This window comes from Lycorma delicatula, chromosome 10 (genome assembly GCF_047948215.1).
Source record: "Lycorma delicatula isolate Av1 chromosome 10, ASM4794821v1, whole genome shotgun sequence".
Taxonomy (NCBI): domain Eukaryota; kingdom Metazoa; phylum Arthropoda; class Insecta; order Hemiptera; family Fulgoridae; genus Lycorma; species Lycorma delicatula.
The window spans coordinates 109,252,293-109,318,550 of record NC_134464.1 but is presented as its reverse complement, the minus strand read 5'-3'; the positions used below and the strand labels follow the sequence as shown (position 1 = coordinate 109,318,550).

At 30.7% G+C, this 66,258-nt stretch overlaps 4 long non-coding RNA genes across 4 annotated transcripts in view; 1 reads left to right on the top strand and 3 right to left on the bottom strand.

Moving 5' to 3' along the window:
• Positions 1 to 8,132: 8,132 nt before the first annotated feature.
• Positions 8,133 to 28,001, bottom strand: LOC142331496 (uncharacterized). Its single transcript, XR_012758009.1, has 3 exons — positions 27,854 to 28,001; positions 26,244 to 26,469; positions 8,133 to 8,205 (listed from the first exon to the last, which is right to left on the bottom strand). It is a non-coding gene; the product is annotated as an uncharacterized LOC142331496 (long non-coding RNA).
• Positions 28,002 to 42,624: 14,623 nt separating this feature from the next.
• On the bottom strand, positions 42,625 to 48,401 carry LOC142331495 (uncharacterized). Its single transcript, XR_012758008.1, has 3 exons — positions 48,149 to 48,401; positions 46,696 to 46,765; positions 42,625 to 42,746 (listed from the first exon to the last, which is right to left on the bottom strand). It is a non-coding gene; the product is annotated as an uncharacterized LOC142331495 (long non-coding RNA).
• A 7,106-nt stretch (positions 48,402 to 55,507) lies between these two features.
• On the bottom strand, positions 55,508 to 60,446 carry LOC142331424 (uncharacterized). The gene is made up of 2 exons (XR_012757993.1): positions 60,296 to 60,446; positions 55,508 to 55,810 (listed from the first exon to the last, which is right to left on the bottom strand). It is a non-coding gene; the product is annotated as an uncharacterized LOC142331424 (long non-coding RNA).
• A 4,624-nt stretch (positions 60,447 to 65,070) lies between these two features.
• The window catches only part of LOC142331655 (uncharacterized), a 10,609-nt gene continuing 9,421 nt past the window's right edge, over positions 65,071 to 66,258 (top strand). The window contains exon 1 of the long non-coding RNA XR_012758064.1: positions 65,071 to 65,180. This is a non-coding gene — a long non-coding RNA (uncharacterized LOC142331655). The remainder of the gene's footprint in view (positions 65,181 to 66,258) is intronic.

Below are 66,258 nucleotides of genomic sequence, written 5' to 3'. Positions count from 1 at the left end.
TACGGGGTGATCAGGCCATAGCTTTTTAGTTTTCTACGTCGGCGTTAAAGAAAATTTCTGTATTTTTCTGATCGTCTCTCTTCGGGTTTTATTGAAAATATATAATTTAAAAAAATCAATCCTAAAGCTTTCTTTTGTTTTTCAGATGATTACAACTTATCTTGTTTATCCGTTACATCTAAACGAATTAGGAAAACACAGTGAAACTTTACCATTTTCTAGGTCGTATGTAACCAAATATGAAAATAATTATGTAGTCCTGAAAAATAATAATAGCGAGTCGGATTTTACGCACAAGGTACTTCACACAAACCGCAGATCAGGAAAATTATTATAATTACAGCCTTATTAAAAGGTTTAAATTCCACGAAGGAGCCGTCGAATTTTTCGTACCCCTTAAAAAAAACCCGAAAATTATTTTTAAATATTAAATATCTGAAGAGTATTTGCAAGCCCAAATCTAAAAACATCTCGTTTACTACAGTCAGGATCGGGAAAATTTACAATAATTGTTTTTCTTCATTCCCTTTCAAGGTCGAATTTCAAAAATCTAGAAATCGTTTTATCGACATGAAGATTACACTCGCCAAAAATTGATTTTTTCGTTTGTTACTGAAAAATTAAAAAAATAACAGGGTTTAAAAAATCCATTTTAACCGTTGAAACTCGGAATTTCAAAAACAAATAGAAATTGGTTATTAATAATCTCGTTCAGTTCAAATCCAGCTTGCACAATTCACAAACTCAGAGTTCATAATTTAGATTTTTTGAGATGAAATATACCTAAAAGCTTCTAAGTTATGCCAAAAAATATGCGTAATGTGATCTAGTAATTTTTTTGTTTATTCCTAAAAAACAAAACCCCTTTTCCTCTTTATAGATTATCGGTATTTTAATCAGCATTTTAAATTTTATATTTCATTCTGAATTTATTTAACGAATAAATAGTGTATAGTGTTACATGTAAAAATTATTTATTGTAATTAGAATAAATATGTGATGTTAATGAATGCTATCTTTTTCAGGAAACGCGTAAATAAAATTGTCGGTCGATAAAAACGCCGGTAATTTGTTTGTGTTGATTGTTCGTACTTTGTGAATTGTAAAAACAATGTTTTCAAACGCATGTGAGGAGAGCTCCAGAGATAACATTTTGGCTATAAAGGTTGCTGAGAAAGAATCGGGCAAAACTAAAACAAAAAAGTGTAACATCCCAGGTATGATTTTCTCAAACGTACCGGTCGATGAAAGCCCCGGGTACGATTTTGTGGCTATCGAGGATGACGAAAAGAAATTATGTAACGTAATAGTTGAAAATAATTACCGTTACCATCAAAAAGTAGGCGAAATTCAATCAAAAACCAGACGCTTAACGATAAAGAGTTTAATTTCATCATCTTTTAATTTGTTAAACTGTAAAGAAACTTTTCACAATTTCAATTTGTTTAAATTATTCAAAATTTTAAAAAATCCCCACGTTACATTTTCGTCTAGAATACGAACATGTATTATTAACAATGAAAACGATGAAGAGCCGCCAGATGTCAATTTGCAGCCGGCTCATGCACCCTCTTCTCATAGCATTGTTCATGAAAATCCACCAAATGTCGATTTGCAGCCAGCAACACCAGGCTGCTCACACGATATTGTTGACATTGTGATCGAAGACCCACCAAAATCGAAAAATGAAGTTAAGGTAAGAAAAATAGTATTTATATTCAAGTAACTTAATATTTATCGCATTACTTTCCCGTCTAAAGCTAATACTTTCATTTCCTTTCTAAAGTTATAGCGTAGCTTTAGAAAGGAAAGTATTGTAATCGGTCCGATTTGGGCAAACGCGGTTTCATTGGATCTTCACGTTTTGACACCTAGGAACCCAAAAAACCCGGATGGAAATTAACCGGATGTTCGTATGTGTTCAGTGTCGCACTCTAAATCACATTAATCTCCAGAACTACTGAATCGATTTTGACCAAAATCGGTCAGATTACTTCTACATATGAAGAATTGATGCCGTTAAATTTTCAACTTTAAGGGTCGAGGGGGTAAGGCTGTAGAGCAAGGTCACGATTTTGCGTAATTAAGGTCTTATCTTTCTTAGGCGCACTTAACTATTCAAAAAAACATTATATTTAAATAAAACGATAAATATTTTAAATTAAGCGGTCCATCAAAAAAAACTTCGGTACCAGAAAAGTCCTATAAAGTCTTGTCAGTTTTTTTTTCTATAAATGCGTATGAATACATCTTACGCCTTTGTTTTTACTTCTACTCGACTGCACCTTTGTTTTATTTCCGGTTTGGTCGGTATGATTGTTGTGCGAATGATAAAGTACATTTAAAAAAAAGGAGCTAATTAATTGAAAAGTAAGAAAATCTTCCCGACAAAGACATCATAAGGATGCGAGCTTACGAGTAAACGAAGCCTTTACACTCTGCCCGGTTTACTTTTTATTTTATGCGCTTATTTTTAGACGCTTAGACCGCATATAAGATTCTTGTTTTCATTTCTATAAACACCGTAGTGTTACTTGGCTATATCATTTCCTTTTTAAAGGAAAAAAGTTTAAAAATAGCTCTAACACTTCAGTAGTTTGCGAGTTTACTCATTTCAATAGTAAATCGATTGGCGTAGTCTATAATTTCAAGATATCTTTTGTTGTTTTTAAGTTAAATTAACGGCACGATATCCTAGCGGTTGAATCGTTGAAGACGAAGTAGAATGCTTTGCCGCGCTCGATATTTCTCCGATACACCGAAATTATTTTTCAATATGAACCGATCAAAAAATTTCATCGTTACCTCTTAATGGAAGCTCACGTTGTACAATTTTTTTCCAGAATTCGCATTCGTTTTCATACATTTAGTGAAATCGGTTTCCAAACTCTGTTTATTTGATCTAGCAAATCAAATAAAACAATATTTTGAATGTGAAGCGATATTTTCTTGCGATAAGAGCCTTTCTTTTCTTCTTTCTTTCTCATTCCTGTTTAGCCTCCGGTAACTACCGTTTACATAATTCTTCAGAGGATGAATGAGGATGATATATGTATGAGTGTAAATGAAGTGTAGTCTTGTACATTCTCAGTTCGATCGTTCCTAAGATGTGTGGTTAATTGAAACCTGACCAGCAAAGAACACCGGTATCCACGATCTAGTATTCAAATCCGTATAAAAATAACCGGCTTTACTAGGACTTGAACGCTGTAACTTTCGACTTCCAAATCAGCTGATTTGGGAAGACGCGTTAACCGCTAGACTAACCCGGTGGGTTTGCGATAAGAGCCTGGATGCGGCATTTTTCCCTTCGCTGAAGACTTCTTTCTTTATCTGCATAGCCTCTCGTAAGATATTACTTCAGAAAATTAATGAGGATGATGCGTGAATGAAAATGAAGTGTGGTCTTGTACGGTCTCAGGTTGGCCGTTCCTGAAACGTGTGGTCAATTGAAACCCGATCGCTAAAGAACACCGGTATCCGCAATGTGGAATTCAAATCCGTATAAAAGTAACTGCCTTTACTAGTATTTCAACCTTACTACTCTCGACTTCGAAATCAGCTGATAAACTGAACTTGAAATCTTTCTAATAACTCGTACGGTACGTATAACTTAGGGGATTTCAGTGAAAACTTGCCGAGAGCGATATAATGTTTTGCGTTTAAACATCAATTTTGAAATGAATCTTTGAGTTGCTCCGCTCATTTGTAATGTACATTTTATCCTTTCCTTTTCTTTAAAATCGATATTCATTTATCAATAAATGTCGGTAAAATACTGTATTAGTTCATTAATCGGGTCACGCTTGTTGCAAGATGAATTATTACATATAGTACCGGTTACGGTTCTAACTAATCCCTTTTGACAACGCGGAATCTTTTGAACGTTACGTGAACTTGACGAGGAATCTTAAGTTGTAATAAAGATGCTGGTCCTTTTTCAGACTACTTAAACTTTTTTTTCTCCAATTTATTTTTTCTGTTCCTTTGGGATATTGCCTTTTTATCTCGTATCTGTGATCGAAGCAAAAATTAAATTAGACTATTTTAAATTAAAAAATTAATTGATGAACAAATCGCGCACTTGCCTAACATGGCTTATAGGTAATTCGCCTCTTGTCAAAAATAAAAACTATATTTAAATCTTTCATCAAAATTTATTAATGGTTTTCACGGACTTTGTGTTGAACTGGCTTTTACCTTTTACGGGTAGGCATTTCACTTCCTTTGGTTAGTGAAGCCCTTACAGTCTTAACTTAAGACTCGATGAGATGCGTTTGAGTTCATTAAATAGTAGCACACCGACAGGAATGTCACTCGTGGCGCTCGGCATCGGTGGCATCCTGGCCAAGGCGGACTGGAATTTGTCAAAAGTGACCTCCGGTAAAGTCCATTAGGGCAAGAACGGAAGGGCTGTTGCGGCGGGTATCTTCCTTTACGGTAAAGACTAGTCATCGCAAATCAGCTGATTTCGAAGTCGAGGTCTAAGGTTCAAATACACTAGTAAAGGCAGTTATTTTTATACGGATTTGAATACTAGGTCGTGAGTACTGGTGTTCTTTGGTGGATGGGTTTCGATTAACCACACATCTCAGTAACGGTCAACCTGAGACTGTACAAGACGACATCCTTCATATACATCCTCTGAAGTAATACCTGACGATGGTTCCGGAGGCTAAACAGAATAAAGAGAGAGAAAAAGAGGACAGAAAAGATTGGAATTTTTTGGCTTGTGCTTTTCAGCCGATAATCTCTCTGGTTATTTGCTAAGATAAAAATTTAAATTAAAAACATAGTGTTTTAAAACTTACATATTTTTAAAAAATTTTCTAATTCCAGCAATAAACACCACTTGTGTGGAAACGTTAAATGACTGAGAACCTTTTATACTCAGAACAACGAACAATAAAATATTCAAGCGGTTTTAATGTAAAACCATCAGAATATGTTTATTTAATTTTAAATCATTAATAAATTTAGATCCGGAGTAACTGTACAAGGTGAAAAGATAAAGATGCTACGATTTGCTGATGATATAGTAATTCTAGCCGAGAGTAAAAAGGATTTAGAAGAAACAATGAACGGCATAGATGAAGTCCTACGCAAGAACTATCGCGTGAAAATACACAAGAAGAAAACAAAAGTAATGAAATGTAGTAGAAATAACAAAGATGGACCGCTGAATGTGAAAGTAGGAGGAGAAAAGATTATGGAGGTAAAAGAATTTTGTTATTTGGGAAGTAGAATTACTAAAGATGGACGAAGCAGGAGCGATATAAAATGCCGAATAGCACAAGCTAAACGATCCTTCAGAAAGAAATATAATTTGTTTACATCAAAAATTAATTTAAATGTCAGGAAAAGATTTTTGAAAGTATATGTTTGGAGTGTCGCTTTATATTGAAGTGAAGCTTGGACGATCGGAGTATCTGAGAAGAAAAGATTAGAAGCTTTTGAAATGCGGTGCTATAGGAGAATGTTAAAAATCAGACGGGTGGATAAAGCGACAAATGAAGAGGTGTTGCGGCAAATAGATGAAGAAAGAAGCATTTGGAAATATATAGTTAAAAGAAGAGACATACTTATAGGCCACATACTAAGGCATCCTGGAATAGTCGCTTTAATATTGGAAGAACAGGTAGAAGGGAATAATTGTGTAGGCAGGCCACGTTTGGAATACGTAAAACAAATTGTTAGGGATGTAGGATGTAGAGGGTATACTGAAATGAAACGACTAGATAGGGAATCTTGGAGAGCTGCATCAAACCAGTCAAATGACTGAAGACAAAAAAATAAATAAATAAAAATTAAAAACAAGTAAATATTTTTAGCAATACTCTTTTATTCGATTATATTTTTCAATATAAAATACCAAATCTTAACTTAATAGTACGCAGATGTTAGAAATGCATTTTAAATACGTATTGAAGACGTTATCCAGAGATTATAGCAGAAAGTCATAAGACGGCACAAAGAGCAGATGAATATTGTTAGAAATGGTGTTAGATACAAATGACAAAGTTAAATGGAAAGGTCGAGTTAAAGGTTTGTCTAGAAAAAACAAACGAGAAACGCAAAGTTTGAGAAGGTTAGGCGGGCATTACATATCGTAAATTAAATTTAAAAATATAAACGATTTAAATATGAGAATACGGTTGGCTGAATAGGGAGGCCGAGGTCGAAAGACACGCACGCTCCCTTTGTAATATTCAGGAGTACGAGTACAATTTCTAAGTTCATGTCGGATTTTCCAAATACTAGTTCCGGTTCAAAATTAATTAGAAGAGAAGAGTATTATTTGTAAATTGGATGGAGAGGATGGACTTAATCGGTTATGTCCAGGATGAAGTCAAATTTGGCGGTCAATAAACGAGAATTTTAAATTTTTAATCAAAAAGACTCAATATTTTTTTGGTATCCTGTCTGGTTTACGAATGTTGAGCAAAACTAATATCGAACATTATTTAAAATAAACTTATTTATTTTTGCTTTGCATTCTTGAAGCCGACTTTGCAAACGCCGTCGTGGTCATGCAGAACGTACGGTAGTATTTATAAGTGAATCTTTATACGTTTTGTAACTGTTATAATTCTATTTTACGCCGATAAACACAAATTATTTTATTTTTTATCGTGTTACACAATTTCCTTTACAGGACGAAGAAAACATTTTTTGGCGGTCCGAAATCGTGAAAAGATTCTTTGTAAAGGGTTTGCCGTGTTACATACTGGTATGCTTAGTAAATTTTATTTTTATATTTGTTAATTTATGCGTATTACATTACGTTTATAAGAGAACAGTTTAGATCTTTCTACCAGATCAGGCGAAAATCAAATCTTACTTCGAGTGTTTTACGGTAGGCCTCTCTGGGAGAGATTTCACACGTTAATAAATTTTCAACACACCAAGGTTGCTACCTCTGCGTGGTGCGGAAACGCAACCGATTTTTTCAGTTTATTATATTAGTGTACGTAACAATATTAGTAATTAAAAAATAAATTAATAATAATGAAGAAATGAACAAGTTCAACGGTTTCCATCAACGATGGAAAAATAAAAAGAAGAAAATATTAACTTTTTAGAACTAACGATTAAAAGAAATAATAATAATAATCTAGATTTTGAAACATACAAAAAATAAACCTTTACAGATAACATAATAGCTTACGATTCGAATCACTCGATGGAGCATAAATGATCGGCTTTTTGATGCACGATAGATAGATAGACTACGTAAATCACCATTAAAGAAATCGGCATATAAAGAGTTAGACATTTTTCAAACAGCAGAAAATAATGGGTATAAAAATAAACGAACGGAAAAATGAATAAAAATAGAAATAAATTACATGAAATTAAAACACACGATAAACAAATCTCTAAATGGAGTAAATTAACAGTTACCGGGAAAGAAATTTATCCGATTAAACAAGTCTTTAGTAAATATAATTTAAAAATGGTTATAAATACAAATAATAGCCTAAAAAATTTGTTTTAACAGCAACATAGAATCAGTAACAGTATATACAAAATAAAATTTAAATGCGATGCAACATATATCGGACAAACAGGAAGATTATAATTAAGATATAATGAATGAACGCATGAGATATAAACATCTAAAACAATATTCTAATTATGCGACGCATCTGATAAAAGGATACCCTCATTAAATGGAAGAATCGATGAAATTAATTCACATATGTTAAAAGGAAGAAAAATGAACGTTTTAGAAAAAATCGTTAAATTAAAAAGTAACAATAAATGAACCGATTAACAATCAAGCGGATGTCCTTTTCAAGAAACTCAATTTATTGAAAACAGGAAATAGATAAGTAACAAACAAAAGAAGGCCAAATAAGGCGTGACGTGAAATATAAGGATAGGCGTTGACGAAACGCTGTATAAAGATTAACAGAAATGTAAAAGTAAGATTACAATAAGTTTTGACAACAGAGCGGTTTCGAAACACATCAAGAGATAAAAGAACGAAGCTAAGAAAGGCAAACAGTAGTTAACATAAAAATCATAATGTACCTGTACATTTTAAATAATGTACCTGAACTGTGTTTTATATTTAGATTAATTTCCGGGAAATGAAAAAAAAAAAAATTAAATTGGCAATAAATAACCTTCGAACATTCTTTGAAGGTTCACGGAAGTAGAAGATTTAGTGGAGTTTCAAAATGCCCTTGATTTTCAAATCTGCAAGAAAATTTAAAAAAAAAAAAAAAAATTTACAAGATATATAATTAAGGTATTGTACAGAATTACATTTTTTTTTTTTTTTAATTTTTACGTAATACTATGCACATTTTGTCTTTTCTAATGTAATTTAGTACTGTAGTACATTATTATAGATTAAAATCAATTTTTATTAAATAATGACATTTTTCTGTACAATTTTTGAGTTTCATTATTTTACCGGTCTATAGAAAACTCCCTAAATCGAAAAAAAATGTCGGTCTCTTGAGATTCGAATTAGAGAGCTTTCACTGTAATTATACGTAACTCTACGCAATGAAGACTCGACAAACGATTAAATTTAGCCGTTCTATTCTCTTGCAAACTTTTAACAGACTTCATAAAGAAGCGGTTGTTAATGTCGTGTTCTTGTCATATTCAAGCCGTACTCACAATCTTACGTACTGATCTTTCCTTCCCTTCAGGTCACGGCAGCTTTGCACATTTCTTTCGGCTAACGTAAGCAGAAATCTTTTTTATTTACACATTATATATCATTTACGTACACGATTTAAAATGAACCGTTCTGTACAGAGTGAAGGTACATTTACACCCTAAATTATAAATGAGGGTGTTCTCCCCAGATAGTATCGCTTGTGTGATCACTCACCCGGTACAATCGTATTACACAAAATCATTTCAGAGATAACACTGTACATCACGGACAACAGGGTCTCTGGAATACATATCACTGATCGCTTGTAAGGCGCTCTTATAATCCAACAGACAACTACGTATCGAAATGTTGGGCTGGTTATATTAAGGCCTTATACAGTAAATAATGAGAAAAGGCCGTCCCAAAGCGGGTAATTACACGAAGCAACAGTAAGAATTGGAGGTAATTGTATATTTAGAAGCAAGAAAAGGTGCTGAGCTCAGATGCCTAGCATAGCAGTAGATCTTTGCTGTTCGTGATATCGATAAAGATGCGGGTTAGAGGACACCGCATCAAAGGTCAGATGCTTTGGTTGCGCTTTATAGCTACGTAAGAGCAGAAAATTTGGTTTCGTCTAGTCTAAATGGATGGCTCACCGCAATTCACTAGTAGACTTACAGCAAGTCGGATAAATGAATCATGGACTGCATCGAGCGTTATTCTGAGCAGACGAATAAGCTACGCACCGTAGTCTAAGCGGGAACAGACCAGAGCTCAGTAGAAACACAACAAGCGTATTCGATCATCCCCCAGCAAGTATTAGATAAAACTCTCAGCATGTCTAGTTTTTAAAAAATTTTATATTCAGCTCCTTTAAATGTGTAGCCATGTCAGTCGTTCGTCAACAAGAGTCCCAAAATGTGAATCCAGTTGTTTTACACTACGATTTTAAACGGGTTATTGTGTGTTTGAGCGCCTCTTACCAGTAGCTGAAGTTTTTGATGTTACGTAAATTGAAATCTTACCCTACTAAATGCCATTTGTGTGTGTGTCCCCCCTAGCTTAGCACGGGAACGTATCGATCAGTAGCGAAAAATCCCGATTCGTTACTACATGATATATCGATATATATATGTAAGTTTTGGAAAAATTTAATACTTTTTAATCGGATCCGAATTTTCAGAAGAAAATCACAAATATCTCAAACGGTCGATCCCCACTCCCCACCACGATAATTCCGTCCGCTCTCAGTAGTACCCGTCAGTTGACAATATTTTCAAGCGCCCCGCAGCGCCGTTCAGAAGTTTGGTTGGGGTTCCGTTGTAATTTTTCAGCAACCGCTAGTCCAATTTTCACGATTCAAATGGTATGCAAATAAATTAATGAGACTTGATATAGTACGACTGGCGATTACCTGTCAGAATGATTGCAGAACAATTGAATTTGAACCGTACCGCAATTCAAGTTTTGACAAACAAATTGGATGTGAAAAAAGTTTGTGCAAAATTGGTCCCAAAAAAAACTCACTGTCGAACAGAAAAACAACAGGGTGGAAGTGTGCCGCGATCTTGTTCTGATTTTCTAAAAAAATGTTAATACCGGTGATGAATCTTGGATATTTGAGTACGACCCAGAAACAAAATGCCAGAGCAAGGAGTGGAACACTTCAAACTCACCGCATCCCAAAAGAGCATTTAATTTGTTTCTTTGTTAGTAACTGCATCGTCCATAAGGAGTTTTTAATTGCATGATAGACTGCAATTCAATATGTTTACCAAGAAATTCTTGGAAGACTGCGGAAAAGAGTTGCCCACGTGAGACCAGCCATCAGACAACCGGATGCTACATCATGACAATGCACCTTGTCAAATTTAATGATTTAATTTCCAGATAACCATGATTCGGTAGATCAAGAGTGTACCGCATGCGTTAAAAAGTTAGCGTTCGACCTGCTGACACATACGAGGTCTGTAAATAAAGTAATGAGACCGGTTCAGAAAAACCTTTTATTTAAAGCGTTGTGTGGCTTCCCAAGGGAACTATTTTGAAGGTGATAGTTTCCCGCTCTTCATAGCGGTGTTGGAACTTAGAAACCGGAGGATACTTCAGGTGGTCGATTACATTTTTTTAATGTTTTCTATTGTTCCAAAATGGTACCATTGAGGTGTATTTTTAAAGGTGGGAACAGGAAGTCACATGGACTCAAGTAAGGTGAATAAAGTGGTTGAAGAACTACAGGAATGTTTTTCGTTGCCAAAAACTCATTAATTGAGGCTCAATTAATTTCATTTGAGTAATTAATCTATCGCATAATTTTAGGTTTGGGTCGCTGAAACTAATTTCTGATGAATTTTTATTTAAGTATTTCACCGATAAAATATCGAGACAAAAGTTAAAAAACAATACGCAAGATCGAATAGATAATTCCTGCCTGATTTTCTGGGAGTTTCATTAAAAAACAGACACCTGCAGAAATCAGCTGCCAGATCTTAGACTATTAGGTGCTTTACATGCGTCTAGTCGTAAAAAGAGATGGCAAATCACATAGAAAACAAATTAAAGTATGATTTTCTGTTGTGAAACAGCGTATTAAAGTAAATGTTTAATTTACCATCAAACTTTTATTATTGTAGGAATTTGAATCCATTTAATAAATCGATATTTGAAATGTAATCAAAGCGGTTACTAATTCTTTATCAAAAGATTCACTCAAATCAATTTAACCATCCACAAGTCGTTCGCCAACAAAAATATAAAAGAAAATTTATTCTTTGTTAAAAATAGGAGAATAAACAACATTACCTTGATAAATCATAAATTATATTAAACTGCTTTTTTTAGGATTTTATAAAAACCCGCAGATTATAGTGAAGTTCTGCAAATAAACTAAAATAAAGAATTTATTATAATGTATGCGATTTTAATTATAAGTAAAAATTAAACTAATTTATAAAAAAAACTCCTTCGCCTAATTTAAAACAAAATGTTTCCTTTGACAAAATCGTAAAATACGTACAGTAAAAATCAACTGTTCAGATTAACTCTGACTAAATAGCATCTGAATTAGTAGAAAATTTAGGAAGGAAAGTATACATGTTTTCAAATTCTTGAATCAAACAGGCCTATAATTCAAGAGAGGGAAAATTTTAATGTTTTCATTCATACGACGACTGTGTGGTACAAATTGTAGACACTCTATAAGACACGATTGTGAGGTTTTTAGTAATTTTATTTGAATTAAAATTTATAACAAACATTTTATTTACGTAAAATAACAAAATTATAATTTTTTTTATAAAGAATATTTGAAATCGATGAGGTATGAACAAAAAAGGATATATACAATATTGCTAAATTTTTATTTTCATTAAAAAAATATACCGATATCAACCTTTTATAGACCTACAATAATATAGATTTTAAATGTAAGCTTTTACAATAATGCCTCGCCGTTTTTGGTTTTGTTAAATGCAATATTTCCTATATAAAATTATGAAAACTATCCAAATAAAATAGATAGCTATAACTCATCGCAAAGAAATTTACGAGTTATAAGAAAGAACAAACATTTAGTAATTTAAAAAGATTTATCTCCAAAATGTTGAACTTTGAATTTGATAAAATAATGATAATAAAATCATCAGTAACCGACATGAAAAGCGATTTGGAAGTTTTTGTTCGCTTCATTTTTTTATCGTTTTAATTGTCAAATGCTTTTTGATTATTAGCTGAAGGCAACGTGAAAGATTTTCTGATCGATTATTTACGATTAACCAGATAGAATCTCCAGAAGACAGTAAAGCCTTTATGCGATATAGGTAGAGTTAAAGGAGTACTAAACTTAGCGATTGCAAAGTTGTGATACGGGCACATGTCAAAATAAGTAAGATGGAATAAAATAAGTACACGAACTACTGACATACTTTTAAGTTTATTTTGGAATGAGATAAAGATATTTTAACCGGTATTTGACACGCTCTTTACAATATGGTAACAAGATTAAATAAATTATATATTCCATAGAATGTCACACGTGACATTTGCATCAGTGGCATCCTGACCGAGGCAAGATGAAATATGTCTTCAAGCCTAAAAGATGACCTTTAGAAAAGCTCTTAAGGGTTAGGTACAAGGGGGTGGTGTGGCAATCGGATCTGTCATGAGGTATCTTCCTTTTCAGGGATGTATGAATCCCATTTTAATCGCATACATAAAATCTTTTCACAATTGAAGCTCCAGGATCTTATTTCAAGTTATATTATATATATATATAATCAATAAATATTTACACCTTGAAATTTGTTTTAACATAACTTACCAGTACTGCTTCAAATATAAGATGCATCTTTTTTAACAGATTAAAGGGTCAAAACATAAGGTGCGACTTAAATTGGAGGTCTAAAGCTATTTGACATAAATGCAGAGTTAATAGCTGGAAAGCTGAATCTGTACGCACGTTCATCATCAAATGGAGACCAGACAAAAAACATGAAAGAACATTTGTCATCGTACATAAATTTCTAGAAAGATGACTCTTATCAGAAAGCTTTACATCTCAATAGCTTATCGCTGTTGACATCATAATTTAATGAGTGATCGCTCTGGAATTTGTGCATATGCTCTATGCATGATGACAAAAGTTCTTTCACATTTCCTGTCTAACATCCATTTGATGTTGAACAGGCGTACGGTGTACTACTATAGTTGTAAATCGGTCTGATTTTTCATAATCGTTCCTTTCTACCTATTTGTTGACTTTTTCTAACCGTTTCATCATCGTGGTAAAGTATTCACATACATTGCTGACTTTAAACACAAGGTTATTTTATGCGCTGAACAGATCAGAAATCTGTGCCGCCGGTAAATGGTTTTCGGTAAGTGAAGCGAACGCGCGTTAGTGATGCAGTATGACACAAAGATTATTTGCATGTAAATGAATGAAGAGATCTTTTTTGAGACCAAAACACGGAAAATATTTGGAAATCAATGCTGCTCTTTTTGCCTATTTCAAGGAACTCCACAGAAAAGGTCTTCTAGTGATGTTAAAGTCCAGGGAAATTGCCAGGAATAACAGTCTTCAATTTAAAGCTAGCCACGAATGATGTGAGAAATTCGTGACAAGGCAATATCTATCACTGCATTGCAAACCCTCCATTTGTCAGAAGTTACAATCAGATTACAAGCGTAAATTAGTGAGATATAAACATTACGTAATCGATCTACAATTAAAAAAACAATACCGTCTCGGTCAAATCGGTAATGCTGAAGTCGCTGTTTGTTTTGATATGCCATAAAATTACATTAAGCGAGAAGAGAGAAAAACAAGTAACGGTAAAAACAACTGGATATAAGAAAGTAAGAGTAACTGCTTAGTTGTAATTCCTGGAGGTATGAAAAGTCAATTACAAACACTGGATGTCGGGGTTAATACATATTTTAAAGATTGTATTCCTACACGATACAATCAGTGGTCGACTAAAAACGTTCATCCCCCTCACACCGAGGAACATAATTAGATGACTGAAGAATGGATTTCGAAAGCTTGAAATGATCTGCCATCAGAAGTTGTAAAAAAGTCATTCTTGAAGTGCCGCTTATCAAATCCGGTCCGCAATATTTTTGACAGATAACTAGAAAAATACGATAAAGCAGCATACTAAAGTATATTAGTACACAAAGTACTATAGCTGTTTATTCTGTCCTAAAATACTCATATAAGTCTAATGCTTTGTCGATCAAAGTTTTAAGCGCAAAAGTATACTTAGGAACATATGTTAATAACCAAAAAGCTAATATTTTTTATAAACAGTTACTATCGATATTATCAAAACCTGCAACAGATATAGAATGAATTTAGCAAATAAAGTAATATCTCAGTAGTTTAGGCCGAGTCATTCTGTCACTCCCATGTATAAGTGCAATTATTGCTTTACGCATACAATATTGCAATGTAAACTATAACTTGTCTGTTGCTGTGGCATGCGGATGATAAACAGAACACAAATAATAAAACGACGTAAAAAATCTACCGATAGATGTTAATTACAAATACTTGAAAAAATTGTATTCAATATGTAATAAAAGAGGAAAAAAAGGACGGGAAGCAGATAGTATGTGTGAAAATATTTTTGAAGACATTGTCATAAATTTGAGAAACGATGACAACGGTTCAACAGGCAGTAGTTTATTGGATATTAAAAAAATACACCAAGGCAATAAATATTTTTTCTCATTTACTCGATGAAATTTTAATATAGTGGTAACGTAATTTCTTAAAAGTTTTATTTTTAAGGTAAATATACAATTTTATCATTATTTTCAAAATTTTTGTATTACCAGTTATTAAGTAAAGAGAAGTTTTTTCTCAAATGGATGGCACTAAATTAAAATAAAAATTAGAATCATCATACTATTATTTTTTGGTTTGCTAGCGGTTTTGTGAGACAAGGTTTAGTTATAAGATCAAAAATAACAGTTATAATGTTCATCATAGAAATTGTTCCCTTAAAGGCACACATATTACTACTATATTTAAGACACAAGAGAAAAAACCATTAGTTTTTTCTAAAATTAAACCATCTATACTAAACAAATTAACTAACATAAAACAGTTACGCGTGCATTAAAATGATAAATAACTTAAAAATATAATCCTACTTTTATCGTTAGTAGGTTAATTATTTCTAAAATTATTACGAGTTACTTCTAAGAAGTATGAACATTTTGTAGTAATACTTTCATCAAAAACATCCTTAACACAAAATTCTGAACACTAAACAAGAAGTTATTAAATACCCACAAGTATCATATAAAAATATTAATGATCTGATTAATAGAAATTAACTTTGGTAGTCATACGTTTATAAATGTTAAGGATCATTATAAAAGAACGGTAAAATTTCAGTAATTCAAATCAAATCATTAGAAGAAACATTTTGAGAAGTTAAATTAATAACACTAAAAGTAAAAACCTCCATCCAAAAATTTTGTGCAACAGCCATTTTAACCACAGATGTTTCTTTATTTACTATGTTTTCTGTTCAAGAAAAAGGACAATGTGTTTTGTCAGTAATCAGAATTTCCCCTCAATTTCCCTTCTGTGTGGCAACTGTATTATACATTTTTTTTCCCTGTTTAGCCTCCAGGAATCACCGTCATGTATTACTAAAGAGGATGGAATGAGAATGATATGTATGAGTGTAAGTGAAGTGTAGTCTTGTACAGTTTCAGGTCGACCATTACCAAGATGTGTGGTTAATTGAAACCCAACCGCCAAAGAACACCGGTATCCGCTATTTATCCTCTTCATATTTTTATATCGTACTGAGAAATTCTAAAAATAATATTTTGACATTAGAAAGATTACACCTGACATGAGAGACCGGTACCGCATCATTTGAATATAAAATTCACTAATAGTTCTATCAATGACCGACAGGTACCATTTCAAGAGCCAAAAGCTTACATGATGCGAGTATCTTGTAACATACCGATAGAAACATAAATACTGGATAACAGGTATTTGTAACGCATGCAAATCGCTTGCGTTAAAAAAAACTGCAACCAATGCGTTAATGGATATGTAGTAGATACAGAATTCACGAATATGGGGATCTGAAAACAGACTTTACCTTTGAGAAGTATATGACATTCTTAAAGTGAATGTTTGGTGTGGTTTAATGAAAATCATTGATCTTGGCCTTTTTTCTTTGCTGAAAAGTCTATTAATGGAAATATTTATCCTAATATATTAACAGGCTGTTGCTTACCTCAACTGGACGAATGTGAAAATACATGTCAAATTTATTTTTAACAAGACGGCTTAAGTAAAGACTAAGCACGCTTTAATGCATTTGTTGACTAGTCTTGAAATGAAAACTTTGTGCGTAGATAAATAGCCTAACCCCAACAATTCCAGACCTAAACTCTTGACTTTTCTTGCGGGAATATATTAAAACCGCTATTTACTAAATGACCTGAATCGGTGAAAGGAAATAATAATGAAGCGATTACAACCGTAACAGAAGATGTGTTACATCACATATAGGCAGAAACAATATTGATTGGACATTTGCCGAGCTGAAAATGGTTGCACATTGAAATTCACTTTGTAATAAAACTATTTGAAATGAAAAATTTGACAAATAAAAAAATATGTTGTATTTGTCAAATTTTTTAACGATATAATACTGTAATTTTTGTTTTTATTTAATTCATGCCTTAAACATTCACCGTTCTTTTATGATGAACCTATCTATATATTAGAACAAAGAAGATTAACTGTATGGAAAATAGCAATAAACTCGATTGTAATATACTCATACAAAAATTTCAGTCGATAAACAATACAATATAATATCTAGCTTTTGAAATATTTTAATTTCATTATTTAGGTTTATATAATAAAACGGGTAAGAGAAAAGATGAAAACTATTTGATCGCTCAATCCAGAACAATCAAGATAACCACAGGTTTAAAAAATGTTTTTTTTATAAATTTACATAAATCTCTGAAAGATTATTCGTATTTCTTGATACATTAAAAGTTTGATCTAAATTTCATAAAAATTCATCAAATTTTATGGTGAAATAAAATTTCAAAGAAATTTATTAACTTAAAAAATATAATACAACAAACCAAAATGTAAACGTTTTTCAATTTGTTTTTTTTTTTTATTTACAAATATAACATTTTTTCTACTAATACTGGTATATCTTTCTATATATGATTCGCTAAGGAAAAATTACGGTTAAGCACCATTTATCAGACACTATCAACGCAAACCCTCATAAATGTGATATTTTTATCGGGCAAATAACGGTTTCGCATTACCATTGCCCGGGTCAAAAACAATTACAAAAAACCCTTCTTGGATTTTAAATTTTAATAAAGTAAGGTTAAAACTAAGATGGATTTGCTACGATAAAATATACAACACGAATAACAAAATAAAATTAAAATTTACGGTTGCTATTTATGTTGCTAAACATTAAATTTTATGAAGTATACTGATTGCAAAGTGTATTGACTTTATTTCAAACATGATATTGCTGGACAGGGAATAACCCCCCCATCAAACGTGTGCATCAAACGATTTAAAATGAAAAATAAGGTGAAAAAGTTAGATAAAATTCAAATTCGTTTCACCGGTCCATTGATGCGTTCAATTGCCATCAACGTGCCACCATCCGGTCACTGTGTTACAACCAGAACACAACTGGCATACAAATATGTAATCTGCGATCAGGATATCAGAAGTGTTTTGTTGACCACAGACGAAAATGTTCATTCCATCATCATCACATTATTAAAACAGTATTTACATTGTCACTGGTAACTATTGTTTTTTCAAATGTACCGCCTATGTCAGAAGCGTTTTGTCGACTACAAAACAAAATTTTAGTTCCTCACTACTATATTATTTACTCTATTTTATTTTTTATGTAATAACACAATGTCTTTCTTGCAGAGATGCAATATCTGATGCCAAATCATATGTAAAATCATATATACAAATACACAAAATAAAAAAAAGTAATAATACAAAGAAAATAAAAATATAAAAAAAGTCTACAAAAATTTAAAACTAAAATTGCAAAACCAAATATGATACCATCCAATACAGTCACTTAAGTATTCATCTATGTGAAATAGCCTTATTTTAAGTTCATTCATCTTAACCTTTCCGATCTCTTGATACTAGACTTTTCGTTTCAAGAGGAAGTTTATTAAAATAAAACATAGCAGTATATTTATGATTCCTTAGGTTGTATTTTGATATTTTTATTTGCTGACCCCCAAGCAATTACACTATACCACACAATACTGTAATAAATCCCATACATAATAGTAAATAGATTTTGAGCAGTAAGAATTTTGCTTAATCTAGATAAACAAATATAGTATGAAAACCATATATTTTATTTGAAATTTCAAAATACCATCTGAAATGTCGATCGATAAATAATACCTAAATAGTTTGTGTACCATATTTTTTTTTTTTTAACAAATTCACTTCTGATAACAACATTAAAGTCAGTAGTCATAATGATTATCAAAAATTAAACAGACAGTCTTATTTACATTTAGAGCTAACTTATTAGAATCTTTTTCTTTTTCCTGTTTAGCCTCTGGCAATTACTGTTCAGGTAATACTTCAGAGGATAATATGTATGAGTGTAAATATGATATGTAGTCTTGTACAGTCTCATTTCTACCGTTCCTGAGATGTGTGGTTAATTGAAACTCAACCGCCAAAGAACACCGGTATCCACGATCTAGTATTCAAATCCATGTAAAAATAACTGACTTTACCAGGACTTGAACACTGGAACTCTCGACTTTCAAATCAGTTGATTTGGGAAGACACGTTCACCACTAGACCAACCCGGTCGGTAACTTATTAGAATCTAACCGTACGTTTTAATTCAGTAAGTTGATTTTCCAATTTATTATAAAATACAAATCAAGAATTTCCATAACTTATTGTAACTGTGTCATCGGCATAAGATAAAATTTTATAATCAGGATTTTGTAGTTCAAACGTATCATTAACATAAACAATAAAGGCCCAAGAATGGTTTTTGGACACCTTTTTTATTCCTTCATTAAAAGAACAAGATGGCCGCCCCAACAACCAATTGCACATATAATGCTTGACTACAGTCATTGTCTTTCCTCTCCTAAAATTTCTTTAGGAGAAAAGAAAAGAGAACTTCTTTAGGAAAACGTTTGGTTCAGCAAACCAAACATGTGGAAATCACATGGTGAATTGTGTGGCAGGTGTTCAATGAATTTTAGTGAGTTTATCGCAAGTCTGACCTGCTATATGCGGCTGTGCAGTCAGAAGCAGGGCATTGAGATACGGTTGCTGGCATTAACTGTTGCGATAAGCAGTCCTTATGTCATCATACAACTGGGAGGAAGTAGTATGCTGCATTTATCGTCCCTCATTCAAGCAAGAAATCAATCAACAGCACACCTTTTCAGTCCCAAAACTTTTCCAGCTGACAAGTGTTTCTTGGCCTTGACTGGTACCTCCTCTTCAATTTTCCACCACTCCATGCTTGTTCTCTTGCTTCTGGTGTAGTGGAGGACCACGTTTTGTCAAAGGTCACAATACGGTCCAAGAATGCCTCTCCTTTTTCCTCAAAGCGACTCAGAGGCCACTGACAAATGTCTTTCAGACATTTCTCTGTGCCTCAGTGAAAAGACATGGAACCAATCTTGCCGACACTTTGCTGTATCCAAGAATGTCTGACAACATTGTATGCACACTTCCAACACTTATGACCACCTCTGATGCAATTTCAGAGATGTTTTGCAGCAGTCACCTTCCACATGGTCATCAACAGCCTGAATGTTGTCACCGATGATGCTGGTCCATGGACGACGTTTGTGACTTCTGTTCTCCACTGCGTTACAACCGCTTTGAAATTTTTTGGCCCGATCAAACACTTGAGTTTTTGACAAGGTAGCATCTCCCAACTGTGCCTGGAGTCGATTCAAAATTTCAGAGGATTTGACACTTTCATTGGCAAGCGATCTGATTATAATTTGTTACACAACAATTGATGGTACCTCCTGCTCAGAAATTTTGCTAGTGACATGCAAATGTGACTTACGGGTATGGCTGGCTGGTTGCTCCTCTCCAAGCATATCCAACTAAGTAGAAGTCGGTATTCTTTACCTACTACGACATACTTTGGAGTGCTCCTGAGAGTGTCAAAAAAGTGGTATAAAGGTAGTAATGGTTTAAGTAGATGAAAAAGTGCTAGAGATAAGTTTTCTGAGTGCAACGAGACGTAAAACATTAAAATCTGTTCAGAATTCATAAAGTTATTAATGTTTTAAGATTTCAGTATAAGAACACCTGGTGTTTATAAGCAAGGTGACTTTTGATATCTTATATAAAATTAAATAGGTCATTTAAAATAGTCTGTTAGTTTAAAAACAATAATATCAAAGGTGTAGAGTAAGTTTTTAATATTAGTATAGACTTTTACTTTAGTTTAAGTAGATTAAATAGCTTTAATAAGTGTTAGGTTGACATACCTAAAAACGTCCGCCAACTCTAGACTAGGCACACAGCTAGTTTTCAACATCTAGTGTTGAAATTAAGTTGGCAATAGATTTTGTTGAACTAGATTCCAATCTCACTGGAGTCTAGCGCGAGTTTTGAACGTCAGAAAAAACTTAGAATTATTTTTTTCTCTCTCTAAACATACAGGGAAACGGCCGTTTCCCTGTGTCTCTGTCCCAGGGCCCCGAGCCACAAACCCCCAGGGTTCCAGGCCAGACCCCCCTTTTTTTTTTTTGCTCGGCGACCTTCCTTCCCCCAAAAATTCTACATTTTTCAGGGACACAAAAAACAAGGTCAAAAGACATAGAAAATTATGGCAGACCAAGAAAACGTTATCAGCTACCTTAAAAACAACAAGACAAAAAAAATGACTAGGGGTACAAAATCTAGCAGGAGCTCCTCTTACTCAGAACCAGAACTATCGGCTCTAGATCAGACTACAACTAAAAGACGACAACACAAAAGACAACAAGGGAAGAAGAAGTCAACAGCAGTATCTGCCCCCAAACCCCCAAGGCAGGAAGAAAAATAAACCAAACATTGCCACCTGAGGAACTCAAAGTACCAGACAGGTGGGATGAGGACATCATGGACTGCAGTACCTTTCAAAACCTAATCGTTCAAAAATACTTCAAGAAATAAATCTACAGAAATGTAAAATAATATTTAGAGAATAGCAATAAGATTGATCATGTTTTAAACTTGTTTTATGGGAATTTTATTTTAATTACCTCTTATGAAAAAGAGTTGGATAAACTACACAAACACTAAAGTAGCAGACAAGTTAAACAATAATAGCAGCTAAAGGATAAAATAAACATGAAATGTTCGTTAAAAAAAGAAAGTTAACATCATAAGTCCTATTTAATAACACATATATTAATGAAGTTGAACAGCTCCACCAGGTGCATTTCCCATTTGATGGGTTTTACCTAACAGTGAACAACAACAATAAGTAATTTTGTATAATATATCTATTTAATTATCTTAAAAATGTTTTCTATTTCTAATGATTAATATACACATTAATAAGGCTACAATAAACATAAAGTATATTTTCATAACAGTTAATATATATATTAAAGATTTTAATAAATAAAATAATTGTATAGATGATAATGATTAACCCATTCACTGCAATGAAAAATAAAAACCGATTCTGGTTAATGCCAAAAGTTTGTATTAATCCATATTCTAGCAAAAAGATATACATATTAGAAATTAAACAGACTAATAATAATCTTACCATTTTTCATGATATGTCTAAGAAAGAAGGGACATTATAAAAATAAATTAAATGAAGAAAATATAAAATTTATCTTAATGTGTATATATATATATATATAATGAAATAGATGCAATCCAGTGCTCATATAAACTTGTCAGAGTTTAGAAAAATCAGTTGACACACAGAGCAAGAATGGATCATTGGACTCGCAACTGGCTTCTTTTACTGTAGACTTCAACTAGTACAACTATTGCGTGTCTATATGTTTAAATTTTCTGTAATATGACTATAACAGGATTGAAACAAATTCCCAGTTTTAGTTCAAATAATTTTTCGTTTTTGTAAAACAGGAATTGATAGAATGAATCATCAAGATAAATAGAGTTAAATCTTTAACTTTATTTAATCTTGAGTCACAAACTGGGTATTTAAACGTGTTAGAAATATTTTTCATAAACACAACATGAAAAAAATTGTATTAATTGTACACAATACATATAATAGTGTAAAGAAACTAATCTTAAACATTAAAAACAAAATAAGGTTATGACAAAAAATTAATAAAATAAAACAAGGACATGAAATCAATAACAGACTACAGTTAGGACTCGAAAATAAAAAACAAAAATCAAACAAACAAGGTAATGAAATTAAATTGTTAAAATGTAAAATATTATTTATTTACAGGTCAAATAAAATATAACATGGTAATTGAATATTAGCATAAAATGAATATTATTAAAGAAACAAAATCATAAAAATAAGTAACAAAATAAAGAGAAAAATCGGCCGAATTTTTAATCTACTAATCACTGCTATTAATCTAGAGCTTAAATAAATATTACTGTAACTGTAATAAAATTTTTTTTTCTCCCAGATAACTGAAATATCTTACATTTTATTAATATAAAGGGAAAAAATCACATTTTTTAATATAGAGGGAAAATAATATATATCATTTCAGTCTACCATTGAGCCACTTTTGTAAATCTCCTCATTGAACTAACCACAACAAACAAACTCAACATAAAAATTATATGCACAAAATAAAGGACACAAATTAAATACACATGAGCAACACAGAATAAAAAAATAAAAGAGAATACATTTAAAGAATATGAAGATAACAAAAATAAAATTAATTTTTACTTTACAATGAATACAAAAAATTCAGCAATTTTCATAAAAACTGTTTGGGCCAACAGCAAGAAATCATAACATATACAAAATTGCACAACAACACAGCGATCTGCATTTTGACCACAGTAAATAAATCAGGTACTGCACATTTTCATGCATGATCCATTAACCCTTCAACATTAAGATCAAACTTTTAACCAGCCATATACTTAAAGTACAGATGAAAATTCAATCGTAAACATTTCATAGATTTCAACTTGATATTATCAAACATAATATTTATTAGAATTCTATTTTAATTATAATAAATTTTATAGTAAATCTTTAATTCTGTATCAAATTTTTTAAAATTTAATTTCTAGGAAAAATAATCCAAAATTTATTTAAACATTTTGTTAACTTAAACCTGAAAAGTCAATCACCATTCTCCTAATCATTCCATTTTTTGCACTTTTTACAATTGAATCTTCATAAATTCAGTGAATTTTTTCATATTTTTCAGAAAATAATATTTAATTAAAAAAATAATAAAAATATGTAAAAGCATGTCGTGGCAGAAAAATTAAATGCAAAATCATACATATTTTTCACTATTTCATTTTTTTTTTATCATCGATGTAAAAGAGCAATAAAAATAAAAACAAATTTAGGCAGCGAAGTAAGAAATGCAGAAAAGTTGCTGATTGAAGAGAATAGATGGGAAAAGATGATTTACAGTGATAGAAGAACCAAGCTTACAACAATCTACAGGTAATCCTTTTTGGATACCATTCTAACCGGTTTATCTATCTCCTGAGATAGATGAAAGAAAACCAGAAGGTATAAGAAAACAAGATGGAAAGTGTACACAATCTAGTAAAAGTTAGAAGAGGGTAAATAAAAGACAATAGAATATGGGAATAGCTGATGTGTAGGAAGAACTTTTCATTCTAAGTTTCTCTTTACATCTTAACAAGAAATGTATAAGGAATAGAATTAATAAGGGAAAGATATAAAAAATTAGACAATTTCTATATACAAAAAAAATTCTTTTTTTTGTTTTAACAAACATATAAAGATCCAGTTGAATATTTTTTTGCAATATTTGAAATAATCACTGGGAATGATAGACTTTTTTGGTTGAAACCAGTTCATCAATGTTTTAGAAAAGAATCTTTTATAAGCAAACTCTTTGCTATACCTACTGCAGTGAAGCTTCTTCAAAGAAAGAAAAACGAGTAAAATAACTAATACTTGTGCAAAGTGCAGTATATGCACATACATAAAAACCAAACACTTGTTTTGAATGTAAAAATGAACCAGAAGAGTGCGAGTAGTTTAGTAAAAAATTTTGAAATCTACTGATGATAAAAGAACATTTATTTTTTAAGAAAATTTAGTATTTAAGATGTGATCTAGAAAATTCTTCTGTTTTACAAAAAAAAAAAAAAATCATACTTTATAACAGATCTGTAAAATATTAACCTTCTTAATTAAAATAAACATGTGGTAAAAAGTATATGAATAAGTGTAAATATTTTTTGACTTCCCCTTTGACCTGCACATTACAGAAACACCTTGAACTATCTAGGGTTAATTCTACTGGAGAATTCACCGTTACTTCATATAAGTTGTAAATTTAAAATTGTAAATCATCCGTTACTGTAAAATTAAAAAAAATATTTTAAGTAAGCTCTGCAGTAGAAGGGTATATGGTAAGTACAGTTATGGAAGAGTAAAATAGTAAACTTGAACAATTAATTTTATGAACCATTCATCAACCATGCCAGGACACTAACATGTTTATTTTTATAGTTGCATTTAAAATTTTTATAACCGCAATAAAATTAATTTACTGAAAAGTTTTCTACTGTTAAGATCATACACCAAGACACAGTAATTAACATATGTTATATATGCAAGTGTATCATAAAGTTCTCTCAGGACTTTCACAACCTATTTACTCATGAAAATAATTTATAACAACCTATGTCTTAAAATATTTTGCTGGCAAATTACAGCTAGTGAAAGATTTTGCATGAATTTCAATTACCCCTTAACTAACACTAACAAAATTATTACACAACAAACATAAAAAACCAGGTTTTTTATCCCCAATTTATTGGTTTTCACCCTATATTTCTCAAAAACTACTGCATATATGTTTCTGGGACCTATTTTATTAGATTTTTCAGATCAAAAACCAGAATGAACCGCTAATTCTGCTCTATTAATTTACGGCCTAAAAATTCCGTTTCTTACATATGTTTCTATATGAATTACTTACATTATTTTCATGACATCTTGTGAAAATAATGGGCTTGCGAATACTCTTCAGATAAATATTTAAATACCATTTTTGGGTTTTTTTATTTTCAATTTTTTAAGGGGTGTGATAGTGTACAGCATGGTGGCTCAACCAACACATCCACTGTTTCTGTACATGCATAGCGACTAGTTGTACCTGCCTTCAGTTACTTGAATAAAAAACATAAAATAAAAATAATTAAAACATTAAAAAGTAATTAAAAGATTAAATTGAAAAACAAAGTATAGTCATTTCCTAGTGTGTTTGTCAGGTAATGCTAAGAACCGAGCAAGCAAAATACCTGTACCTGTATTACCTGTATGAATTACGGGTAACCAGCAATAAGTAATATTTTTAAGATGGAGGCCAACTGTTTTGAAACCCACAATCTTAGATTACTCGAAATTACAATACAATGATAATTTTATAATTTGAATAGGCTTTAATTTTTATTTATCATTATTATTCTCATAAGCATGAGTTTAATGAACAAAGCAGGGTCCAATGGTTAGAGCCCTCTAGCTAGATAGGAAGGGCAAGTGAAGCAAGCCATGATGGCTAAATATCCCCTGAATGTGACAGGAAACACAGTAATCATACAGCCTAGGCAAAGCCATGACAGATGCTAGCACTCATATGTGAGATAAATAGGTTTGCTATTAAAAAAAGCACACTGATATCACGGGCAAAGCCACGGCGGAGAAATGCTAGTGTGTATATATAAAAGCTGAACAAAATTGTTTAAACACAAATGTTTTCACCAAAAGAAAAATTACTGAGTATAATACTAAAATTCTTTTAGCCATAAATCAAATACAAATCCACAAAACATTTTTTATTTTTTTTTTAACAGAGTTAAACAAAAAATTAATTATTGTTTACTCACAATTGATTAATCTCGTCTCAAATTTTCTTTTGTAATTTCACATGAACTCAAATCAACCTCCAATTTATGTAACTTTGATTCAATACAAGCCTTATTATCTTCCAGAGTTCTTATTCTACTATTGGCTGAATCTGTTAATTCCAACTGTCTATTTAACTGTGAGTTTAGTGCAGCTATTTTATCTTTCAATGACTCTATATGCTAAGAAACATCAGTCACCGATTATCTTAAACAAAAATTTTCAAAAATAAATTATTTATTAACATCTGAATTTTATTCTTTAACAATTTATACTAAATCTAAATTGAATTCTCTTTGTAAACATGCAATGATCTAATTCATAAAATGAACAGAATGCACATAATTGGATCAAGTGAAGTGAAATGAGAACAAAAATCTAAGATTAACAAGTGATTATTTTAATTTATACCGATTAATAAACAAAAGGAAGAAGGGAAGACTGGGTAACTGGGTATTCAACATACGTAATAATTGAACTGGTAGAAAACCTTGGGTTTCAGACGATATATTGCAGCTGATGGATGAACGTAGAAAATATAAGAATGCTAGTGATGAATAAAGTAAAAGGAATTATCAGCAATTAAGAAATGCTATAAACAGGAAGTGCAAACTGGCGAAAGAAGAGTGGATTAAAGAAAAGTGTTCAGAAGTGGAAAGAGAAAAGAACATTGGTAAAATAGACGGAGCATACTGGAAAGTTAAGGAAAATTTTGGAGTACATAAATTAAAATCTAATAATGTGTTAAACAAAGATGGTACACCAATATATAATACGAAAGGTAAAGTCGATAGATGGGTGGAATATATTGAAGAGTTATACGGAGGAAATGAATTAGAAAATGGTGTTATAGAGGAAGAAGAGGAAGTTGAGGAGGATGAAATGGGAGAAACAATACTGAGATCTGAATTTAAGAGAGCATTAAAAGATTTAAATGGCAGAATGGCTCCTGGAATAGACAGATGTGTAGTTAATTGAAGTCCCACCACCAAAAAACCGAGGTATCCACGATCTAGTATTCAAACCCGTGTAAAAATAACTGCCTTTACTAGGACTTGAACGCTTGAACTCTCGACTTCCAAATCAGCTGATTTCAGAAGACGCGTTCACTACTAGACCAACCCGGTGGGTTACACACACCAACACTCACAATACTGCACTGTAACAAAACGGGTACCGACTGAAACGTAACCACCTGACAAACGGCAGCAACAATCAGTAGTAACATATACATCCACTAGTCGCGCTAGTTGTATGAGTCTTTCATAAATAGTGTTGGGTAGCGGTTTCAATATGGGTTCGGTTTTATGTTCCTCAACCTGTAGAATAGAATATTCTAATGATACAGAATACAGAATACTGTATTCTAGATTCTAGAATACAGAATATTTTAATGAAATTTAAGTATATTTAATAGTACAGAGGAATAATATAAATCTTAAAAACATTAATTTCAGTAATATACGAAGGTATATTACCCCTAAGATGAAAATAATTATAAGTTGTACCTCATATAATATAATATACGAGGGTAAGTCTATTATCCGCAATGTAGTTATAAATTTTATTGCAATGCAAATAGGAAACTTACATTTACACCATTTTTTACCATAATCCCCTTGCATTTCAACGCACTTGGTCCATCTTTGCACAGATTTCCTGATGCCCTCATAAAATAAGTTTTTCGATTGAGCTGCGAGCTAGAAATGCACCGCTTCTTTCACTGTTTCGTCCGAGAGACAGTACTACCAACATAAAGAAAAATATAACTAAATTGTGGATAATAATTGACTTAACCTCGTATATATTTAGTCAGTATACATACACATAGACATTTTTATAATTATTTTTAAAAGAATTCAAAACAATTTTTTACAAAAAAATTTATTGAAAAAAAATATACACAAGAATTTTTATGATTAAATTATATTACTATTTTTATCACTTGAAGAAATATGCATACGTTGAATTTTGATGTTGTAGATTTTAATTATACTTGTAAATTTAGTAATTTTGATAACCATAAATGTATGGTTTAAGCCATCTTAAAAAAAAAGAAGAAAGAACAGTTTTTTCCACCATTTCATTTGTTTCCTTTGAAAGGATAATTGGCAATGATTTGGTCATTTCTATCACTGGATTTATTTTTTTTACAGTCAATGATGACATCGGGTTTGGATTTTGTATCTTACCTTCTTTTGAACGAACTTGAACATCTGTTCCGAGTCATTTTATGAGCTGATAACAACACTAAAACATCGCTTGTATCTTTCCACTTTAGACATAGAAGCTAGAACATAGAAGAAAATTTGTCAAATGCTTTTTTGAAAATGTTCAAAATATTATGGAAAAATGAAAGTTTGGACATCAGAATTGACAAAAAAGTAGGCTCTATATATTGTGCTGGAAAGAAAGATTAGAGAGTAGACAGCGACTTAATTACTAAAGAAGTTATGTGACTTGGAATGAAAGATGTATGCAAGAAATAAAAAGTTGATTATCTACAGGAAAAAAAATTTTTTAAAAGTGAAATGATAAAATTAAACAACACTGTTCTGCTCATTTATAAAAGGATTATAAAATCTAAATGATAGGCTTCTATTATCTTACTAAATACTTTTGTTTTATTATCTTACTAAATACTTTTCAGCAGACTTTTTCCTATAACCATTTGATTTTGTTATCTCTTTCTTTCTTTTGATTTTAACTCTCTTTTCAGCTCCTAATGCCATGATTGCATCAGCTTCCTTGTTCAAAATTCCTAATGATTTTTCCATTGCAGATTTTTCTTTTATAGCGTTTTTATTTTTTTCTTGAATCTGTTTTTTCATCTTCAGTTTTTTATTTCTTCTGTTCATGTAAACAATGAACGCTAGCCTAAGGTGCTTTACTTAAAACATAATCACAATTTCTTTCTCTGAATATATCATAAATGATACTCGATGGAATTAAACTTTCTTCCTTCAGATTTGCCACAATAATCGTTTTAAATCTGAATAGCTTCATTCTACAGTTGCTTGTCCATAAGATATTAAGATAAGTTGTACCATGTTCCAAATATCACTATACTCTTTTTTAAAAATTAATTACCAAAAAAAGCATCCAGCTTTTATTTATCCCTCTGAAATTAATTGGGCATTCCAACATTTCCTTCAAGAAACAATTTAAATTGCTGTAATGCTGTATTATAGATATTTGAATCGATTATGTACGGTGTACGTATTTTAAAACTTGCTTCAAAAATTTGCAAGCCATCAACGCAAAATAGATAAATTTTTATCTAAAATGATTCATGAAAAATATTTTGAATGGATTTTTCTCAAAACTTTATTTAAATAAAATCTTGCTCCATTTACCCAAATTTTACGGTTAACTTAGCATTCAAAAACCCTTGTATTTGAATAGATGCATGAAGTCACGTGAAAAACTGCAACTCAAATCACATATGCAGGAACCTATGGAGGCACAGTTTATAATTTAAACTACTTCGGGAAAGAGTTGCATGTAAATTTCATTTTAATAAAGAAGAAAGTTAAATACCTACGAGCCTATGCTCATCCTGGTATAAAAAGTAGGGGGTTTTTATCAATTCACATATTATTTCTACATCGTGCAAACCAAAGTGATTCAAGCATTCGCAATAAAGCCTTATGCTCCTGAAAACATATGATATTCCCGACATGAATTCACCACAGAAACCTATAATATGTCATAAAAATAATAACACAGTGAAAATCAATTGAAATAGTTATCATAATATTATAATACGATTTGACAGAAGTTTTTTCAATATTTCTCAAATCACAGTGGAAACTAAACAAGAACATTATGAAATGATGAAAATTACACATGGAATCAATTGTTTTCTTTCTTAGACTTTTAGTGGATATAGTATACCTTACTATTCACTATTCAACCACCCACTTCAGTTCAAGTGTCTGTGGATAATTTAAATTATATAAAAAATATAGGGTGATTATTTTTATAAGGCAAATTGTAATGTTATTTTCACGAGTATACAAAAAATTAAAAATTCTCTGGAACACAAATAAATTGGAGGGAACCAGGATTTTTGTTACGGAAGAGTGCAATAAGGAAGTAAATATGATAAGAAAGAAGGTAATTAAGATATAAGTTAAGCAGCAGGAATCAAACAAAACGGTAAACTTAGAGGGAACAACTTCTTTAGAAGATAGAAAACTGCATTATACATAAATATTGAAGGTACATGGAGAATATATGCAAGTGAAGAATCAGAAGAGGGAGCAAGGAAGCGATCGGCAAGAGTTCTGAAGAATGTTAAGAAGCACAAGAGATCATCAGGGCAGTCAACCTCACCATCCACTGGTAAGATTAAGAATTTTTTTCATGCGGATTCTGCATCTTTATCAAGCAGAAAGTAGAATGATTTTATGATGATAAAGCATGTTTTATAACTTCTTAGAATACGGAGGAGTTTTGCAATATACTGTATTAATTTCAGTACTAATGAAACAATGTGCATGCCACTAAAACATTAAATAATTTATTTTTTAGAAACTTTCTCATTTCTGTGATAGTAAAGTATTCTGTGCCCCAATATGACTGATACATTATGACCGTTTGCAAATATTGCTGTCAAAATAAACAAATGGGTAAGGTAAATAGGAATAAGTCAATTTTTGGTTAAAAAAAAAAATTTCATAACAGAAACCAATAATTAGTACAAGAAATTTATGGCTAAATTACATTTCAGGTAAGCCAGTTTATGATACTATATATGTGTATTTCTATTAGTAGTAATGTTGGATTAGATCTAATGCATTGTAATGATAGTATTAAAAACAGTTCTAAAGCAAAAATATTAATACCTACTTTCCAAATCAGAATGATTGGATGAATTTATGACCGATAACATATCACAAATCGGTTTTGTAATTGCTGTATTACAAATATCACCATTTTAAAAAAACGCACACAGCTAATACAATAAAATAAACTAATAAATGAAACTTTTTCATAAAATAATAGTCTCATAAACACCAAACTTTAAACACAACGTAAACGACATACATAACCTGAATATACACGTATTTTGTTTTCAAAAAATATCCAGTAGAATGCGGTAAAAAATTACCGGGATTTATAATAATCGAGCACACGATTTATAATAATGGGCACATGACATAGAAAATAACTAGTTCCGTTCTTTTAAGGTTACCTCAATACAATGAAATATTTAATTATTTTTACAATAATGGAACATTGAAACGGTATAACATTCTTAATAAAGAAAATTCATCCCAAACGGGTATAAAAATTATTTTGTAAATGTATGTAATTTATTTAATCTGATTATCTTTTCTTCTATTGCCGATTGAAATTTTGCAAAACAAATCTGTGTACATAATATGTAATTAATGGGAAATGGAATCATGATTGTTTTAAGAAAATCTGACTACATCCCATCGTTGTAGATCCCATTACATAATTTTGTTATCTTCTGAAATCCTATTTAATTCTTAAGCAGTTCTGTTGATGCTGATAAAACTTCCAATTTTGGTTTTGCTGGTCCTACTTCAAGTTTTAATTTTATTCCAGCCTTTATAAGATCATTTGGCTTCCTTTTGAGCAATGTTGTTACTTTATACACTTATTCCACCTTTCAAATATCTTTCCCTCTTCCTATAACACTTTACCATTTTTACTGGCAATTTCTTTAGTGTGTGTACCATTCCTATGCTTATCTCATGTTACTGTTTTTACGTTTTATCACATTAGTTCATACCAAAATGTTTTTTTTCTGAATTTTTCACACATGGTGAGACAAAGTGTACAATGATAAACATTGGAGTCATGTTTGAAGCAAATTTGAGACCAATGTTGGACACATTGTAAGGCAGTGCCTTGATCATGACATGGATTCTAAATCTCAGAGCTATATACAATCACAATTTGTATACAGAGGGGTTGTTATAAAAGTATACTAATGTATATTCCCTTTTAAAAATTGACCCCTCCTTCTATTGAAGCCTAGACATCTGTAAATGAATAATGAAATAAATTTCAAAATCTCTTTCATTATCAACATGGGTTAGATCATTGTTATTAGTCGTACAGCTATGGTAAGGAGGATTCCTTTTACTGATTGAAGAAGAGAATATTCTCTTCTTCAAAAAAAAATATAATTATTACATTTTCCCTTATTCATATCTAGATCACTTTAAATTCACCAATTAAATACACAATCTGCATGTTCTCAAAACATAATGTAGTCATTCAGTTCAAAAATGTGTATATCATTCACAAACATTAAAAACTTTAATTTTTGATAACTGATGACAATTATTTGCAATTAATAAAAACAATGGAGTAATAATTTACTGTGATGTATTATTTTCAATCAGGTAACTATGACAGAATCTCTTGGTGCATAATTTATAGACAAAGATTTTGATTTATCTTCAATTAATGATATGGTAGTGTACTAGCTGGAATCCTATTCTAAATTGATTTATTTTGTCAGTGTCATATTAACAAAATTATGAGGTGGCAGTGTACATATCTCATGAGCAAAGTCGAGGTCCTAAATTTTCTTGAATGAATCCTACCACTTTTTTTATCTTCAATTCCCTACCTCGACAAATTATCAATTACCGTCAGAAATATTTAAAATGATAGTACTCAGTGCAATCTGACACCTTTATTTACTCTTAACCTCTTGGTCAAATTTCCTGGGTGAATGACTTGAGATTTATATTTCTCTTTAGCTATGTTTATTATGTTTGTTGGTAAATTATATTTTTCATGGTTTTCCAGATATTAAAATTTTCTTAAATTAAATATTTAACCATGATTTTCCTTCTACCTTCACATTCATAAAGCCTATTCTAAATCTCACATCGGCCAACTCTGACTTTCTCACCCACTACATCCAACTTTTTATCTCAATTACTGAAAATTATAATTGTACTGAAAAATGAAGAGATAATAATAAGATTTTACAAGAATAGAAGCTTAATCAGAAAAAAAATAAGAAAGCTAACTGGCTAGGATACATTCTGAAAGAAAAAAAAATTGGTTAAAACAGCACTTTATGTTCTTGGATGTCTGTAGCTGGAATAAGCAAACGATTTGAAAGGCCTTGAATACCTTCCTATGATTCCAATATATCTTTTTTTTTAGTAGGAGACATAAATATTAATTAAAGAATAAACAGTATTTGTAAGCATTATCTAAAAATATTTGGTATGAATGAGTACAACTCCTTAGTTAATATTGATAATAGAGGTACTGATGATGATAGGCCATCCTGTATTGATCACGTTTTCTATAAATCAATTTTATATAAACACAACGTTTCTAGTGCTGTCATTCTGGTACATTTTAAGGATCATAGGGCTTTTGCTATAGTTATTTCTAAGGATGGAGCTCAAAGTAATTCATAAAATGAACATAAAGTACCCTTATGAGTGCTAAAAATTAGGAAATTGTTAATTCTGAGATAATGCAAAAATTTAAATGCAAGATAATATTTCCAGGGACAAAAATCACTAACTGTGATCTCAAAGCTGTAATTTAGGTTTTACCTGAAAATTTACTTGAATTAGTGGAAAATATGAAAATCAAAATAAATTACCAAACTTTGTATACCACCTCCCCTTAACCCACTATAAATTACTTTGAGGCACAAGGTAAATTTGAAAGGATACATTGGTTATAAAACTGCTTGACTTCTTATGAAGCAGTATACTAATTTCATATTGTAAATCTATTCCATGGATAAACTTGCCTAATTATTTTCAGTATCTAAAATATTAAAAATCACAACTGCCAAAAAAAAAAAAACATTGCTCTTTAATATGAGGGTAATTAGTGTGTGGATGATAATTTTGTATATATAGTCTATGACATTCCTAGTAATATAAGGATAACAACTCAGGGTCTAGTACATCTAAATCACTTAATGACTTAAGCCGTTGAGCTGCTACGGTGGAACATACATATACCTGAAGTACATTACACTCCTTTTTGGGCAGTTGTGTAAAAACTGAGATTCAGCAATATTCTTTCTCAAAATGGACTTTATTGAAAAAAATAAAAATACCATCTAGTAGAAGGAGATTAAAATCCCTTCTTGCCCGCAAATCTGTAGCCTACCACCTTCAACAAAAATCATAGTATTGCACTGTTAAAACTTTGTTTTCCCAAAATACAATCTACCTTCAAAAAAAAAAAAAAAAAAAAAATTAAATTATGTAAGGGAAGTTCACATATTGAGGTCTAGTAAGGAGGTCAACAGGATTTCCAAGTTCTGTAGCAGTAGAAACAAACCTGCAAATTGTTTTTTAATATTTTACTTCCAACGCCGCTTTCTAATTTGATACTTACGCTTAATCGTAGACCTGAACACAGGGCAAGCAGGCTTCAATCAATAAAACTTCACAAGTAATTATTTTTTTCAACAAACATTTGTAGTATACATTGCAAAACTGCTTGACTTCTTACTAAGCAGTATACATATTTTATTTTATAATGTAAATCTATGCGTGCATAAACTTACTCTCAATTATTTGCAGAGTTTCAAATATTAAAAAAACCATTGTTCTTTCATACAGGATAATTGAAAGAGCATGCAGGTGACAATTTTGTACATCGTATAATTTTTTTCAAGTTTTTTGAAACATAAACATATAAATGTATAGCCTATGACACTCAGAAACGTAAGGATAACAATGTGGGCACATATATAAATCAGTTCAACTGTTGAGCTTCAACAGTGCTAAAAATCAGAGGATTGCACTGTTAACTGTTTTTTGAAAATACTATCTGCCTTCAAAAAACTACACAATATGTAAGGAAAGTTCATATATTGACTAATGAATCTTGTGCTCTAAAGAGAACAAAGGAGTCAGTCAACAGGAACTCTGAGATCTGTAGCGATAGAAACAAACCTGCAAATCTACTTAATATTTTACATTAATCATGTTTCCAATTTGATATTTATGCTTAACAATAAACCTGAAGAATAAGCGTTCTAGCCATTTTCAATAGAACTACAAATATCAAAGTAATGATCTTTTTTGATGAACAATTGTAATATAAATTCTAAAAATGCTGGACTACTTAGTAAGCGGTATACTATGATTTATTTTATAATGTTGTAAATCTACTCCAAGGATAAATTTTCATCAAAGAATTAACTGTTACAATAGGCAGAAAATAACTGGAATCAAAAGATACGAGTGTGCAAGAGGAGTTTAGTTCTATGAGATCAAATTATCATTAGAGCTGAATTTTAAAAAATTCTTTTACATCATGTATGCCACTTTGATAATGGTTTTATTGATGATCACTTGCATGCCCGTTCAATTTATAATTAGTACAAGTAACTTTGAACCACCAGCATGGGGGTATAAATAATGTCATATTAGAATATTTTTGGAAATTTATGTAAACTTTTATAATTATGTTAATATAACAATAGAAACAAACCTGCAATTCCACTTACAATAAATATTGTACTCATACGTCCAGTTTTCCTTTATAATTAGATACTTCTGCTTAACTGTACACCTGAATAATACGTGTGTTGTTGCTGCTTTTCGAGGTCACAAATCAAATATTAAATGTAATCTTACAACAATCCTTCCCTTAAACCTACTGATGGACAGTTGGACCATGAATTTGTGTAGACTACACTAGTGATCATATACTACCATATTGTAGAATTAACATTCTGATATTAGTTTTATTGTTGATGATGATGATGATTGATGATCGCTGAACAATGACTGATCTGTGACCCAATCGGTACCCATTGAACGTGATCTGTGATCTAATCAGTGCTCACTGAACAGGGATCAACTGTACAATGAACGGTGATTTATGACCTGATCGGTGCTCAATGAATAATGGTGATCGTGATCTGATCCATGTCAATGACAGCTGATTTATGATGGTGGTGAATACTTATTATTATGTTTCTGTTATGTAATGCACAAATCAAACTACCCTAGTTTTATTTTGACACCTTAGGAACCCAAAAAACCAGATGCAAATATTCCATATGTACATGTATATGTGTTCGGTATTCACTGCCCACCCTGTAGCACCTCAACATGAGGTTTCTCCCGTCGGGGTCCCCCAAAGCATCCTCGAAGGAGGCCGACTACCTATCCTGGAAGCCAGCAACCTCCTCTGCTAGAGGGCTACCCTTCCCGGCCCTAACCTAATGGATCCAGGCATGCATTTCGCATGCCCTTCACACACCTCAAGGGTCCCTGATACCATCATCGGGAAATCCCGGGGTATAGTGACTTGTTAGTACCCACTGTCACCCCAAGGAGCACTAGTGTAGCACTGATGTACAGCTGCTGTAGTTGTTTTGGTATGTTGTAACATTATAATTAAATAAATGAATATTTAAAGTGGCCGCTAGTACCCAACACCCACATGAATGAAATACAGTATGTGCGCGCGCTTTAGTTGGAATCTTTGAATTAAATAAACAAAAAATATTATATTTAAATGATAAATATTTTAAATCGTTGCATGTGTAAGCTGTGCATCAGAAAAAAAGCAGTATCTTTTTGGTTGGCTGATTTTTCAAATCTTGGGAGTGTAATTTGTTTTAAGGGTGCCTGTTTTGAGTTGGAACACAGTAAATTAGAGGAAATTGTATTAATAGTGTATACAGTTACTACAGCTACTGCCCTTTATAGAGACATCAGAGAATCCCATGTATTTCAATAGAAACAATTCTACTACCAATGTTGGATTTCATGAAATTACCTATTTTAATGGATTTAATCAAATGCTACTCTTTAAAACCATTAGCATGAACAGTTTGGTAGCTTATCTGAGGAATTATTCCATAGAACTCCTAAAGTACATAACTTCTTTTTTTGATTTAAAGGAAAGGAAGTATTGTTTTCAAAAGAAGAAATGACATTATTGTTTGAAAACCATTTATGGAGTGGAAAACCATATTGTTGAATAATTTAGAAATATCAATTTTTAACTGAATAACTTCTTCAAAGTTGTCTGAACCTGTTATTAGATCATCAACATAAAAATCTTTTTGAATGGCCTTGCATACAAGTGGAGATTCATTTTAATTAAATACCGTGTGGCCAAATATGAAACTCAAGTGGTTCCATACTGTTACCACACATAATGAGAAGGGTTTTATCTCCTGATCTGGAGAATCATGCCAAAGTATACATTGTAAATTGGAATCGCTAGATTTAACTAATATCTGACGATACATTTTAGCTATATTAGAAGTAATGATGTAATTATTGATTTTGAATCTAAGCAATATGGAAATTAAGTTTTATTGAACTACAGGTCTAACTAAGAGAGTATCATTGACGGATAAACCGTCAGTGGTTTTCGCTGAACAGTCAGATAGCTCGAATGTTAGTAGTTAAACTTGATGGTTTAAATAATGGATGGTGAGGTAAATAACATACACTCGATTTGTTTATTAACAAATCATTGGAGTTGAGTAGTGATAAATGATATAAATCTAAATATTTTTGTTTGAAAGCGGAATATTTAAGTTTGGAAAAGTTGTTTAGCGTTCTTTCCAAAGATAAAAATCTATTTTTAGTATAGACAAAGGAATCGCCTAGTTGAATGTTAATACTCTTGCATGGTAATGACACAACAAATTTGCTGTGATTATTTCGAATAGTATTGGTTTGAAAATGTTTTTCACATGTTGAGGTTTCATTGCCTGAAGTATCAGTATTAATTTCTTCAAGTTTCCAGAAATTCTTGAGTGTAGTAGATCATCACATAAAATTTTTATGAGCGTTACGTACAAGAAAAGATGCAACATTATTGTTGCCCTCACTGTTATTAGGAAGACTACCGTTAATTACATATCCTAATTTAGTTTCCTATATAATAGGATATCTGAAAATATAAATGAATTTCTCAGGAAGAATAAATAGAATTGAGCTACAATTAGTACATCAATGTCATTTGGTATTTTAAAATTGGGATCAGCCAGAAATATATTATGAGGTAATTTGAAGTGAGAAATGTCAAATGCAGATGAATGCAATGTCAGTAATATCTGGTAAAACAACGCATTTTACTTGAACAAAATGTTTCTATAATGTGAGTGTAACACTGTATTTGGACTAAACTAATAAATTATTTATGCCTGAAATGAGTAGATTATTTTTATTAAGTTTAAGATCCAATTTGCGGGCAAAACTAAATGAAAAAAATTTGCTTGTGAACCAGAATCTAACAGTAATCTACATGAAAACGTATTACCACGTATATCAGTAGTATTACATACAGCTGTTGACAGAATTACATTTTCTTTTGACTGATTTTTAAACAAACAATAGGTTATACTTTCAGGTTTATTGCCATCAACCTTAGAATGTTAATTTTATCCATATGAACAAGCGTATTGGGTTTCTTATCACAAATCTTACAGAACAACATTAATTAATACAATGACCTTTACATAAACAATTAAACAACAATTATTTGCCAAAAAGTTTTTACAATTATCTACGGACAAATTTAAAAATTCTTTACATCGATATAAGTAATGATTCGATTAACAAAATGAAAATCGATACAAATTGGATTTTACATAACTAACATTATGAATTTTGTGTTGTTCATTAGGATTTAAATTAAAACGTTTGGTTAAAGATCTGGTTGTATTTTATGACGTATTCACTTGCGTGTTTGAAATGGATAAATTAATATTTTCTAAAAGTTTTCATCTAGAATAAAGAAATTCAATGAAGTCTGTAAAGGTGGGAAACCTCTCATTTGACAACCTTTCTTTCCATAATCTTGAGGTGTTATGATCCAATTTAGATGTTAAAAACTGAACTACGATAAATAAATTATGAAAGCATTATGAAAAGCAATTACATATTTATTGTCAAACCGTACCTTTAATAATTCTAGAGCAACAAGATAATTTTCATTTGTTATTGGAAGATCTTTAATTTTTAAAGAATTTAATTTTTTAAAGAATGTAAACAGTGTCATTTTTGAATGTTAGTTAAATCATCGCTATTACGAATTAAATTAATAAATACAAGATATATTAATATAACACTGTCATTCTAAGACATTACCTTTAAATATTGGTATATTTATAGGTTGTAATTGAGTTTGATGTATTTGTACTAACTTCTTGATTAGATGATTTTTGATTAATATTATTTATTAAATGTTGCAATTTCCATTCTACAGTACACTAGTTTTCCTTGACCTGTTCATGATGGAATGATAAAACATCATAGTCATAATCTAATTCAAGTTTTGATTGAACGAGGTCATGTTTGCATTGTAAATCAAGATTCCTTAATTTAATTTACAAGGCATGACCATCACCTTGTGATGGATCAAATTTGTCAGTAAATGTGGCAATTCTAGTTATAGAGGCCTTTATTGACCCCCTTTGTTTAATTAATTGTTCCTTTTCCATAATAGTGATTTAAATTAATATAAATTATTGATAATGTAAATTAAATGTGAAATAATTTAAGAAAGATCTTACATAAATGATATAAAATTAAGACACTGTGAATCCCTTTATGCAGTAGATTTTTGAATATGAAGATTCTTAAATAATTTTTGAGTTCTTTTGATTATATTTATATTGTAATTGTAAATATCATTTATACGTATAACATTAATAACTTATAAATCTTTATGTATGTTTATCGTATTAATAAATGTAATCAATGATATAAGACTAGATGAGTCCTTTGAGACTTGTAATAGTCTCTTAGAAGACTGGAATAGGACCGAATGAAGCGAGGAGATTGCTTATATACTGTGTATGGAACCGCTGAATCGTCAGGAGCCGAGTGTATCTGAAAGGAGCTGTGTAAACTGTAAAGAACCGAGCGATGCTGACAGGAGCTGAGTGCATCGGAAAGGAGTTGCGTGAACTGTATGGAGCCGCTGAATCATCAGGAGCCGGATGCGACCGAAAGAAGCCAAAGATCTTTAAATTTTAAAAGTCTTCATGAATGAAACCTAAGACTGAGTTAATTTTCAACATTACTATGAGTTAATTTTTCTTCTTAATTTTTAATTAGAACAAAAGAATGTTCCATAATAATTTTAATTTAAGATGAAAGAGAATAATGAAAATACAAGATATATTGTAATTCCGATGAGTGATGTTAGAAATCGGTTTGACCAGGAATTGTGATTTACCGTTTACATAAATTTATACAGAATGTTTATACGATGGTGAGCCGGCTATACGTTTTTGATTCTACTTTAAAAACTAAACAAAAAATATCCATAGGAAAAATGGTAATTTCTTCTTTGTTCTTCCCCATCTGTAATTTTGTTTCTTTTATAAAAAAATTTATATCTCAAGTTCAGATCTAAGAATCACATCGTTATTTGGTAAAAGTCTTGGTAATAAAAGTTTTAAAATTAGCAAAATATCAGGACTTAAATACCTTAACAAATTACAAAATGTTACAAAATCAAAAAATGTTAATTTTTTGATCCGTTACATAAATATAAGGTTCTCCATAAATATAAGTTTTATCAAAGTGTATGTTATTAAGCCTTTTATTATTTTTAAATCGGTTAAAAAATAGCCGAGTTATGGCAGATAATTGAAGTTGTAATTTTGTGTCTGTTTTCATGTCCTCCACTTTATGTTCAATTCGATTAAATATTAATTGTTTTTATATATTGTTAATTCTAGTATTGTAAATTAGTATCAAATTAAATAATAATTTTACGATAGACCTATTATCTTTTCACGAGCACGGTATATGTACATCATACGCATTATAATACAGGGAATATTTATTTAGACGCGCTACAAATGTACGTTTACCCGGAAATCGACCGAATCGAACAACAAAGTAACGTTGCTGTAATGTTTCAACAAGATGATGCGCTCTCGCACTTTACCTAGGCGTTCGACGGGGCCTTTCGATGAAAGATTTCCTAATCGTTGAGTCAGTCGAGCCGGTCTTATGCTTTGGCCTGCGAGAAACCCGTATTTGACACTCCTAGACTTTTTTCTACGGGGATACGTTAAAAACAATCGTCTTTTTTGGGGTGGGGTTGCGATTATTGTTATTTTTTAATCGTTAACAAATGCGCCTAAGAAAAATATGGCGAAATTCCCTATAAAGTGACGAAATCGCCTGTGATTAGACAGAATCTGGAGATATTGAGGGCAACCTTGTTCTACAGACTCATCCCGCTGACCTTTTACGCTGAAAATGTAATGCCATCAATGCTCAATATATAAAAGTAATCTGACCACGTTTGGTCAAAATCGGTTCAGTAGTTCTTGATATAAAGTGATTTAGAGGCCAACCCCAAACACACACACACACACACACACACACACACACACACACACACACACACACACACACACACACAGAGAGAGAGAGAGAGAGAGAGAGAGAGAGAGAGAGAGAGAGAGAGAGAGAGAGATTGAGAGAGAGAGAGAGAGAGAGAGAGAGAGAGAGAGAGAGAGAGAGAGAGAGTGTGTGTGTGAGAGAGATTGTGTGTGTGTGTGTGTCACAGAGAGAGAGAGAACCTTAACCTTAACATCCGAAAAATTTCCAGGGTCAAAACGTCAAGATCCGGTGAAAACCACATATGCCCAAATTGGACCGATACAATACTTTCCCTTCTATACCTATAGCGCTATCTAGACGGGAAAGTAAAAATGGAGATATATATGATTTATTGGATATCTTTCTTTGAAGAAATGATATCACGCTGATTTTCCTGATGGTAGGTATCAAGACTGCCTTTTAACCAGAGATTTCGAGTTTTAATTATAGATACTAAATTTTTTAACAGTATTCGTCAGTCAGATCTTGCGATAACGACCTCAGAAGCGGTGTAAACGATTCCTGTTGGCGCGTTAAAATATCGACTTTTTGAAATATAAATTTTCTTTTGTTATTTATTAATTAGCTTTTATCTCGATTAATTTTTAATTATTATTCTTGCATTTTATATGAGAATAAAGTTAACGCGTCAAATTAAAACAGATATCACGCAAGGCTAACCCTAGCGTTTTTGCCGCCGTAGGCAAACCCCAAAAATCCCGCCACCGCCAAGCTTCAAAAAAAGTTTAAAATAAAAAAAAAAAAAAACAGAATTATAAAAGAACTATGTTAACCAGAAAAATGACATGACATATAATTGAATTAAGACAATAATACTAATACAGATTTACGGAAAATTGTTTTATTGAAAAAAAAAATACATTTTTAACGAGTTAACAACTAAAACAAGTACCTACTATGTTTAGAGATGATTTAAATATACTTTTAAAAAAATAAACAAAACTACTAATAAATAGTAAATAATATTATTTTCTACATAGAAGTAATCGAAATATATTTTTGCGGGTAGTTATTTTTTTTTGCGATCTAATTCAGGCGGCTTTGTCGCTACTATATTTTGCCGCCGTAGGCATCGCCTACCTTGCCTACCGCCAAGGGCCGGCCCTGAAACGTGAAAAAATATTAATTTTACCGTTTATCGAAGAACAGAATGAATTTTTCCAAACGTAGTTTACAGAAGTATACTTACAAAAAACAACTTTTTTTTCAGAACTTTGAAAGTTTGCTTAGTGATATTACAGATATTACTATAGAAAATAACTCTCACTGTTTGAAAACCTACTTAAATATACGCCGTCACAAATTTGAGTATACAATTAAATTGTAGTCTGTTCTACATTTCACTGTATCAAGCAAGTTGGACATGTTCGACAAACAAAAACAACACAAAAAAGAATAAACCTTTGTAAACCATCTCGTGGAAACTGAATTCTTACATAAAGTTACCGACACGCCGTGCAAACTAACTAACTTTTTTAAATACGGATAAAGTTTGCGTGATCCACTTCTCAGTAAGAAATATATAAATATAAATGTCAAAAATAGTAAAATTTCTGTTATACATAATGTAAAATGTTTGGATCGTCTAATTAGATAATAAATTTTCATTAGATAATAACCCGATTTCATTTACAGTGGGTCAAATCACACTGTGTCGCTTTGAAATATTTTATTAAACGCTAATCTTTCATCATCGTTATCTAAACGATAACGATGATAGGGTATACGTAAACGTAATTTATCATTACGTTTATGTATACCCTATCTAAAATATAATACTATGTTTTGTGATTACTTGAAAAAGTAAAAAAAAAAAATATACTAAAATAGACTATCAGAACTTCGATTTGTACCGGTAAATGTGATTCGTGTAAATTATTTCGTAAATTAAAAATTCTGATGTTTCCGTGCATTTATATTTATGAATGTATAACATTTGCTAAGAAGTAAATGTTATTTATTATTTTAATAAAAATGAAAAAGCGAAAATTGTAATTATCCGGTAACAGATTAACAAGCTATTTTCCCTTTGCAAGCGTGCATTTACGTATGAATTCTTGTATTACTGATGAACCTATGTTGTACACATGTAGTTCTATCAAGACGGAACATCAGATTTGATTAAATTAAATAAAAATATCAACCCCTCGTGTACCGTCGGTATATTAATTTAATTTATTGTAAATACATCGATTGCGATATATTATTAAAATCCATTTAAAAAAATCCAGATTGCGATTAAAACAAAATGTTTATAAATAAATGTAATAAAATATTTTTTTTATACTAATAAATAAAATAAAATAATAGTTCAATAGCCGATGACAAATATAATTTGTAAAATTCTATCGGTCATAGCTCATAGAGGACTATTTTACTAAGACGAATTTTAGAGATAATTTTTTTTTTGTTTGATTTTTTGATGACGCGCCAAAAGAAAAGAATTGTCAGTCGGTTACTAATGCCAGGGTGGAGAGATACAGTGAGGGGAATCACCCCCCTCACTGACCCGCTGCGCCTCTGTCCCACTGTTAATCACGAACAACAGAACGGCCAGCTGTCTTCCTTCGCGTCTGATTGGCTACCGTCGGACAGTACTGATCACGCCATGGTACAATTCAAATACAACCGCTAACGTAACGGTCATCACTTCTAAACGAGTAACAAAGTTAATAACAGCATCACTATATCTTATATAGATGTTCGATATAATTAAATTAAATCAAGATTAGTCCATTATTTTATATCGATTACATTTTATTTAAAATAATATTAATAATTTCCTTTAATTTTAATAAATACATTAAAAATATTACGATAAACTATATTCGTTTTGTAAAGTAAAAAAAATTTAACAATAAATTATAACAGATCAAATTTCTCCTGTTTTATTTACAATACGACCTCGTAATATCCTACACGTGTAGTTTAACGAGCGAGGAATAATAGAATCAAACCCGAGCCCAGCTTTTTTAGAAGCTAACAACTATATCGACTGAACGGCCAGTTTTTAATATGATTGTTATAAACTTACTTTAAAATAAAGCATTAAAGGATAAAAAAAAAATAATCAGTAAAACTTATAATTAAATCGATTATTTATGTTTCTAATAAATAACGTAAAAGACGGCCAGATAAATACAATATTGCGTTACACGCTATAAACAACCTACATTCCTACATTTATGCAATTCTTTAATGTTTATAAGAACATAAAATATAATGTTATTTAATAGATCAACAAACATCAACTAAACCGTTTGCCGACCGACCTCCTAAGTAAGAAGCTTCGTCCGGAGGTCCCGGGTGAATCTTAGACACGGTTGGAATTTTTAATTTAATTTATATTATTGACTCGTTTAATTATTTATCAAAATATGAATTTATATTACAGAATATAAGGTATATGTTTAGTGAAGGCTGTTTGTTCAGTTTTTAGTCAAGGTCGCAGACACAACGTTGTTCGAAAAAAAACAACGCATTAAACGGACTAGGTTTTGTCAACAAATCAGTGAATGGTGTTATAAACAACATAACCCAAGCTTGTTTATTATTACAATACTGACCTGTGTGCGATGCCGTTACCAGCTGTCGCCAGTCTGCTCTCTGTGTGCGTTGGGTGTGTTAGTGGGCGCGATGAAAATTATGATTGAAAATCGAGTCGCAAATACTGAAAGATTGATAAACGCTATATTAACCCACTATATTATACCCTCCATCGCATTATTTAATCGCGTACTATTTTTCTTAATATTAAATATTATTATTCAAATTTCTTACAGTTTGTGTAAAAAAATAATTTTCTATTTTGTTTTTGTATTGAAGTAAAAATACTTGTAAAACACGAGACAAATTAACCACAAATGTGGATTATGAAAAAAATGATATACTAACATTACGATTCTTATTTTCGTAGTAAATGATATATTAAATCTAAGCGTATGTTTTGTATTTTTCAAGTACAGTAAAGTATAAAAAACAGTTTCAATATAAAATGATTTTCATTATTATTACTATTATCTCATCATCATCAGCCCCCTTAGCCTCCCCCGAAAAAACTCCTAGCTACGTGCCTTTCTGTCTGTGTGTGTGTGTGTGTGTGTGATCGTTATTTTTCTCATCACGGTCTGTCCTTTCAAACAGAAAGAAAAGAAAATTCGGTAACCTAACTTGTGTATATTAAGACAAAAATAAAGCAAATTTTTTAATTAATTTAAATGGGTTAATTGAGTATTTGTTTTCTAACGCGAAAGATAGTAACAATTTTTTTCAAAAAAAAAAAAAAAAAATTAAAATGAGACACGATAATATTTAGTTGCATGCCAGTTAATGAACACTAACATTTTAGCCGAGCGGTAGCGTCTCGGTCTTTCCTACGAAGGTCCCGGGTTGGAATCCCGGTCAGGCATGGCATTTTCACAGTCTACAAAATTCAAATTTGTATCATTTTATTCTATCCTCTGAAGCAATACCTAATGTTGGTCTCAGAGGCTAAAAAAAATCTGATGAGGACATCACTGTCTTCATTTTTTACGCCTATTAAATTACATATACGCATTTTTTTTTAAAATGAAAAGTACATAAAATTTTATTTCATTAACTTCTGATATTTTTTCATTTAAAAAATGTTTTTTTATTGTTATTGAATTATAATTTATTGTAATTTTTTTTTAAACAGATGTTAATAATTATTAATAAATCAATATATTTAAAATAAAAAAAAAGAGATGAAGTCTGATTCGAACCTAGGTGCCTTCCTCTTGTAAGATCCAAATAATTCATTAATTAAAATTTTATTTGGCTATAACTCTGGAACCGATGAAAATAATTATCACTTATATCGTTGAAAAACTCTCAATGAGGATTTATTATTGCGATTAAGAAAAAGTCCAGGATCCAAATTTTTTTGGATTTTGGGCTGTTTTGGACACTTTTAGCCCGGTCGATTGCAATCAAAAGGGAGGTGCAAAACTAGATGTTATAACAGTCTTAAATCCAAAATTTCAACATGCTACGGCTAATCGTTATTAAGTTATGAGAGATATATACGTACGTAAAGACGTCATGCCGAAACTATTCAAAATGGATTCAGGAACGGTCAAGATGGATATTTCCGTTGAAATCTGAAAAACGAAATTTTTCGCGATCACAATACTTACTTTACTTCGTACAATTAAGTTTAAAAAAAAAAATTAAATTTGTTGTGCTATATGACAGCTAATTGGTATATAAGAAAAAAGTTTAACTTAAAATGTCTAAACGAAGGTAGATTAGTTCACACATTACTTAATCTTAGTATTATTAATAAATAAATAGATCTCATCTCTCTCTCACTCTGTGTGTGTGTGTGTTTGGGCGCGTGCGTATTTGTATTGTAGATTTGCTTACAGTAAACGTTGTAATCGGCTAAGTTAGATAAATTTATAATTAGTGTAATCGTATCATTACCCCCTTACATACCAATTGTTAATCTTTTTTATAATCTATAATAATTTGCGGTTCAGTTTAGTTGTGGAAAATTTTTCAGATACTAATCTGGAAATCGAACCCAAGACTTTGGTTTAAGATTTAGTAAGCAAAGCACGTTTTCTGTGGCACTGAAGCGGCAACATTACATTTTTTATTGTTAATTATATTTACCAAAAAAAAAGTATAAAAGCAAGCACGCGAATGTGCTTTTGTATACGTGCAATCATTATGTGTACGTGCGCGGTTGTAATTATATATAATAAATTGAATATTAGATAAAATTAAATAATTGAAAGCCTCATAATTACCCGTTTATGTACCGTTAGCTATGTTTTTTTAGCTAACACATACAGGAGAATTTTAAAAGTCGTTTTCATTTATTATGTTGTACAATTTGTAAGTTATCACGGTGAAAAAAAAGTCAGAACAAAAATTTTGGCTAAATTTTGTCGAATAAAAAACTTAATAATAAATCTGACCGTCTAACGTAAAAACCGACCGTTTCGATCTGCAGAACACATCAATATAAATTTCAAGAAAAGTGTGAAAATATTTGTAAAGTATTTCACGGTGACAATAAAAGGAAATTTACCTTCCTAAAATAGATAGCTAAATTATTAATCACCAAATGCAGACACAGGTAAAACAATTTGTTAACAGAAACGTAAATTTTTTAAAACAAAAAACAGAACTTCAATAAAATATTGATATCCGAAATAATAAGTAGCAATTATTAGAGCACATTTAAATAAAAATAAATTTAGTATACAAAAAAATTAGCAACCCCTTTTCTAGTGTAACGGTACTTACTTGAAAGCAACTTATTTTTATAAAGTAATCTACGTATATAAATTTTATTTAATTTAAATTAAAATAACAAGAATAAAAATATATTTCGCTAAGCTAAAAATAATCATTTTTGCCAAACAATTCATTAAATTCCCATAATTCCTGCTAATGAGTTAACCTTTTGTAATTAATCACATTATTTGTGTACTATTTTGCTTATTACAAAATATTTTATTGAAAGAACTTACCTAATTTACATGTAGAATTCTTCTCTAAATGGTCGTTTAGATTCGTGTAAAACACTACTATATATACTGAAAACAAATAACGTATAAGTAAACAAAATTTGATACGGTTTTAAAAACACCATTAGATCGGAAAGAAATAAATATCATTTATTGTACATGACAACGTTAATCGTACGTTAATACTACTTATATTAGATTAATAAGTTATCAGAAAGAAAATATTAGATAATATTACAATCTAAGTTTTCTTTATTTTTACTACATCGCTGTATATAATGGAAGCAGCTAATAAATAATATTATAAACAAATATAATTTTTCATGAACGTAAAAAATATTTTGACACACGGAGTTGTTTTGACTAATTGTAGCCGAACCAAGTTGAAGGACGAAATAGTCGGATACAGTCACAGCAATTACGCTTCCTGATCAATTCTATCTGTACACTCCCTTTTACATACACCAGCACGTACAAGTTACCGCAGTTAGTAAATTTTTTTCTCCGCTCTATCCGTAGTTCAGAACCCATCTTTTTATTTTATTCTGTTAGGTTTTTTTTACTATTATTTTCTTATTAATCTGCATAATTAATTTTAATTTTCTAATTAATGTTTTTATATTAAAATATTTTTAAACTTTTTTTAATATAATATATTTAAAAATGTATTTTTTAAATGTAATTAATAATTTTTTCACAAAAAAAACAAAAGGATTGATTTCTAACAGACATTCGATTTGGTTTGCTTTAATTCTTATTTTCAATTAGAATCGCATTATCTTAACTGAATTTCAATGGTTTTCTGAGAAAAAGAAATTTTGACTATAAAAAAGTAATCAAGTTTATTTAACTATGTTGCTTTCCAACCTGTTAACTGCCATCTGTGATCGGAATTAAGTAACGTTTAATGATTTTACAGTCTAGGAACTCTATAACCGTATTTAAAAATATATAAAGTTTCATATCATTAGTAAATATCCTCGATGAATCGGGAGCTAAATTAGACGGTTCTGAAACTTCTTCAAGGTTTGTTATTTCAAAAACAAAACGTTAAATTTTTCAACGAATAAAACCTATCTATATTTAATTTATTCTGTAGTAAAAAGATTACGTACATATGACAATCTGCCATCGTTTAAAACACACACATACACGCACGCACGCACACACACACACACACACACACACACACACACACACACACACACACACACATACACACACAAGATTTTATTAACCTCCCTTTAGAGACTATTGAGTGCGATATTAAACTCGAAAATCGTCTTTTTCCTTTCCTTATTTATACAAAATAAACAAACTACGTATCATTGTATTTAATAAATCATTGTTTACTCAAATATTCCATTTTAACAAATACAATTGTTACATTTTAAAATGCGTACAATAAGATAGATTACTAAATAAATTATACTGTTGATTCTTGTATTAAAAAAACCGTTTGAAAATAAAGATATGTTGCAAAAGGTTCTAGTTTCGAATCCCTAATCCCAGACAGGCTCAATATATTCTTACACCCTAAAAATTCATTTCATAATTAAAGAGAAAAAAATAACCGGATATTAATTTGTTGGCAGTTTAGATTAATAAATTGTTTAATATAAAATAGATTATGAATATTTGTTTTAATAATGCGTATTAAGATCACGACAAGTTCCTTCCCGCGCTGTCTGGCCAGCGCCCGTTGTTGAACACAGTTATGTAATATTACTCACTCCAGCCGACTACAAAGGTTCAAGGTTAACAGTCTGACGCGCTTTAATAAATAAATCCCTTACGCGATAGAGCTGAACTGTAGGAAGAATAAATCGATTCCGTATCTAATATTTATATGAATATAAGCGATCTGAGACAGAAGCATTACGCAAGTAATTCTGTGCGGCAACTAACAATCAACTACAGTGTCTTAACGTTATGAATAATTTTTTTTTTTTTTTAATTATAAGCATATTACGCTGCTGTAAACCCTCTCCAAGCTGAGAAAAAACCTTAGATCTTCAGACTACGAGTAACGTTCTTTTAACTGGCAATACCCAGATAGGCATTAAACATGTGAGCTTAAGTCCAAGCCAAGAATCGAACCCAAAACCCTCGGTATATCATTCGGTTGTTCTATTACGGAGGTGACAAAATAGATTACAAAAATCCGACATCCGACAAAATTTAATTCCATGTCACTCAAAGAACTTTCAATATAATTTTTGGATTAAACTGTTTCGTTCATTGAGAGCCAGGTATTAGTTAAAAACGACGAAATATATTTTAAAAGATCTTTGATAGGAAAGAAAGTAACAAATAATCGTTTTAATAAATTTGTAAAAATATTTTTAGAAATTTATCGGCGTAGTTTTTATTTAACATATATATATTTAATAATATAAGTAAGAAAGGAAAAAAAAACATAGGTGGTGAGGTTGTAGAAGGCAACCAATATTTTATAATATGAGTCGACACCCGGTAAGGACTCTGTATAATCGTGTATCATCTTAATAATTATGCGTACATAATATTTAAAGCAGAAATTATTTGTAAACAGTACAACGAGATATATACAACAAATAGTTCATTACAGATTTTTATATTTAACATTTCCCGTGTTTAATTTATATTTTTTAAGCTAAATAAAAATAAAAAAAATCACAAAATTGTTGAAAATGTATAGTCGATCATTCTTTTAGAGGAAAACTATTTTTAAGAAAGTTTTAATGACCCTCAGATCGATCGGTTGGTAAATTAACCGACTGATATACCGAAAATCCTGGGTTTGAATTTCGGCATTCCTTATAGGTTACAATTCATCTAATTCATTACGTACAATAATAAACGACGCGAAATAAATAAATTACAAAAAAACTATGTTTGTTTAGCTGATCAAAGGAGCGCTGAAATTTAAAAACAAATGAAGTAACATAATTTAACGGTGTACTCGTATTTTCGAAATAAAATTCTATACGCGTAATTTGTTATTACTACAAACGACGTTGTAACTTTTCTTCTCGTCGGCAAAAACCTTAACGGTCAATTTTTTTTATTACAAAGTTTTTGTAAAAATGCACTTTGAGTGAGAAAATTGAAAAAATACAAACATGTTTAAGTAGCCCACCGCATACAGCGAGAGAGATTGACGGAGGGGGAGAGTGAGAGAGTGACTGGGAGAGAGAGGGGTCGAGTGAGAGACAGAGCGGGTAGTGTGAGAGAGATTTGGTGGGAGAGGGTGCGAGGGCGATGGAGAGAAATTGAGAGAGGGGTTGGTAGGGGGATCAGTGATGGAGAGGAAGCGAGACAGAGGGTCTCTCTCTCACTCTTTTTGTAAATTACTTTACAAAACTGATAAATTTAATCGTAATATTTTTAAAAAATTATTAAAATTAAGGGAGATTAATTATTATTTTAAATAAAATGTAATAATAGATATAAAATGATCAACAAATCTTGATTTAATTTAATTATATCGAACGTCTATATAAGAAATATAACAGGGATATTAACTTTGTTATTAGACAGAAATACACACACACGTACGCACATTTACGGTTGTATTTGAATTGTACCATCGCGTGACCAGTACTGTACGTGGGTAGCCAATCAGAGTGAAGTTAGCCACCTGCTGCATTTGTTTCATCTCCCCTCTCACCCCGCACCACAACGTATAGTCACAGACTAACAATTTTTAATTATGCGTCATCCCAAAAAAATAAAACAAAAAAATAATTACCTCTGAGAGCGTATGAACCATACAATTTTATAAATTATTGTTTTATTTTATCATTGCCTATCGAACTATTGTTTTTCTATTAAAGCATTTATTACTATAAGGAATTTACTTATTACATTTATTTTATTTATATTTAATTTTTTTTATTAAACACTTCGCTTTTATTATAATCTGAATTTTTTTTAATCTAGCACAAATTATGTATTACAGTAAATAAATTTGTACCTTCAAAACTAGATTTAACTAACATACAATCTAGTTTTGAAGGTACAAATTTATTTACAAGAGGTTGTTGATGAAGATTTCTATTATTTAATAAAATCTAATGTTACAGCTTGATAAAACTATAAGTGTATATGTCTTTATCAGTAATGCAAGAGTTCGCACGCACGCACACCCGCGTCTAATGTTTGATATAGCAGAACTGCGGTTCAAATTTAGTCTCTCTAGAGAGATATTCAACATTTATAGTGAATCAATGTAGATGTTGATCATATGATAAAAAATGTCACACCCTTACCGTGAATCGAACTGACTATATATAAAATAACAGCTACACACCACCGCACTACACTATTTGATTGTTCTGTCGCCTAAAGTTATTCATCTACTTTCAATCGAGACGTGAAAGTAAAAGATACCTCTATAATTTTTTTTTTTGGGGTTTAATTAAGTTAATAAATAATTTTTTTATTCCGATTAGTGTAGAATAATATATTATATAAGAGTATATAATACTCGGGAACGCGTAAATACGCTATTTCATTAATAAAAAAAAGGAACTGTCCCGGAATTTGTGCGGATGGATCAAGGGAAACCGTGGTAAAACCTTAATCAGGTCGGCATGACAAATTTCACTATCGATTAAAAAATAAAGTTAGGTTCGATTAAAGTCCATAAATATAAAAACAGATGAAATAATATCGAGATAACTAAATTAAGCGACTAAATATATAATAATTCACAATTCAAAAGGCGTTAATGAAAATGATTTATATTTGTTTACACGGTTAACAGGATACAGGAAATTGAGTTTTTTTTTTTACTTTTTAATCGGTATAATTTAAAATTTCATAGACAGTAATATTGTTTATGTAGAATGAAATAATTTAATTGTTTTTAAATAAACAACCGATGTTAAATTTTTTTTGAAACGGTTCAGTAACGGAACTATAATGCGGGAAATGTACACATCTTTTGTCTTTTAACCGGTGATTTCTCAGAAACTACTAAAAATACAGTTCTCAAACCAATTTCTTTCGATTTTTCACTTCAGATTTTATAAAGAAAAGAAAAACCATCGCGTTTACTCTTTTATTTGGATCTACAGTCTGGCTGAATTTTACCAAACTGGCAAGAATTAAGGCAAAACATTTTACCTTACCAGACAAGACTTATTTAATTTTACCTGGCCAGCCAACTATTTGAATTTAAGCATATCTAAATTTTAATTGAAGAAACATATTTTCTTCTTGAGGTTTTTTTTGTAATTTCAAGTAATCCTCATTACAGCTTTATATATATATTTTTTTTAAATTATAAATAATCTAAAGCAGTATAATTTGATAAAGGGGAGATCGACTAGGAAACAAAATGTTTTACTAAGAAATTTGATTTTTTCCTCGATATACTTTCAATACTGCATAATTTTTATAGTAAAAACGTAATTTGACAAAGGGGTTCAAATCTGACTCAAATTTTATTACTCGATATTTAAAAATATTTCGCGATTGTACTCTAAATATCAATGGCGTATTTGAAATAAAAATCAGTCAAGAGGAAATCTGGGGAAGTTATGTAACCGTAAACTAGTTTTGATTTTACTCAAAAAAAAAAAAAAATACAAAAATATATAAATAAAATATAATTTTTTATAGAAATAGAATAAAATAAATGGACTGTGAATTTTTTATTCTGTAGTCTTCAATTAGCCATTATTTCTAATTCCGATGCACGGCTTACACACACAACTTAATTTAAAATATTTATTATTTTATTTAAATATATTTATTCGTTTACTTAATTCAATGATTCTAACTAAAGCGCGCGCGCATACCGTATTTAATTCGCATACCGTCATGTGTGACGGGACTAGCGACAACAATCGGCATTAACTAATGTAATTTCACAAGTTACACAGAACAAATTTCGCTTACACCGTCGGCAGATTGTTGCAGCTGTGAGGCTTAACGCACCGCACCGTCCAGTCCGAATTATTTTTTTACACTTTAAATATTATTCATTTATTTAATTTTACCCCTCACCTGTGACGTCACAATATACTCGTATAACAGTAGTTTAGAGCATTTTTTGGGGTGGAGGTGCGATTTCGCAAATATTTTTATTTTTAAGAAAAATACGACTTTAATTAGGTGAAATCTCGAGATACTGAGGGTGCCCTTGTCCTACAGCCTCGCCCCCTTGAGTTTTTAAGTTGAAAATTTAACGCATCAATGCCCCGTATATAGAAGTAATCTGACCGTGTTTGGTCAAAATAGGTCCGGTTGATCTGGTGATATAAGACGATTTAGAGGCTAACACCGAACTCGCACACTCGTACATACGAACATTAACATTCGGAAAATTTCCATCCGGTTTTTTGGGTTCCGTAGAGGCGAAAACCGCGTATGCCCAAATTGGACAGATTACGGATACTTTTTCCTTCTAGAGCTACAGCTGTACTATAGTGTTATTTAGACGGGAAAATAAAAGAACCGCTCAACATTTTTCTGGATGGATCAAGGGAAATCATGATAAATACATAACCGTGATAAATTCATGACAATGAGTGTCACAAAATATTTAATCAAATGAAAAAAAAATTAAAATCAGTTAAAAATTGTATTAATACTAAAAAAAAACACAACTACAGGCGATTTAGTACAATTTACAACTCGGCAATCGAATTGTATTTACTATTCATAACCTATCGGAAAAATGTTCCGTTGAATCGCTTAAAACTCTACTTTAAATTTACTGTAGAGATATCCTTCGTAAGTTAGATCCACGTGTGGATGTCTGTTGCGTATGGAAAAATTATGCAAACCATAGAAATATGATTTTACTCTCAAATAAATATACATACAGAGTTTTTATATAAGAACTGTTTGATTTCAAGTACGATTTAAACGGCATTATATTTAAGGTAGTATAACTTACTTACTGTACATTAGTGTCTATCCTTAACGGGTAGATTTTGAAGTTTTTCTTGGTGTACTTCGATATATGTACCGTTCGTTGCCCTGCAAATGTCCAGACGGTAATCCGGCTCTTCCCACGTACTCGTCAGGATGTCGAGTGTAATGTATGCTACCGTCGCACTGCAACAACCCTCTCCTGTAGATGGTTGATGTCGCGGATTTTCTCCGAATAATGATTTTTATATGCCTCCTAAAAAGAAATCTAATGGGGTTTAGGTTCCTTGGTGGCCGTGCGATCAGCCCTCCTCTTCCATTCCGCTTGTTTTGAAACCGATGTATAATGCAGCACGGACACGGTTGCTGTAACACGGCGGAGCGCCATCTAGCCGATAGAAAATTATGTATTTGAGCTAAATTTCAACTTTTAGTGGTTAATGGGGGTCACATTAATTCGGCATTAAGCAGGTAATGAAAAAAAACTACAAAAAATAAAATTATAAATAAATATTTATTTTCATTATTTTAGGTAAGAATAAGGATATCAAAGATTAAATTCCACGGAAAACCAAACGAACTGTTCCGGCATTTGCCCTATTGTATCGAGGGAAACCGTGGCAAAACCTTGATAAGAACAGCCTAACAATATTTATGTCTACGATACATTTCACATTACAGGCTTATAACATAGTAAAAAAAAAAATTATACATTACGATAATATTACAATTTTAATTATAATAAATCTTTATGATTTATAAATTTCTTCCACATCTGGTGATATCCATCCTTTTTCCCTGCAAAAAGAAATAAATCTACAATCTGCAATCTCTTATCTAAATCTCTTATCTAATCTACAATCTAATCTCTTATCTAAATCTACAATCTACAATCTCTTATCAATAAAATGTATCGAAAGGTTTTCACCTGTTACACCCGTCTTCAGGAGAATATAGAAAGAATGGAGTAAAAAAAACACATTATGTGTTACGGTGGTTCATTAAAAGCACTAGTATATTACTTCAATTCTAACGATCGATTATGAATACATTTTTGATAAAATATTAAAAAAGTCTTATATAATATAAGGAAAATTACAATGAATGTAATCGATATGTGGATTAACAGAATAAAAGTTCTTTGAACAATGAACTCAAACATAGAAATTTACAATTATGTAATCTATTCTGATCGGTTCCAGATAAAAATCTAAACAGTATTTTGATCCTGTGTACTGATATTTGTCATATATATATATATATATATATATATATATATATATATATATATATATATATATATATATATGTATTTCTGGGTTTTGCAACAAAAAAAAAACACATCAGTTATTTTCCAGTTATAAATAAATCAAAAAATTATTGTGCTTTAATGAGCAAATATCGTTTACTATGCTTAATTTACAAAATGTATGAACAGAATATTGCCTTTCATACGAGTGACGTAAACAAACAAATCGTTTTCAACTCTAGATGAGGGAGATTAAAATTTAATGAATCAATTTTTATTTTTTAACTAATTTTTCTTCTGCTACCTCTTTAGGCTACCTAATGATGGCATAGAGACCTGCAGTCTGGTCTTTGGAACTGTTGCTAATTGTAATCTTAGTTAGCAGCCAATTTACTGTTAAAGCTAAATATTTAAAACTTATATTTAGGTATAAAATAGATAATAGCGTAGATAGGGCTATTAGTCCCTTAGTCAAATGTATGTAGACTACTCTTGCATCGATTTAAAATACCAAATTTGGCCTTATAATTGGTAAAATAAAATAAAGTTAAACGAAGTCAGGGACGGACTCCCCTTTTATGACTAGACTAATTTACTGTAACAACTCTTCTTTTAGCTGCGCGATTACAATTGCGGTCGATGTCTATACACCGTTATGGTCACAAGCAAGAATTTAGCCATCGAAAGTATCTACCTTCACAAAAAATAGACTTGTTGGCTGTAGTTGAATGAATTGACAGATTCTTGTACATTCAATCCACCAGTATGGCTTACACCATAAGGGCACCATAAGGGGTCATTAACGGTGGTTAATGACAGATCATTTTTCCTCTTGGCATTGAAGTTTCAAGATGTTACTTTAGCATCCAAGAAAGTTTATTTAAATGAGTTAATTAAATCTTGTATTCTGATGAGTAAATAATAATAATATATTATACACTTTATATACATCGCATCTCTTTTCCATTAGATTCCAAAATGTGTGTTATAGTTATGATACCGAAGAAAGCAGGAGCAGATAAACGTGAAGAATACAGTAAAATTAGCTTAACTAGTCATGCATCAAAAATCTTAACTAGAATTCTGTGCATAAGAATTGAAAGTTGGAAGCAGTGTTAGCAGAAAACCAGTTTGGTTTCAGGAAAAGTATAGGGACAAAGGAAGCAATTTTAGCATTCAGATTAACAGTAGAAGGAAGATTAAAGAAAAACAAACCTGCATACGTGGCATTTATAGACTTGGAAAACGCATTTGATAACGTAAACAGGAATAAAATGTTCTGCATTTTAAAAAATTTAGGTTTCAATTACAGAGATAGAAGAAAAATTGCTAACATTTATAGGAACCAAACAACAACAGTAATAATTGAAGAACATAAGAAAGAAGCTGTAATAAAAAAGGGAGTTCGACAAGGATGTTCCCTATTCCTGTTACTTTTTAATCTTTACATAGAACTAGCAGTAAATAATATTAAAGAACAATTTAGATCCGGAGTAACAGTACAAGGTGAAAACATAAAGATGCTACGATTTGTTGATGACATGGTAATTATGGCCGAGAGTAAAAAAGATTTAGAAGAAACAATGAACGATTTGGAAGAAGTTTTACACAAGAACTAGCACATGAACATAACAAGAGCAAAACAAAAGTAATGAAATGTAGTAGAAATATGGACGTAGAAGAATTTTGTTATCTGGGAAGTAGAATTACTAAAGATGGGCAAAGCAGGAGCGATATAAAATGCCGAATAGCACAGATGAAATGAGCCTTTATTCAGAAATATAATTTGTTTACATCAAAAATTAATTTCAACGTCAGGAAAAGATTTTTGAAAGTATATGTTTGGAGCATAGCTTTATATGGAAGTGAAACTTGGACAATCGGAGTACCTGAAAAGAAAAGATTAGAAGATTTTGAAATGTTGTGCTATAGGAGAATGTTAAAAATCAGATTTTTCTGGCGAGTGTGAAGCAGGCGTCTTTGTTTTTGATTTTCTTGTTTAGTTTTATCTTAATGTGTGGTGTCTTCTGGTGTAAGACAGTTTCCTTAAGATCCTCTCTTATTCCTCCAATCCACCTGCATCCTGTTATGGTGTTTTTCTAGTAGATATTGTACTATACTAGCTGTCTCAGAAGACTTGAATCTTCTGATTCAAGAAGATTACTACAGTTAAATTTTGGAGTAATAAATTGTAAAGTAATGATACATAAAAAAATTAGCAAAATTTCTCATAACTTTTCATTTGTTAAAAATAAATATTTTGTTAATAGTCTATTAATTATGATTCTGGCCATTTAAAAATATTCTGCTGTTGCTTGCTGTAAGGTATTTCTATGCAATTTATTCAACTTCCACAATAAAAATATATAAATGACATTGAGTATTTATCGTTTTCCATAATTTATTTTAGTGTTCTATTGTAATGTTAGTTAATAATAGTATACTGAATGTTCAAAAATTTGAACGTATTGAGAATTCAAATTATCTATGTCCTGATTTGTTTGATTTATTAACTGTACATAATTTTTTGTTTTTAATTAAACATTAATGTCTTTTTTCTTTTTCCTTTTTTGAAAGTATTATGTATTATTTTTAAATTTATCTATTAGGTTAAATCGATTACATTTATTATCAAATTATTGAATTTGTAACAAAATTATTGAAAATAATGAATGGTATAATAAAAAATAATGTTAATTCCTGAATTTAAAAATTATAAAATTCATTTACAAACATAAAAAATACCTAATTATTAGTCAGAAGTGATCCATTAGTGAAAAAAAACCTTTTGGCATGCCGAAAGGTGGAGGTAGATTTCACCGGTGCTAAGTAAGGGATAAAAAAGATTTCTACCTTAAAGTTAAGAAAAACTTTAAATTTACTTAATACAACAATGGTTGCATGTAAAATAAAGTTTCACACGTTTAGTCTACAACAAGCCCCATCTTCTTACAATTTCAGCAATGTTTCAGTCATCCCTTGCTGTAAGGGTTGGTCATATCAAACATTGTTTCAGACAAAGGTTTTAAGGTCATGTTTAGAGGACTAACGACCACTTTAAAAATATTTGATACTGTGCCTATTGAGGAAGGTATGATTTTTTGTCTTCAAAACTTTATTTTTTCCACCCCTTGGACTGATAGTTGGTGATATCAAAAATTTTACTTAGATAAGTCTTAGGCCCTTATCCAAAGAATAGTAGGAACTTTAAAGAAATTTGATATTTTACTTACGAAAGTTATAGGGATATTTTGATTTTTGAAAAAATCCCCCCATGGTCTGATTTTGCCCATTAATGAATTCAACTGAGATTTTGGGTTGTTATATTTTATGTATAATTTGAAAGTGATTGGCGAAAAATTATGGCAGTTATCGTGTCCACAAGAAAGTGAAATATATACAGATATATATATATATATATATATATATATATATAGATATATAGATTATATTTAAATAATCTTTTGAGCTGATGGTGGTTTTGGGGTCCTGGGGGACGTGAAACTCAAAGATATGTCAAAATTTTCTAGAAGGCAAATCATGGTACCCATTACAATAGATAACTTTCGTATGAAATTTAATTCATTACTTTCTTTTTTTCCTGTTCAGCCTCGGTCCAGAAAGTGTGTAACCAATAGGCCCCTGACTGATTACTTGGGACTAGATTTTAAATTATCTAAAATAATTGTTTTTAACACATTAACCATATTTTGCTTACCCCACGAATACAGTACGTTTAGATTGTACAATAATTTTATTTCCTTGGTTAATTATGTATTGCCCATTTAACCTAAAATTTACAACCATGCATGTAACTTGTTTCATATCTGTATATGTTTGGGATACCATTTCGCCGGTATTATAAATAGAAAACAATGTTAGAAATGTTTGGATATGATATTAAGAAATAGTTATGTATTTTGTAAAAATAGGACAGTGCACATTGTATTCTAAAATGCATTACGTAAGTATGGATACACCAGGAAAAGCAATAATTTTAAATTCTATTAAAATAATAATATAAAAAAACTTACCCCAATCAATGAGGGTCGCTATCTAAAATGAACAATGCATAAGAAATAGTAATAGTTAATAATATATCAAGTGTGATCACAGACGCAAAGATCCAAATTGAACAGCGTATCGCAGGCCATCAATAACCACTTTATAATCAACCCGAGTCTGACCGCTAGGTTTCATATTCTGTCTACGTAATTCACTGTCGTTCCCCACCCTGCAACTTCTGTCGCGTTAAGAGAAACAAATCTCTTTAACCGCCAGAGCAAAATAAATTATGAAAATTTATTTCCTGCACCGCACTGTTTCACCTCTGATAACAACAACCGACCGTTCTCAAAGTTCTCCGATAAAGTTCTCTTATATTTGTCATCGCTTTTAAGTCGATATACAAATATCATTAATAGTACAACCAACCGTATTGTCCATTGGAGAATTTAACACGATTTTAAATATTTTAGGAAATTTTTTTTTATACATATATATATATATATATATATAAAATAGTAAAATTATACTATATTGATTCGTTATTAAATTTAAAAAAATAAATAATAAAAATGTTATCATAATATTAAAAATGAGTTTTTTTATTCATCTTCCTTACAGCTTGGAAGAATTTTTCTATCTAAACGTATTGAATAAGGCAAACTCAACAAAGGGATTTATCTGATGCCAAACTTGGCGGTTACGGGGCCAAGGAAGAAGAAAAATCTGTTTAAATGGCAACATAGCATCTATCAATCACTAAATGTTAGAACTGTGTTCATATACAAGCTCTCCCTATTAAGAATAAATAGTATTCGCTGTATATTAACCAAAACGAACGGGTGTCTTAAATAATTTTGAAGTAATTTTCAGTTTCAGTAAACCTTATTATTATCTCTTAATAAATAATATACTAAGTTATTTATTTATTTGTATACTCACACACGCGCGCACAATTTTTATACACATTTATTATTAAAAAAAAAAAAAAAAAAACAATTAAGATGACAAACTTTCTTTCTGCGTAATTAAGACATCCAGTGTTGGGAATGAATACGTTGGAGGTCTCCGGTTCGTTTTTCAATTTAGACGTAAGATTACAAATCTACAGGTTAACCGGATTAAAAAAACTGAAGATTCTGGGCTGAGCTGTTTGAATTAGCGGTTTTTTTTTAATACTTCATTCTTAATTTGCGTATAAAAATAATTTTTAAGGCGACAACAAATTCAAAAATAAATAAATAAAACCCATCAGACGCTGAAAGGGAACGTAAAGCGTAAATTTGCATGTTTTATTTTTGACTTATTTAATTGTTTCATAAGATGACATACTCAATCTTGCTATTGCGTAAGGATTGTAAAAAAGCGGTATGCTGTCTTAACCTTGAACTTTCGTAGATGGTTGGAGTGGGGAAGGGTTACATAACAACTGTGTATAACAAAACGCTGGCCAGACAGGGCGGCAAGGAACCTTTATCGTCTTCATCACTCACTCATTACTAAAACAAATATTCATTATCTATTTATCTCAAACAATTTATTAATTTGATTTGACAACATATTAATATACAGTTATTTTTTCCTTTAATTTTGACATGAATTTTTAGGGTGTAAAAACATTGATCCAGACTGGAGGATTCGAAGCCAGAACCCTTCTGCAACATACTTTTATTTTCAAACGGTTTTTTAAACACACAAATCAGTACTATAATTTATTTATTAATCAGTCGTATTGTTAGCGTTTTAAAATTTAACGGTTGTATTAGTTAAAATGGAATATTTAAATAGGCACTAATTTAGTAAATGCAATGACAGGTAGTTTATTTAATAAATAAGTTTTAAATAAATAAGGAAAGAAAAAAATACGGTTTTCGGGAGTAATATCGCACTCAATAGTCTCAAATGGAAGGGTTAATAAAATCTTGTTGTATGTGTGTGTGTCTGCGCGCGCGCATGTTTATGTGAGATTTTATTTAAGGTAGCTTTAGGTACATTACATTATACTGAAGTATGTTCCTCTTCAGTAATTTTAAAATTTCTACGAAAGAATTTCTGTTAAAAAGATTATTTAATTTATTTGTATTTTAACTAAAATAATGATTAAATATTTCCATCAAAATAAGTACCGTGTACTTCGAAAATAATATTTGTGGTGTAGTCGATTATCCGGTTCTTCATTCGTAATTTATTTTCAAATGTAATTATATGCATATGTTAATATTTTTATTTCAAGTATTTTATAAAAATAATTATTTTTCAAATGTCATTACTTGATAGAATCATGGTAAATAGTACGTATTTTGTGAAATACTTATTATTGCTAAATAAATTAAAAAAATATAAATATTTTAACTAGATAAATAAATGAAAAACACATAGTCGATAACTTTTGCAATGGAACATACAGTAGATGACTCCTTTCTTTTTCTGTTTAGCCTCCGGGAATTACCGTTCAGGTATTACTTCAGAGGATGAATGAGGACGATATGTATGAGTGTAATTGAGGTGTAGTCTTGTACAGTTTCAGTTCGACCATTCCTGAGATGCGTGGTTAATTAAAACCCAACCACCAAAGAATACCGTACTTAGGGATGGGAATATTCCCACCCCTAAGTTGGATCAACTGACAAATTTGTACCAAATTTTTAGATCCTATGATGCCTCTACAAAAATTAAAAATTTTTGAACGGCGATACGTACCCCACTCCTTTAAATAAATTCAAAATTTTATGTTATCAAATTCCTCATATTCTTATATGTAGACATACCGCAATATTTGAGCTAAATTTCAACTTTTAATGGTTAATGGGGACACAATAATTCAGCATTAAGCAGGTAATGAAAAAATTACAAGAAATAAAATTATAAATAAATAATATTTATTTTTATTATTTTAAGTGTGAATAAGTATATCAAAGATTAAATTCCACGGAAAACTAAATGAACTGTTCTGGCATTTGCCCTATTGTATCAAGGGAAACTGTGGCAAAACCTTGCTAAGAACAGCCTAACAATATTTATGTCTATGGTATATTATCAGATTACAGGCATATAAAATAGTAAAAACAACTTATACATTATGATAATATTACAATTTTAATTATAATAAATCTTTACGATTTATAAATTTCTTCCACATCTGATATCCATCCTTTTTCCCTGAAAAAAAGAAATAAAAATTATTATAGTAACGATCTACAATCTCTTATCAATAAAATATATCGAAAAAAGTTTCATCTGTTACACCCATCTTCAGGATAATGTAGAAAGAATCGAGTGAAAAAAAAAACATTACGTGTCACGATGGTTTATTACAAGTAATGAGTATATTACTTCAGCTAACAATCGAATATGAATACATTTTTGATAAAATATTAAAAAAGGCTTATATAATATGAAGAAAATTATATAGAATGTAATCGATATATGAATTAACAGAATAAAAGTTCTGAAATTACTTTGAGAAATGAACTCAAACATAGAAATTTACAATTATGTAATCTATTCTGATCGTTTTAGATAAAAATCTAAACAGTATTCTGGTCCTGTGTACTGATATTTGGCATATATAAAAAAACACAAATCAGTTATTTTTCCATTATAAATAAATTAAAAAATTATTGTGCTTTAATGAGCAAAGATCGTTAGTATGCTTAATTTACAAAATGTATAAACAAAATTGCACCTTTCATACGAATGACGTAAACAAATAAATCGATTTCAACTTTTGATGAGGGAGATAACATTTAATGAATCAATAGTTTTTTAACTAATATTTCTTCTGTTACCCCTTTAGGCTATCTAATGATGGCATGTAGACCCCAGTCTGGTCTTTGAAACTCTTGCTGATTGCAGTCTTAGTTAGCAGTAATTTTACTGTTAAAGCTAAATATTTAAAACTTATATTTAGGTATAAAATAAATAATAGGGTACATAGGGCTATTAGTCCCTAGTCAAATGTACGTAGAGTACTCTCGCATCGTTTAAAATACCACATTTGGCCTTATAATTGGTACAAAAAAATGAAGTTAAAAGAAGTCAGACCTTTTTATAACTAGACTGATATGCCCCTAACAACTCCGTTTTTGTCTGTGTGACAATCGATGCGGTCGATGTCTGTACATAGTTATGGTCACGAGTATGAATTTAGCCGATGGCAGGATTTACCTTCACAAAAAATCTACTTGGTTGGCTATAGTTGAATGAGTCGACTCCCATACATTCAATCCATCACAAAATCATATTTTTATAAAATAAAAAAATTATGTAATTAAACATACATATATATACATATATATATATATATTTATACAAAATAAATTACAATTCAAAAATTATTTGATTACATATTTTTATACATATCATTGAGATAAAAAAACCCAGGGTTGTTTTTTAATTTTTTTATTAGTATTGTTTAAAAATCTACAGTTATATTGTTAAATTTATAATTGTATTTTTAATTTAAAAAAAATGTTAATTGTATTTTAAATAAATTGTTAAAAAGGATATTTTTAAATGTTAGGTAATCTATTAAAAATAGCAAAGAAAACACAATAAAGTCCCTCCTCTTAAGCCAAAATATCATTGAGTTACAAGATTAAATATATCTATTATGTTTATTCAACCCTTTATAGGTCCTTCGTACCTATTTGTACCACCAGACATTAGAGGTCATATTGTATACAAAATTATATATAAATTAATTATTATTGTTCATTTAGATTGTATAAACGCCCTTTGGTACAGTCACATACCAGATTTTAATTTTCCCGCTTCTATGGTAACAGATCGCTGTTGACTTAAAAGCGGTTTGCGACTACAGCACCAGCGGTTTGTTGGAGGGAGAATTACGTCCGTTTTATGGGACAGTTTTATTTTTGATTGTACGTCTACAATATCTTCTATTTTAACAAGGTAAGTTACTAGATGATAAAATAATATATTTTAATTATTGTGTATTACTTTTTAAGGATTCAAGACATTATTTTAATTACGGATGAATAAATATAGCATCATCAGATAACCTATAAATAAGGTACTGATTACATGCGTTTGAAATGCAATTTACAGAAAGTACTAACAATTTGAGTGTTGTAAATTAGTTCAAAAGAATCCTTGAATATTCTAGTTTGAAGTGATATAAGCAAATATATGGAGTTTTTTGTTGAGAAGATGTTATAAAACTTAAATCATGAATCTGTACAAAACTTAGATTATGTTACTTCTTTTATGACGGTCAATAAAATCAGTGCTTCTGCGTTTTGCGATTACTGAAAGAATTTATAGAAACTTAATAAAGTGGAACCTATATTGTAATATTCTTTTTTAATTTGATCTGATTCAGGTTTAAAAATTTATCATATTAAATTATATCCATAAATTAAATCATTACATGATGCTTATATGCCTTCAAAAATTAACCTCTATTTTGTTCTTATTGTAAGTGAAATGTTACTAGCAACTGTTTATGCTAATAAAAAGCTATTTTATTTTATTTTAATATACAACAATTCAAAATGTAATTTTGTAAAATATGAAATCAGAAATATACTACTTATTTCTTAATGAATGATGAAGTTTAAGGAGAGAAGCTTCTTGTAACAATAAATTTTAGGTGGTTTTTACAACACCCTTTAAAACATTAATTTAATCGCTGAATTTTTTTATTCAGAAATGCACTTTTCAAGAATACTTATTGAATAATTATGATTTATATATACAAGAGTATTTATTATTCAGAGTTTTAACTGTTTACACAGATGCTCTCAATTAATGATTTTATGATTTGAAAGTAGCACATATCTATTTTTCTTTTTCTTTTTATTTGCAAACGTACTTACTGAGGACCAGACCCACTTTTGAAGCATTACTCAGTCCCCACCCAACGAGAGGTCACCACCTCTGCAAAACAGCCATACTGACATTATCGGCCACACAATTGTAGTTAATTGTTCAGCGCAGTTTCATACACTGAAGCAGTTTCATCCACATT